The sequence below is a fragment of the Triticum dicoccoides genome, chromosome 5A (assembly GCF_002162155.2).
Source record: "Triticum dicoccoides isolate Atlit2015 ecotype Zavitan chromosome 5A, WEW_v2.0, whole genome shotgun sequence".
NCBI lineage: Eukaryota > Viridiplantae > Streptophyta > Magnoliopsida > Poales > Poaceae > Triticum > Triticum dicoccoides.
Window position 1 is genome coordinate 675,672,859 of NC_041388.1, and position 72,089 is coordinate 675,744,947.

The 72,089-nt window shown below is 47.2% G+C and overlaps 2 protein-coding genes and 1 pseudogene across 2 annotated transcripts; 1 reads left to right on the top strand and 2 right to left on the bottom strand.

Moving 5' to 3' along the window:
• The first annotated feature begins 21,396 nt into the window (after window positions 1-21,396).
• Window positions 21,397-41,301, top strand: LOC119300421 (aspartic proteinase nepenthesin-1-like). The gene is made up of 2 exons (XM_037577387.1): window positions 21,397-21,580; window positions 40,033-41,301. The coding sequence occupies exons 1-2, from the start codon at window positions 21,397-21,399 to the stop codon at window positions 41,130-41,132; spliced, it is 1,284 nt and encodes a 427-aa protein (XP_037433284.1). The 3' UTR covers window positions 41,133-41,301.
• Window positions 41,302-46,064: 4,763 nt separating this feature from the next.
• LOC119304043 (putative aconitate hydratase, cytoplasmic) lies at window positions 46,065-53,233 on the bottom strand. The gene is made up of 20 exons (XM_037581205.1): window positions 52,930-53,233; window positions 52,715-52,822; window positions 52,148-52,308; window positions 51,569-51,661; window positions 50,530-50,715; window positions 50,285-50,446; window positions 49,976-50,120; window positions 49,750-49,892; window positions 49,617-49,673; window positions 49,441-49,520; window positions 49,289-49,364; window positions 48,817-49,002; window positions 48,497-48,564; window positions 48,297-48,415; window positions 48,098-48,219; window positions 47,630-47,728; window positions 47,046-47,525; window positions 46,827-46,925; window positions 46,494-46,736; window positions 46,065-46,402 (listed from the first exon to the last, which is right to left on the bottom strand). Exons 1-20 carry the CDS (start codon window positions 53,216-53,218, stop codon window positions 46,331-46,333), a joined length of 2,988 nt encoding a protein of 995 aa, XP_037437102.1. The 5' UTR covers window positions 53,219-53,233; the 3' UTR covers window positions 46,065-46,330.
• Window positions 53,234-61,675: 8,442 nt separating this feature from the next.
• The window catches only part of LOC119300422, a 95,490-nt pseudogene continuing 85,076 nt past the window's right edge, over window positions 61,676-72,089 (bottom strand).

The window sequence follows — 72,089 nt, forward strand, 5'->3', positions numbered from 1 at the left end:
ACATGATGCCCATGCCACCGGAACGCCGGACTCGTCTCTGGCCATAGGTTCCGAACCATGCGACCCCGCGGACGCCGAACTTGATAGTTTATCGATTTTTGAATTCAGCGTCGCAGACATCTTCCAGCACTCGCCTCTGGGCGATGTGCTAAACTCGTTAAAAAGCATGTCCTCCGCGGAGGACTCTCGGCCGAACTATATCCGGCTCGAACTAGGGGCTGACGATGGAGAATTTCGCTTCCCACCCACCACCCACTTTATAGCCACGAAAGAGGAGTTGACCGACGGACTTGATTACGACTCCGAGGACAGTGACGATGATGCCTGAGAAGAACAGGCCCAGAACCCGCCGTTCACCGGACGCTGGACGGCTACTTCCTCGTATGACGTATACATGGTGGATGCACCAAAGGAAAACTGCGGCGACAACAAGGAAGACCCAGTTGAGGATAAACCTTCCGAAATATAGTCCAAGCACCAGCGTCAGCGGCGCCGCTCTAAGTCACGCCGCAGTAAAGATAGCAACAGCGGCACAGGAGAAGATGACACTCCGGAAGTTGCCGAAGACAACGAAGACCCCGTCGACACAACAAATGAACAAGATAAACGGGAAGATGGGCAGGTTAGCCCTGTTAAACAGGCCACGCACAAAGATTCCGAGGACGATGGTTACCTTCGGCTCTCCGAGGATGAGGTGAGCCTCGGCACCGAAGATTTCATCGTGCCCGAGGAACCTCTTGAGCAGGAGCGCTTTAAGCGCCAGCTAATAGCCACTGCAAGGAGTCTGAAAAAGAAACAGCAGCAGCTTCAAGCTGACCAAGATCTGCTGATAAATGGACTGATGTCCTAGCAGCCGAAGAATACGGCCTCAAGCGCCCAACCAAAAGCTACCCAAAGCGTAAATTGCTCCCTCAGTTCGACGAGGAGGCGCCGGAGTATATACCACCATCATACAATGCGGTTGACCGACCACCGCGTGGCCGGGAGAAAACGGCAACTCATGCCGAACACCAACCCACCCCGCCTCGTCACTCAGGTAAAGATAAATTCGCCCACAACCATACATATGACCTCCGGCAAAACCTGAACAATAAAGCAGGACCTACCAGATCAATCTACGGATCGCGAGGACGCACCTCGACATGTGACAACGGCCACCTATTCGGACGTGACAAACGCAGTCATGCGCAGGCCAAACACCGCAGACGGACTCCATCAGAGCTGCGTCATGATACAGCCCAATACAGAGGCCCCGCACACCCTCATTGTTTCATTGATGAGGTCCTGGATCACAAATTCCCCAAAGGATTCAAGCCCGTGAATGTAGAATCATACGATGGAACCACGAACCCCGCGGTGTGGATCGAGGACTTCATTCTCCACATCCATATGGCCCGCGGAGATGACCTCCACGCCATAAAATACCTCCCTCTAAAACTCAAAGGGCCAGCTCGGCATTGGCTAAACAGTCTGCCTGAAAATTCCATTGGCAGATGGGAGGACTTGGAAGAGGCTTTCCTCGATAACTTCCAAGGTACATATGTTCGACCTCCGGACGTTGATGACTTGAGACATATAGTTCAACATCCCGGAGAGTCCGCCGGGAAATTCTGGACAAGGTTCTTAACTAAAAAGAACCAAATTGTCGACTGTCCAGATGCCGAAGCTCTTGCAGCTTTCAAGCATAGCATCCGCGACGAATGGCTTGCTCGCCACCTCGGCCAAGAAAAGCCAAAATCCATGGCGGCCCTCAGGGCACTAATGACCCGCTTTTGTGTGGGCGAGGACAGTTGGTTGGCTCGTAGTAAAAACAATGCAAGCGACGCCGGCACCCATGAGGTTAAAAATAACAAAGACAAGTCTCGACGCAATAGATACAAGCGCCGAAACGGCGATGACAACACCGAGGATACGGCGGTCAACGCCGGATTCAGTGACTCTAAGTCCGGTCAGTGGAAGAAGCCGTCCCAAAAGAACAATTCGGACCCATCCAGCTTGGACCGCATACTTGATCGTCCAGGCCAGATTCACGGCACCCTCGACAAGCCTCCTAATCATAAAAATAGAGAGTGCTGGGTTTTCAAACAGGCCGGCAAATTAAACACCGAGAACATGGAAAAAGGATCGCAAAGCGAGGCCGACGACGAAGAGCCACGGCAGCCGAACACAGGGGGGCAGAAAAAGTTTCCCCCTCAGGTCAAAACGGTGAACATGATATATGCCACCCACATCCCCAAGAGGGGGTGCAAGCGGGCGCTTAGGGACGTCTACGCGATAGAGCCGGTCGCCCTAAAATTCAATCCATGGTCGTCGTGCCCGATCACTTTCGATCGCCGGGATCACCCGACCAGTATACGTCATGGGGGCTCAGCCGCACTAGTCTTAGACCCAATAATTGATGGGTTTCACCTGACTCGCATCCTTATGGACGGTGGTAGCAGCCTCAATCTGCTCTATCAGGATACAACGCGGAACATGGGCATTAACCCATCAAGGATCAAGCCTACAAGGACTACCTTTAAAGGAGTCATACTAGGTATAGAGGACCGCTTTACGGGCTCAATCACATTAGAGGTTGTCTTCGGATCTCCGGACAACTTCTGAAGCGAGGAGTTAATCTTCGATATCATCCCATTTCGCAGCGGCTATCATGCACTGCTCGGACGAACTGCGTTTGCTCGATTCAACGCAGTGCCACACTATGTTTATCTCAAGCTCAAGATGCCCGGTCCATGCGGCGTCATAACAGTCAATGGCAATACGGAACGCGATCTCCGTACAGAAGAGCACACAGCTGCCCTAGCAACAGAAGTACAAAGAGGCCTTCTCAAGCAGAATCTTCATTCGGTTGCCGAGCCCGCAGACACCCTTAAGAGGGTCTGAACTACTCTGCAGCAGGAGAGCTCGGCTCGTCAGGAGCTCGACTAGCAATCCGGCCTCCGTCTAAGTCCCGATCAAGTGGTGGCATTCATGTCGCGCGTACATAACTACGCACTTAAAATTCCATGGGCATTGACGGAGGCACAGATAGCTTATGATTCATGGCACGGCTCAACCGGCATTGGATACACACATACTTTCACTTTTACTTGTTTTCCTTTCAGGTCTCAATCCCACAGGCCCCATCGGGGGGTCTGGTCATCGGTCCTCTTGTAGGATAAATACACCAAGACAGGGAGAAGCGCAGACATATGGGGAACTTTTTAGGTGATTCCGTTAACGATAACTCTACCTGTTTTGCAGGACCCACATGCAGCTCTCCCCTGGTTTCAGCATGTTAAATAGCATGTTGCTTATTACACTATTTGTATCAATGCGCTTTGACGTACTAATTACATTACAATGAAAACAGTTTGTAGCTGGAGCTGTAGGACCCCAGCTTTTTAGCTTTACGTCTTCTCTGTTTTCTTTCTCTCTTTTCTTTTTCAGATTCCCTATGGATAACCCCATCAGGTAGCACCCGTACACTTTGGTACGTTTGATGTTTGCCAGGGGCTCTATAACACCCCACACTACGACAACAAACGTCCGAAAACTTTCTATAAGTATAGTTCGGCACCCCGAATTTAGCATTATATGCATTGGCTCTGAATCATGTCTTTGGTCAATAGTTGGGTTGCCTGGCTCCTGTGCTTGCTACCCTATGTTCTGCTACATCGGCTAGGGTAGTAAAGGGAGAACTACTGCGATTGTGGCCTAGTCTTAACCGGATGAGCACCTCAGTAGAGAAAGCCGAAAACTGACTGTCATGATGCGGCGAGAGCTAGTCAGCTGTTCGGAGGTCTCAAATCGTTGGAGATTTTTCCGCATTTCGCGAAGGATTGGTACTTCCCGATCAGACACTGACAGCACTCTGGTTCGTATACCAGGGGATGTGCATATGTCTTATTATAAAACTCTTCTGGCTAAGTGAGGGCGTTCAAACCGCATAGTCTGGTTGCCTGGTTCGTTGCGCTAAACAACTCCTTCAAGGACCATATAATAGGATCAAGATTGTTTAGATTCCACCCCGAACACCTCTGTACTACCTACGCGAGGGCAGAAGCCGATGACTGGTTAACCCTCAGATTTCATACAACACGGCCACACAGGAGGACACAATCAAAACATAAATTATATCACAAAGCGGATTTGTTGTCATCATACAAGACAAAACACGAGTGTATTCACTCAAAAATAACGTCATGCCCGCACTACGTGGCTACAATACGAGACCCCTCTAGGACATCCACAAAATAGCGCTCGGGTGTACGGTGCTCCTTGCCCTTCGGCGACCCCTTCATCAGCTCGACGGCGTCCATTTTCGCCCACCACATCTTGCAGCGAGCAAAGGCCATCCGGGCACCTTCAATACAGACCGACCACTTTACGAACTCAGGTTGCGGGCAGACACTAACAGGCCGCTTCACAAGCCCGAAGTAGCTGCTGGGTACCGGCGCGGCAGGCCATAGCTAGACTATCAGGTCCCTCATGGCCAGCTCGGCCGCCTTGTGCAGCTCGACCAACTATTTCAGTTGGTCGCTGAAGGATACCGGATGTTCTGGTCCAAGATATTGAGACCAGAACAGCTTCTCCGTTGAACTCCCTTCCTCGGGTCGATAGAATCCAGCAGCATCGGATACGCTGCGCGGCAAATCTATAAGTGCCCCTGTGGAGAACCAAATTCGGGTAAGTAAAAGGTGCGTTCCCTTCATAGACTTGCTTTGCATAACGAAAGCCTTACCCGCCGCAATCTTCTTAGCCGCCTGGAGTTCCTGAAGGGCTCTCTGGGCTTCGGCTTGAGCCTCTTGTGCGCTCTGGCGAGCCTTCGCAAGTTCGGACGCATGTGTCTTAGAATTACGCTCCAAGGACTCGTACTTCTTAACGGCATCTTGAAGCTCTTGCTGAACCTCGCTGACTCGGGCCTCGTGCTTTTCGCGTGCAGTGCGTTCCTTGGTCGCTTGGTCCTCGGCCTCGGCTAATGCCTTCTTGAGGGCCGCCACCTCGGTCGTGGCCCCTAGTATAGTCCATGACACTTTAGTCAGAACGAAGTATTCATCCTTCCTAACATACACGCACTGGTTACTGCATACCTTGGTTGTCCTCCAGCTGCTTCTTCACAAGGTTGAGCTCTTCCTCGGCACACTCCAGGCTCCGCTTCAGTTCGGAGACCTCCGCAGTATGAGCGGCAGCAGCCAGCAGCGGCGCCTGCTTATTTACATAGACATCATATGTTAGACTCCTGCGAAAATTGTTTTGATCCCCTGTTCGGCTTTTCTTCCTGAACACCGAACAGGGCATCAGGGGCTACTGTCTACGCTGTGACATTCTTTCTACAATTATTATTACCTCAAAGCCTGTTAAAACGCTAGTGCAGGCTTCGGTCAGTCCGCTTTTGGCAGACTGGACCTTTTTTATCACCATACCCATGAGGACACGGTGTTCATCTACAATGGAAGCACCTCGCAGTGCTTCCAGCAAATCATCCGGTGCCTCTGGTTGGACAGAGGTCACCAGTGGAACAGGCACACCCCCTCCTTTCGGGGAAGGCCGTTCGCTAGACTCCGGAGCTGTACAGGTCTCCAGAATGATATTCGGCTGAGGGTCGAATGGAACTCGGCCCCCACCATCAGTCTCCATGGGGGCTTCTTCCCCCATGTGTCCGGCGACCGTGGAGCCACCCTTGGACGCCATCCTGACGATCTCCGGAGCCCCCCCTTTGTCGGGGAAGGCCCTTTGGGACACCACCTCGTCATCATCCTTGGGCAAGGCAGAGTGAACAGGTGGCGGCGACATGCTAGCCATCTCCTTTGAGTCTAGCGAGCCCTCTGTCGAGGATTGCGGAGAACTATCACAGGCCGGACTGCAATAGCATAAATTAAACATATTAATATTGCAAAGGGGAAGGGCCAAACATTTGGACGAGCATAAGGTCTTTGGTACTTACGAAGCTGCCCGAGGCTTAGTCCGGGGCATTCGTTCCGGACTGCTATCGACATCCCATGCAGAGTTATCCATGAGGAAGCCCTTCCCCCTCTTGGGTGCCTTCGCCTCCGAGTTCGTGGAGGCCACCCTTTTCTTCCTTCCCCCCTAAGGGGGGAATTGTCTTCTTCCTCCTCCTTGTCGCCGTATTCAGCGACCGAAGGGTCGGTCTCGTCTCCGGACGACAGTTCCGAAGTATCCTTTCGACGAAGGCCACTCCTGGTCCCCTTGGCTGCCTTTTTGATCTTCTTCTCTGGCACGTCATAAGGCGTCGGGAACAACATCTTCGTCAGGAGTGGGGTCTCTTCATCTTTGGGTAGCGGGGCTGGACAGTTAATCCGCCTCGCTATGTCGTTCCAGGCCTAAGGAAAAAATTGATAGGAGAGCTTAGACCTCTTTCTTACAACATGCTAGTAAAGGTTATGCCTTGAGAGCGTGAAAGAACTTACCGAATTAGCTTGGCGCTTTGAGCTAAGCCCACGATCCTCGGTTGCAGGCGGTGGCATCTCGCCGGCCTTGAAGAGCACTTTTCAGATATCCTCGTGTGTTGTGACGAAGAGCTCTAGCAGCGTCTGGTGCTTGGCCAGATAGAATTCCCATAAATAGCAAGTCCGGCGTTGGCACGGGAGGATCCGACGGATGAGCATAACCTGGATCACATTGACAAGCTTAATCTATTTGGATATCATGTTCTGGACACATGTTTGGAGCCCTATCAGCTCGCCCGGAGAACCCTAGGTTAGGCCCTTCTCTTGCCAGGATGTGAGCTGCATCGGAACTCCGGATCGGAATTTGGGGGCCGTCGTCCAGTTGGTGTCACGCGGCTCGGTGATGTAGAACCACCCTGATTGCCACCCCTTAACCATCTCCACGAAAGAACCTTCGAGCCAGGTGTCGCGTGGCTCGGCGATGCCACCGGAACGCCGGACTCGTCTCCGACCATAGGTTCCGAACCATGCGAGCCCGCGTACGCCGAACTTGATAGTTTATTGATTTTTGAATTTAGCGCCACAGACATCTTCCAGCACTCGCCTCTGGGCGATGTGCTAAACTCGTTAAAAAGCATGTCCTTGGAGGAGGACTCTCAGCCGAACTATATCCGGCTCGAACAAGGGGTTGACAATGGAGAATTTTGCCTCCCACCCACCACCCACTTTATAGCCACGGTCGAGGAGTTGACCGACGGACTTGATTACGACTCTGAGGACAGTGACGACGATGCCAGAGAAGAAGAGGCCCAGAACCCGCCGTTCACCGGACGCTGGACGGCTACTTCCTTGTATGACGTATACATGGTGGATGCACCAAAGGAAAACTGCAGCGACAACAAGGAAGACCCAGCTGAGGATAAACCTTCCGAAATACAGTCCAAGCGACGGCGTCAGCGGCGCCGCTCTAAGTCACACCGCAGTAAAGATAGCAACACCGGCACAGGAGAAGATGACACTCCGGAAGGTGCCGAAGACAACGAAGACCCCGTCGACACAACAAACGAACAAGATAAACGGGAAGATGGGCAGGTTAGCCCTGTTAAACAGGCCACGCACAAAGATCCCAAGGACGATAGTTACCTTCGGCTCTCCGAGGATGAGGTGAGCCTCGGCACCAAAGATTTCATCGTGCCCGAGGAACCTCTTGAGCAGGAGCGCTTTAAGCGCCAGCTAATAGCCACTGCAAGGAGTTTGAAAAAGAAACAGCAGCAGCTTCAAGCTGACCAAGATCTGCTGATAAATGGACTGATGTCCTAGCAGCCGAAGAATACGGCTTCAAGCGCCCAACCAAAAGCTACCCAAAGCATAAATTGCTCCCTCAGTTCGACGAGGAGGCGCCGGAGTATATACCACCATAGTACAATGCGGCTGACCGACCACCGCGTGGCTGGGAGAAAACGGCAACTCATGCCGAACACCAGCCCGCCCCGCCTTGTCACTCAGGCAAAGATAAATTCGCCCACAACCATACATATGACCTCTGGCAAAGCCTGAAAAATAAAGCAGGACCTACCAGATCAATCTACGGATCGCGAGGATGCACCTCGACATGTGACAATGGCCACCTATTCGGACGTGACAAACCCAGTCATGCGCAGGCCAAACACCGCAGATAGACTCCATCAGAGTTGCGTCACGATACGGCCCGATACAGAGGCCCCGCACACCCTCATTGTTTCACTGATGAGGTCCTGGATCACGAATTCACCGAAGGATTCAAGCCCGTGAATGTAGAATCATACGATGGAACCACGAACCCCGCGGTGTGGATCGAGGACTTTATTCTCCACATCCATATGGCCCGCGGAGATGACCTCCACGCCATAAAATACCTCCCTCTAAAACTCAAAGGGCCGGCTCGGCATTGGCTAAACAGTCTGCCTGAAAATTCCATTGGCAGCTGGGAGGACTTGGAAAAGGCTTTCCTCGATAACTTCCAAGGTACATATGTTCGACCTCCGGACGCTGATGACTTGAGCCATATAGTTCAACAGCCCGGAGAGTCCGCCGGGAAATTCTGGACAAGGTTCTTAACTAAAAAGAAACAAATTGTCAACTGTCCGGACGCCGAAGCTCTTGCAGCTTTCAAGCATAGCATCCGCGACGAATGGCTCGCTCGCCACCTCGGCCAAGAAAAGCCAAAATCCATGGCGGCCCTCACGGCACTAATGACCCGCTTTTGTGTGGGCGAGGACAGTTGGTTGGCTCGTAGTAAAAACAATGCAAGCGACGCCGGCACCCATGAGGTTAAAAATAATAAAGACAAGTCTCGACGCAATAGATAGAAGCGCCGAAACGGCGATGACAACACCGAGGATACGGCGGTCAATGCCGGATTCGGTGACTCTAAGTCCGGTCAGTGGAAGAAGCTGTCCCAAAAGAACAATTCGGACCCATCCAGCTTGAACCGCATACTTGATTGTCCATGCCAGATTCACGGCACCCTCGACAAGCCTCCTAATCATAAATATAGAGAGTGCTGGGTTTTCAAACAGGCCGGCAAATTAAACGCCGAGAACAGGGAAAAAGGATCGCAAAGCGAGGACGACGACGAAGAGCCACGGCAGCCGAGCACAGGGGGGCAGAAAAAGTTTCCCCCTCAGGTCAAAATGGTGAACATGATATATGCCACCCACATCCCCAAGAGGGGGCGCAAGCGTGCGCTTAGGGACGTCTACGCGATAGAGCCAGTCGCCCCAAAATTCAATCCATGTCGTCGTGCCCGATCACTTTCGATCGCCGGGATCACCCGACCAGTATACGTCACGGGGGCTCAGCCGCACTGGTCTTAGATCCAATAATTGATGGGTTTCACCTGACTCGCATCCTTATGGGCATAGGTAGCAGCCTCAATCTGCTCTATCACGATACAACGCAGAAAATGGGCATTAACCCATCAAGGATCAAGCCTACAAGGACTACCTTTAAAGGAGTCATACCAGGTATAGAGGACCGGTGTACGGGCTCAATCACATTAGAGGTTGTCTTTGGATCTCCGGACAACTTCCGAAGCGAGGAGTTAATCTTCGATATCTTCCCATTTCGCAGCGGCTATCATGCACTATTCGGACGAACTACGTTTGCTCGATTCAACGCAGTGGCACACTATGTTTATCTCAAGCTCAACATGCCCAGTCCATGCGGCGTCATAACAGTCAATGGCAATACGGAACGCTCTCTCCGTAAAGAAGAGCACACAGCTGCCCTAGCAATAGAAGTACAAAGAGGCCTTCTCAAGCAGAATCTTCATTCGGCCGCCGAGCCCGTGGACACCCTTAAGAGGGTCTGAACTACTCTGCAGCAGGAGAGCTCGGCTCGTCAGGAGCTCGACTAGCAATCCGGCCTCCGTCTAAGTCCCGATCAAGTGGTGGCGTTCGTGTCGCGCGTACAAAACTACGCACTTAAAATTCCATGGGCATTGACGGAGGCACAGATAGCTTGTGATTCATTGCACGGCTCAACCGGCATTGGATACACACATACTTTCACTTTTACTTGTTTTCCTTTCAGGTCTCAATCCCACAGGCCCCATCGGGGGGTCTGGTCATCGGTCCTCTTGTAGGATAAATACACCAAGACGGCGAGAAGCGCGGACATATGGGGAACTTTTTAGGTGATTCTGTTAACGATAACTCTACCTGTTTTTCAGGACCCACATGCAGCTCTACCCTGGTTTCAGCATGTTAAATAGCATGTTGCTTATTACACTATTTGTATCAATGCGCTTTGACGTACTAATTACATTACAATGAAAATAGTTTGTAGCTGGAGCTGTAGGACCCCAGCTTTTTAGCTTTACGTCTTCTCTGTTTTCTTTCTCTCTTTTCTTTTTCAGGTTCCCTGTGGATAACCCCATCAGGTAGCACCCGTACACTTTGGTACGTTTGATGTTTGCCAGGGGCTCTATAACACCCCACACTACAACAACAAATGTCCGAACACTTTCTATAAGTATAGTTCGGCACCCCGAATTTAGCATTATATGCATTGGCTCTGAATCATGTCTTTGGTCAATAGTTGGGTTGCCTGGCTCCTGTGCTTGCTACCCTATGTTCTGCTACATCGGCTAGGGTAGTAAAGGGAGAACTACTGCGATTGTGTCCTAGTCTTAACCGGATGAGCACCTCAGTAGAGAAAGACGAAAACTGACTGTCATGATGCGGCGAGAGCTAGTCAGCTGTTCGGAGGTCTCAAATCGTTGGAGATTTTTCCGCATTTCGCGAAGGATCGGTACTTCCCGATCAGACACTGGCAGCACTCTGGTTCGTATACTAGGGGATGTGCATATGTTTTATTATAAAACTCCTATGGCTAAGTGAGGGCGTTCAAACCGCATAGTCTGGTTGCCTGGTTCGTTGCGCTAAACAACTCCTTCAAGGACCATATAATAGGATCAATATTGTTTAGATTCCATCCCGAACACCTCTGTACTACCTACGCGAGGGCAGAAGCCGACGACTGGTTAACCCTCAGATTTCATACAACACGGCCACACAGGAGGACACAATCAAAACATAAATTATATCACAAAGCGGATTTGTTGTCATCATACAAGATAAAATACGAGTGTATTCACTCAAAAATAACGTCATGCCCGCACTACGTGGCTACAATACGAGACCCCTCTAGGACATCCACAAAATAGGGCTCGGGTGTACGATGCTCCTTGCCCTTCGGCGACCCCTTCATCAGCTCGACGGCGTCCATTTTCGCCCACCACATCTTGCAGCGAGCAAAGGCCATCCGGGCACCTTCAATACAGACCGATCGCTTTATGAACTCAGGTTGCGGACAGACACTAATAGGTCGCTTCACAAGCCCGAAGTAGCTGCTGGGTACCAGCGCGGAAGGCCATAGCCGGACTATCAGGTCCCTCATGGCCAGCTCGGCCACCTTGTGCAGCTCGACCAACTGTCTTAGTTGGTCGCTGAAGGATACCGGATGTTCTGGTCTAAGATATTGAGACCGGAACAGCTTCTCCGTCAAACTCCCTTCCTCGGGTCGATAGAATCCAGCAGCATCGGATACGCTGCGCGGCAAACTATAAGCGCCCTTGTGGAGCACCAAATTCGGGTAAGTAAAAGGCGCGTTCCCTTAATAGACTTGCTTTGCATAACGAAAGCCTTACCCACCGCAATCTTCTTAGCCGCCTGGAGTTCCTGAAGGGCTCTCTGGGCTTCGGCTTGAGCCTCTTGTGCGCTCTGGCGAGCCTTCGCAAGTTCGGACGCCTGTGTCTTAGAATTACGCTCCAAGGACTCGTACTTCTTAACGGCATCCTGAAGCTCTTGCTGAACCTCGCTGACCCGGGCCTCGTGCTTTTCGTGTGCAGCGCGTTCCTTGGACGCTTGGTCCTCGGCCTCGGCTAATGCCTTCTTGAGGGCCGCCACCTCGGTCGTGGCCCCTAGTATAGTCCATGACACTTTAGTCAGCACGAAGTATTCATCCTTCCTAACATACACGCACCGGTTACTGCATACCTTGGTTGTCCTCCAGCTGCTTCTTCACAAGTTTGAGCTCTTCCTCGGCACACTCCAGGCTCCGCTTCAGTTCGGAGACCTCCGCAGTATGAGCGGCAGCAGCCAGCAGCGGCTCCTGCTTATTTACATAGACATCATATGTTAGACTCCTGTGAAAATCGTTTTGATCCCCTGTTCGGCTTTTCTTCCTGAACACCGAACAGGGCATCAGGGGCTACTGTCTACGCTGTGACATTCTTTCTACAATTATTATTACCTCAAAGCCTGTTAAAAGGCTAGTGCAGGCTTCGGTCAGTCCGCTTTTCGCAGACTGAACCTTTTTTATCACCATACCCATGAGGACACGGTGTTCATCTACAATGGAAGCACCTCGCAGTGCTTCCAGCAAATCATCCGGTGCCTCTGGTTAGACAGGGGTCACCAGTGGAACAGGCACACCCCCTCCTTCCGGGGAAGGTCGTTCGCTAGACTCCGGAGCCATACAGATCTCCGGAATGATATTCGGCTGAGGGCCGAATCATCAGTCTTCATGGGGGATTCTTCCCCCATGTGTCCGGCGGCCGTGGAGCCACCTGTCACAGCCCTAGAAATCTTCTTGTAATTAGTTGCATTGCATCCATGCATCAATTTCAATTTCTTTCAATTTTGAAATGGGGGCTGATAAACCCTAGCAGCAAATGAAACTCAACTAGGGTCCAAATAAAAATCATTTCACTGAACCCAAAATGCCCCTCTAAAATGTTCATCATCTTTGGATTGATCTTGAACCTCTGCCAAAAATATTGCACATTTTTCTAGGTCAATTGGGGGTCACTGAATTAAATCATACAGTATTTCCATTTGAGCATTTAAATCCTATAAAATATTTTAAATGCCCAAATAATCACAAACTGAAATGTTTATTGTTGGAAATATTCCAAACAGTGGCCACAGTCAGTTGCATGATTTTTGGAAATGCTCTGGCATTTTAAATAAATCCAAACACAATTACATAAAAATACAAAACAGAAATAAGAAAAGAGAGAGAGAAGGACTAACCTGGCGTTTACCTGAGGCCCACTTACCTGGTGGCCCAGCAGACTCGGCCAGCCCACCAGTGCGCCCGAGGCCTCCACCTCCTCCCTCCCAGCCTGCCTGGCTCCTCCTCGATGCACCGGGCGACACCACGCAGCCCTGGCCCCTCTCACCCTCTCCCGTGCCCCTCCCCTCCTCTGCTCTCTCTCCCTCTCGCGCCTGAGCGCAACCGCCGACGACGCTCGCCATAGTCGTGCCCACCGAGCTCCCCACGCCTCACCGACGTGCCCACGAGCTCCGCCTCGTCCCTCTCTTCCTCCTCACCGAGCCGCCCGATGCCGGAAGCCCCTGGAAGCCGCAAGCCCCGCCGTTGCCCTCGTCGGCCAACGAAGATCGTCGCCGTCGATTTGCTGCCTTCGGTGCCCCCCCGGGCTCGCTGACCCTTCCATTCGACTCACTGTGAGCTCCTCTGCCGCTCCCCTCTCTCCTCGTGCTCTGTTGCACCGTGAACCCGCCGTTTCCACCTGACCCGAGAGCCGGCCGCCGCCGTTCTAGTCGCCGCCGTAACAAGAGCTAGCAAAGCTCGTTCCCGAACACGGCTACGTGCTCAGCAGCTGCGCAGCAAGCGAACGCCGCCACCAGCTCATCTTCTCGTGCACCATAGTGCTGTGCCGCTCGAGCCGAGCTCCGGCAACCGCCGCGGGCTCCACTCCGGCGAGCTCCGGCCTCCCCACGACCCAGCACCTGCACCGTTCGATGCGCGGGAGCAAGAGCTTCCCAACGCACCCAGACACGCTTCGAATGAGGCCCCGTAGCGCTTTTCCGAGCTGCACCGCCGTCTGGGCCCTCGTCGGCGGCTAAACGCCGGCGAGTTGACCGCTTTGACCGGCAGGGTTGACCCCGCTGGCCCGGGTAGACCCCGGGTTGACCTCCCCTGGGTCCTGACATGTGGGCCCAGGCCCTGTTTAATTACTATTAGTTTAATTAGTGTTAAATAACTTAGTTAACCCACTGACTCGCTAACATGTGGGCCCAGCCCTGCTGACATTTTAGTTAGTGTTAGCTTAAGGCTAATTAACTCAGTCAATTCGCTGGGTCACTGACCAGTGGGTCCCACTGATCAGGTTTGACCTGGTGACGTCACCCCGACATCATGCTGACGCAGTAATAGGCTTTTCTGGATTTATTCTTATTCAGGAAATTTCAGAAAATACCCAAAACTTGTAAAATTCATAGAAATTCAACCGCAACTCCAAATGAAATAATTTATATATGAAAAATTATCAGAAAAATTCAAGGAATCTGAATATGGCATTTTCATGCATGTTTGAACAACCTAACCTCACTGTTTAGACCAAAACATGATAATGCACTATTTGAATCCATAGTTTGAATTTGAATTTGAACCTAGTGTTCAAACCAACTCTATTTAACTTGTTGTTAGTTGCATTAGCTCAATCATAACATTTTTGCCATGTCACATTCATGCATCATATTGTTGCATTGCATTAATTGTGTTTCCTCTCTGTTGTCGGTGTTTGTCCCCTCTCAGTAGATGACGTTCTGATAAATTGATCGATGACACCGATGAAGAACTATACTATCTTCAGAAGTGACAGGCAAGCACAACCCCCTTGTTCATTCCGATACAAGCCCACTCTCTCGCTCATGCTTTCTTTTACTGCATTAGGACAACAATGATTCAACTATACATGCTGCGGTAGTTGAACCCCTTCCTTTGCATGACCTGTCATTGTCACAGTAAATAGATGAAACCCACTAGCATGAGTAGGAGTTGTTTGAGCCCTGATGTGCCTACTCATTCATGCTTGTTTGTCTTGCCAGCTACTGCTTAGAGTTGAGTCAGGTCTGGTTCATTGGGGATGAATCGGAGGTGTGTAAACATGTCCTACTGTTGAGAGCTAAGTGTGTGAACATGATTTGGTAAAGGTAGCGGTGAGAGGCCATGTAGGAGTACATGGTGGGTTGTCTCATGGAAGCCATCCGCAGGAACAGAGTTCTGTGTTTGTGATCCATGAAACAGTTACTACCACGCATTGGGCCCGAAACCAATGGACCCTCTCGGCTTCTTGATCACCCTTGTCCTCTGTCCAGGAGTTGCAACTAGTTTCTGGTGTTTATAGGATATGTGTTGGCGGCCGTGCGTAGCGCTGACCCTAGGGGTGGGCTATGTTGCGGTAGATACACCATGGCACGGTGTATCGGGCGCCCATTTGGTGTCTCGGGAACCCTGTTCACATCGTTCGGGCCGTGTGTGGAAACCTCGGCCGGACTCCCTGCGGATGGAACCTGGATAGGCGATAAACCTGGACTAGAGACTTGAGTGTTTAGGTAGGCCGTGGCCGACACCCTCGTTGGGCTTCCGCTTGAAGGTTGCCGAGTACATGTCGTGTAAATGGCGGTAAGTGGTGAGAGCGTGTGTGAAGAAGTACACCCCTGCAGGGTTAACATCATCTATTCGAATAGCCGTGTCCGTGGTAAAGGACTTCTGGGTTGCCTATAACAGTTCATAGACAAGTGAAAGTGGATACTCTAAAACTCACAAGATAAGTGTGAGTGCTATGGATGGCTTTCTCGTAGGGAGACGAGAGCGGATCCATAGTGGTGTATTGAATGGTGAATATGTGGACTCATGTGCGCCACCTCAAAAGAGTTGCTTGAAGTCGTAGTTCAGATTAGCCACTGAGTCAAAGCTGGCTTGCTGCAGTTAAACTCCACCACCCTCCCTTTTGATACCGATGCATATGTAGTTCGGTTCTAATGTAAGTCTTGCTGAGTACTTTTGTACTCACGTTTGCTTAATTTATGTTTTGCAGAGAGATTTCAGTCTCGCTAGTATATCCGCGTGGACTTCGACGTTTAGCTTGTTACCTCAGCTATGATCTTGTGCCCTCAGTAGGATCTGGTAGATAGTCAGGCTTCTTAGCCTTTTTCATTTGTAGATGTCTGTACTCAGACATGTTAAGCTTCCGCATGTGCTTTGCATTGTATGCTATGACTGCTGGGTCATGAGACCCATGTTTGTAATATCTCGCTCCTCGGAGCCTAATGAATAAATACTGAAGTCGTAGAGTTATGTTGTGATGCCATGTTGTATTTACACATATCGAGCATATTGTGTGTATGATTGAAATGCTTGCTATGTGTGGGATCCGACAATCTAGTTGTTTATCCTTGGCAGCCTCTCTTATGGGGAAATGTAGTCTAGTGCCTTCTTGAGCCATAGTAGTCCGCTACAGCCCGGTTCACCGGAGTCCTGCTAGCCCAGCACTACTGCTCAGGACACTTGACTGGACGGCATGTGTTTCACTTCGTTCATGTGTCTGTTCCTTCAGGGAAATGTCACGCGGTGACATCCGGAGTCCTGCCTAGCCTGCTACAGCCCGGGTTCCCGGAGTCCTGTTAGCCCAGTGCTACAGCCCGGATTCACACGCTGCTGACCGACATGCTCGATGTGATTCATGTATGCCTGTCCCCATAGGTTAGTGCCGCTTTGGGTTCACGACTAGCCATGTCGGCATGGGTTCTCTGTCATATGGATGCTAGCAACACCATCATATACGTGAGTCAAAAGGCGCAAACGGTCCCGGGCCATGGTAAGGCGACACCCGTGGGATACCGTGCGTGAGGCCGCAAAGTGATATGAGGTGTTACCGTCTAGATCAATGTGGCATGGAATCGGGGTCCTGACAGTGTTGGTATCAGAGCCTGACTACCTGTAGGATTACCAAGCCAAACCGGTCGAAGTTGTGTCTAGAAATGCTTTAGTTATGTAAGGGAATTGATTGTGGAAGGGAGCGCAAGGCTCTTTTTACTCCTTATACCTCATGGCCTTCTGATCTGAGTCAACCTCTTCTCTTCTACGGGGATTAAGAACTAGGCCTTCTCATCTATCTATCAGGATGACGTGTTACTGAACCGTAGTTGCCTAGGATTGTTGAGTTCAAGCCTCAGTTCAGTTCCTACTACTTCCATATATTCATAACTGGCCTCAGAACCTTGATATTGTGATGTTGAATGGTTATGCCACAATTTTGCAGGATGACTCAAATCATTTTTAGCATTTACAGCCGTTATGCTGTCCGAGTCATCCCAGGTTTCTAAACAATCTGATGCATTTGCAAATCCCTTTCTCCTATGTTTGATGTCTTTTGGGCCAGTCTAACCACACTATCCGGTGCATTGAGGTAATTTTTTGCCTCGACATTTAAGTTGGAGTTATTACTACGACCCTAAGTGTCTTAGAAGATTACCTAGTAATCTAGCCATGATTTGTGTTCCGGTGTGATGATTCTGGACACCATTCTCGAAAGCATCCCGTGATGCCATTTAGTAGTAGGTATTCTACTCATGGGTTCTTGAACCTGAGATTCACCCTACTTACCTCATGTTGATAGTGTTGCTAGATTCTTTAGGATATTAGTAACCTTTGCGGTAGTCCTCGAGGTTCATGGTACATCCTTCTTCCAATTATCATGAACCATTCTTGGCAGGAGTTCTTTTGAACCAAAAGGTCACGACAGAGTGCTCCTGATAAGTTCTCCATTCTATGTTGTGACTCTGCCAACCCTACTTTTCTGCATGGGTTATCCGGAAGAAATATGTTGAACTCGTTCGACATACTAATCTATGCATCCACAACTCAGAAAGTTATATGTACCCTTGAGTTGTCCCCCTTCCGTTATATTCCGATCTTCGTCTATCAATTGATAGTGAGGAGTATGTATGCATTCGTGTTCATCGATGCCTAGTATTCTTGTGGTTCATCAAGCCATTCTATTTCAGAATGACTGGGAGAAATAAACTCCAGTACCTCATCCATATCCAGGATTGGGCCAAAGCAGTTGTATTCCGCAGATCAAAATGCAACCCAGCTTTTGGTTCTGTTCTACCCTGAAGTATTACCCACTTTATGTCAGGACTGTCGTGAGAATTGCACCACCTCTTATGAATTCTTGACATAGTAATACTTCTTGCCATCATTGTTCATTCCTCAGTTCGGTGTTATTATAACCAGAATGCCGACAAGTGAATCGTGATGTGTGAAATCAATACTCCGAGCAACTCATTGCTTGGTAGTAAATGGACAATATTCTCATTCTTAGCGTGTTGGTTATTGAACTACCATTCTAAGATTGATCATGCTACCTAGTCCATATTTCCGGGTGCACTCATCGACCAAGGAGTTAGGACTGTGACAATCCCTCGCTCCTTGATCATATCGTCTTGCCCTGAAAAGCAAGATTGTTCTCGAGCTTAATAACATATCGGTGGTTCGTGATTTTCCGATTATCTTCTCGGAATTGTCACCAGGTTGTCACCTGATCATTATGTTGAGTTCATGATCAAGTTGGTTTTCCGATAAACCACTTTTTCCTCAGGAACCTGTGTTGGATACCCCTGAGCTAGTTGGTTAGGCTTAACAACAACTTGGAGAGTTGGAAGATAAAAGCTTGTCTGACTTAGTTCATGTTAAGGGATATCTTTGTGTTTGTGCGTGTGTTGAAGAAAGATGATATCTTCACCAATTGGTCCTCGTGATCAGTTGTTGGATCTATTGTCTTGTCAAAACTTTGACTTGAGTATGGGCTATCGTCAAGTCAAATCAGAACCAACGATGTTCGTAATGTTGTTTTACTTGTGGTTGATCCCTCGAGCATACACCATTACATCCTTTGGTCTGACCAATGCTACCACTGTGTTCACATGATGGTGGAAGTCCAGTGATATGGAAATTTTGATGAGTTGCTGTTGAGCCCATCAGCAGCATGTTGTCTCCCCCATAATTCATGTTGAACATCTAAGTTAGTGTTGGAAACTTTTGTAAGCATTATCTTCATGTCCCGTTCATGAAATACATGTTTGGTGTAAGAAGTGACTTTCTCCAAGTTCATGTGCATTAGGTGCAAGTTGTCGCCGTGAATCCGAGAAAGATTGTTTTGCTTCCTTTGGAATTGTCCCAAGTCAGTCATGTACGTGCGAAGTACTCTATGGTCTGATAGACTGATCATCTTCATTCCATACGTATCCCTAGCACACCAAGCCACTGATTGATTTGTTCAAGGAGAAGAAGTTCCTTCTTAAGAATCATGACTTATGTTAGGACTTTGTTATCCTCGATAATGGTTCCCCACCTGAACTTGATAGTGTTTTATTATAAGACTACCATGTGGTCATGCTTGTCTGGGACATCGTGTTCACATGTGTTTAGCAGAACCAGCTCCTATTTTGGAGCTTACTACCATAGTCCATTTCCTGAGAATCTCGCAATGTCATCTCGTCGATTTGTGTTGCAAACTTTCATTCCTTTCTAGACCCGATGAGTCTGTAATATCCTCACACCAACCAGATCTGAATCTCAGGCAGATGTGATGGTTGGGACGTTTTCCCAAGAGCTATAATATTGGTCTCTCTGTAACCCGGTAAAGTGGATGTCGTGGCCAACACACCTAGCCGGAAGACCTATTATTGTAGTATCTTGATTGAGTAAGTTGGCCACCTTCCCATGAGGATTTCATAGGATTTACCTCCGTAGTTAATCCTTACGAATTCTTGAGCTTCTGAAGTCCGACCTTGTACTTGATGTTCTAGATATCAAACCATATCTATGAATGGATTATGCTAGCACATCAAGGAGAACATTAGAAGCGGAGTGCTAAATGTCTCTCGGTCGATCATCCAGATTTTGTTTCCTTGGCCTCGCTAAGGTGAAATCTGAGAAAGTGTTATCTTCCCTTGCATCTGCATTATCCATCACCATTCATCATGGTGGTATGTTGTGTTGCCAGGATCCTTGACACGGATATTGGTAAAACCTTGATGAGTATGGAAATGCTCAAGTTCTTGAGAGCACGCTCAGGCACTAGGTTCTGATGTTGTCATTAACTGGAATGTGCCTCCGTTCTCTCAGTTGTTCGATAGCCATCCAATTGGTGGAATCACCTTTGCCGGTGAACCTTCTCCCCAGTTACTAGAATCATTTCCAACATTTGCATTTTGTTCCCAGCTTACACCTCAATAGCTGTGGTTCAGGATCATCTTCAAAAGTGGACTTACCATAGGTCCCATCCATTTCCGATGATAAGCAAAAATCATCCATTGCGTTGTCTTCAACAAGGTAGTCCACATCATCCAATCTGGCATGGGTATGCCATTCGCTCGAACTCGTTTACACGATCATTTGTGATTGCCTTAAGCTGGTATAAAGAATTTCAATGATCTCTGAATCAAAAGTAATTCTTTTTGCCACTTAAGGGAATATTTCTGCGAGTCACCTTCCTTAAGATGTCTCGCTATGGTATCATGGCAACCCAACCCCTCGCTACGTTGACACCGTTCACCACACTCCTATGTGTGGAAATTCCGCTACTTACTCAAACCTTGTCATATGCTCATTTCCATCATTTCTGATGTGTGTATCGTGTCTCATCTCGACGGATGTCGCTATGTCTCGTTCTGTGAGTTGATCGTCGGTTGCTCGATCTTCAAGAAGATCGATTCTTCGAGAGTTTCTTTTCTTCTCGTCATCATGCTGGATGAAGATCCCGAAAGCAAAGACGTCAAGATCAACATGACGCAATGAATCAATATCCTCAAGAAAGACGTCTAGATCGTGGAGATTATGTTGGTCGTGTGTTCCCTATGTCTTCTTACCTCACGACTTGAATCTCGGGACGAGATTCTTGTTTAGTGGGGGTGAGTTGTCACAGCCCTAGAAATCTTCTTGTAATTAGTGGCATTGCATCCATGCATCAATTTCAATTTCTTTTAATTTTGAAATGGGGGCTGATAAACCCTAGCAGCAAATGAAACTCAACTAGGGTCCAAATAAAAATCATTTCACTAAACCCAAAATGCCCCTCTAAAATGTTCATAATCTTTGGATTGGTCTTGAACCTCTACCAAAAATATTGCACATTTTTCTAGGTCAATTGGGGGTCACTGAATTAAATCATACAGTATTTCCATTTGAGCATTTAAATCCTATAAAATATTTTAAATGCCCAAATAATCACAAACTGAAATGTTTACTGTTGGAAATATTCCAAACAGTGGCCACAGTCAGTTGCATGATTTTTGGAAATGCTCTGGCATTTTAAATAAATCCAAACACAATTACATAAAAATACAAAACAGAAATAAGAAAAGAGAGAGAGAAGGACTAACCTGGCGTTTACCTGAGGCCCACTTACCTACTGGCCCAGCAGACTCGGCCAGCCCACCAGGGGCGCCTTGGTCTTCTTCCACCTCTTCCAGTAGGCAGAGGCGTGTCGACGCCAGCGCGCCCGAGGCCTCCACCTCCTCCCTCCCAGCCTGCTTGGCTCCTCCTCGATGCACCGGGCGACGCCACGCAGCCCTGGCCCCTCTCACCCTCTCCCGTGCCCCTCCCCTCCTTTCCTCTCTCTCCCTCTCTCGCCTGAGCGCAACCGCCGATGACGCTCGCCATAGCCGTGTCCACCGAGCTCCCAACGCCTCACCGACGCGCCCACGAGTTCCGCCTCGTCCCTCTCTTCCTCCTCACCGAGCCACCCAACGCCGAAAGCCCCTGGAAGCCGCAAGCCCCGCCGTTCCCCTCGTCGGCCAACGAAGATCGTCGCCGTCGATTTGCTGCCTCCGGTGCCCCCCCGGGCTCGCTGACCCTTCCATTCGACTCACTGTGAGCTCCTCTGCCGCTCCCCTCTCTCCCCGTGCTCTGTTGCGCCGTGAACCCGCCGTTTCCACCTGACCCGAGAGCCGGCCGCCGCCGTTCTAGTCGCCGTCGTAACAAGAGCTAGCAAAGCTTGTTCTCGAACATGGCTACATGCTCAGCAGCTCCGCAGCAAGCGAACACCGCCACCAGCTCATCTTCTCGTGCACCATAGCGCTGTGCCGCTCGAGCCAAGCTCCGGCAACCGCCGCGGGCTCCACTCCGGCGAGCTCCGGCCTCCCCACGACCCAGCACCTGCACCGTTCGACGCGCGGGAGCAAGAGCTTCCCAACGCACCCAGACACGCTTCGAACGAGGCCCCGTAGCGCTTTTCCGAGCCGCACCACCGTCTCGGCCCTCGCTGGCGGCTAAACGCCGGCGGGTTGACCGCTTTGACCGGCAGGGTTGACCCCGGTGGCCCGGGTAGACCCCGGGTTGACCTCCCCTGGGTCCTGACGTGTGGAACCAGGCCCTGTTTAATTACTGTTAGTTTAATTAGTGTTAAATAACTTAGTTAACCCACTGACTCGCTAACATGTGGGCCCAGCCCTGCTGACATTTTAGTTAGTGTTAGCTTAGGGCTAATTAACTCAGTCAATTAGCTGAGTCACTGACCAGTGGGTCCCACTGGTCAGGTTTGACCTGGTGGACTCCTTTGACCTGCTGACATCACCCCGACATTATGCTGACGCAGTAATAGGCTTTTCTGGATTTATTCTTATTCAGGAAATTTCAGAAAATACCCAAAACTTGTAAAATTCATAGAAATTCAACCGTAACTCCAAATGAAATAATTTATATATGAAAAATTATCAGAAAAATTCAACGAATCTGAATATGGCATTTTCATGCATGTTTGGACAACCTAACCTCACTGTTTAGACCAAAACATGATAATGCACTATTTGAATCCATAGTTTGAATTTGAATTTGAACCTAGTGTTCAAACCAAATCTATTTAACTTGTTGTTAGTTGCATTAGCTCAATCATAACATTACTGCCATGTCACATTCATGCATCATATTGTTGCATTGCATTAATTGTGTTTCCTCTCTGTTGCCGGTGTTTGTCCCTTCTCAGTAGATGACGTTCTGATAAATTGATCGATGACACCGATGAAGAACTATACTATCTTCAGAAGTGCCAGGCAAGCACAACCCCCTTGCTTATTCTGATACAAGCCCACTCTCTCGCTCCTGCTTTCTTTTACTGCATTAGGACAACAACGATTCAACTGTACATGCTGCGGTAGTTGAACCCCTTCCTTTGCATGACCTGTCATTGCCACAGTAAATAGATGAAACCCACTAGCATGAGTAGGAGTTGTTTGAGCCCTGATGTGCCTACTCATTCATGCCTGTTTGTCTTGCCTGCTACTGCTTAGAGTTGAGTCAGGTCTGGTTCATCGGGGATGAATCGGAGGTGTGTAAACATGTCCTACTGTTGAGAGCTAAGTGTGTGAACATGATTTGGTAAAGGTAGCGGTGAGAGGCCATGTAGGAGTACATGGTGGGTTGTCTCATTGAAGCCGTCCTCAGGAACTGAGTTCTATGTTTGTGATCCATGAAACAGTTACTACCACGCATTGGGCCCGAAACCAATGGACCCTCTCGGCTTCTTGATCACCCTTGTCCTCTGTCCAGGAGTTGCAACTAGTTTCTGGTGTTTATAGGATATGTGTTGGCGGCCGTGCATAGCGCTGATCCTAGGGGTGGGCTATGTTGCGGTAGATACACTATGGCACGGTGTACCAGGCGCCCGTTTGGTGTCTCGGGAACCCTGTTCACATCGTTCGGGGCCGTATGTGGAAACCTCGGCCGGACTCCCTGCGGATGGAACCTGGATAGGCGATAAACCTGGACTAGAGACTTGAGTGTTTAGGTAGGCCGTGGCCGACACCCTCGTTGGGCTTCCGCTTGAAGGTTGCCGAGTACATGTCGTGTAAATGGCAGTAAGTGGTGAGAGCGTGTGTGAAGAAGTACACCCCTGCAGGGTTAACATCATCTATTCGAATAGCCGTGTCCGCGGTAAAGGACTTCTGGGTTGCCTATAACAGTTCATAGACAAGTGAAAGTGGATACTCTAAAACTTGCAAGATAAGTGTGAGTGATATGGATGGCCTTCTCGTAGGGAGACGAGAGCGGATCCATAGTGGTGTATTGAATGGTAAATATGTGGACTCGTGTGCGCCACCTCAAAAGAGTTCCTTGCATTCGTAGTTCAGATTAGCCACTGAGTCAAAGCTGGCTTGCTGCAGTTAAACTCCACCACCTCCCTTGTTGATATCGATGCATATGTAGTTTGGTTCTGATGTAAGTCTTGCTGAGTACTTTTGTACTCACGTTTGCTTAATTTATGTTTTGCAGAGAGATTTCAGTCTCGCTAGTGTATCCGCGTGGACTTCGATGTTTAGCTTGTTACCTCAGCTACGATCTTGTGCCCTCGGCAGGATCTGGTAGATAGTCAGGCTTCTTAGCCTTTTTCATTTATAGATGTCTGTATCAGACATGTTAAGCTTCCGCATGTGCTTTGCATTGTATGCTATGACTGCTGGGTCATGAGACCCATGTTTGTAATATCTCGCTCCTCGGAGCCTAATGAATAAATACTGAAGTCGTAGAGTTATGTTGTGATGCCATGTTGTATTTACACATATCGAGCATATTGTGTGTATGATTGAAATGCTTGCTATGTGTGGGATCCGACAATCTAGTTGTTTATCCTTGGCAGCCTCTCTTATGGGGAAATGAAGTCTAGTGCCTTCTTGAGCCATAGTAGTCCGCTACAGCCCGGTTCACCGAAGTCCTGCTAGCCCAGCACTACTGCTCAGGACACTTGACTGGCCGGCATGTGTTTCACTTTGTTCATGTGTCTGTTCCTTTAGGGAAATGTCACGCGGTGACATCCGGAGTCCTGCCTAGCCTGCTACAGCCCGGGTTCCCGGAGTCCTGTTAGCCCAGTGCTACAGCCCGGATTCACACGCTGCTGACCGACATGCTCGATGTGATTCATGTATGCCTGTCCCCATAGGTTAGTGCCGCTTTGGGTTCACGACTAGCCATGTCGGCATGGGTTCTCTGTCATATGGATGCTAGCAACACCATCATATACGTGAGTCAAAAGGCGCAAACGGTCCCGGGCCATGGTAAGGCGACACCCGTGGGATACCGTGCGTGAGGCTGCAAAGTGATATGAGGTGTTACCGTGTAGATCAATGTGGCATGGAATCGGGGTCCTGACAGCGTTGGTATCAGAGCCTGACTACCTGTAGGATTACCAAGCCAAACCGGTCGAAGTTGTGTCTAGAAATGCTTTAGTTATGTAAGGGAATTGATTGTGGAAGGGAGCGCAAGGCTCTTTTTACTCCTTATACCTCATGGCCTTCTGATCTGAGTCAACCTCTTCTCTTCTACGGGGATTAAGAACTAGGCCTTCTCATCTATCTATCAGGATGACGTGTTACTGAACCGTAGTTGCCTAGGATTGTTGAGTTCAAGCCTCAGTTCAGTTCCTACTACTTCCATATATTCATAACTGGCCTCAGAACCTTGATATTGTGATGTTGAATGGTTATGCCACCATTTTGCAGGATGACTCAAATCATTTTTAGCATTTACAGCCGTTATGCTGTCCGAGCCATCCCAGGTTTCTAAACAATCTGATGCATTTGCAAATCCCTTTCTCCTATGTTTGATGTCTTTTGGGCCAGTCTAACCACACTATCCGGTGCATTGAGGTAATTTTTTGCCTCGACATTTAAGTTGGAGTTATTACTACGACCCTAAGTGTCTTAGAAGATTACCTAGTAATCTAGCCATGATTTGTGTTCCGGTGTGATGATTCTGGCCACCATTCTCGAAAGCATCCCGTGATGCCATTTAGTAGTAGGTATTCTACTCATGGGTTCTTGAACCCGAGATTCACCCTACTTACCTCATGTTGATAGTGTTGCTAGATCCTTTAGGATATTAGTAACCTTTGCGATAGTCCTCGAGGTTCGTGGTACATCCTTCTTCCAATTATCATGAACCATTCTTGGCAGGAGTTCTTTTGAACCAAAAGGTCACGACAGAGTGCTCCTGATAAGTTCTCCATTCTATGTTGTGACTCTGCCAACCCTACCTTTCTGCATGGGTTATCCGGAAGAAATATGTTGAACTCGTTCGACATACTAATCTATGCATCCACAACTCAGAAAGTTATATGTACCCTTGAGTTGTCCCCCTTCCGTTATATTCTGATCTTCGTCTATCAATTGATAGTGAGGAGTATGTATGCATTCGTGTTCATCGATGCCTAGTATTCTTGTGGTTCATCAAGCCATTCTATTTCAGAATGACTGGGAGAAATAAACTCCAGTACCTCATCCATATCCAGGATTGGGCCAAAGCAGTTGTATTCCGCAGATCAAAATGCAACCCAGCTTTTGGTTCTGTTCTACCCTGAAGTATTACCCACTTTATGTCAGGACTGTCGTGAGAATTGCACCACCTCTTATGAATTCTTGACGCAGTAATACTTCTTGCCATCATTGTTCATTCCTCAGTTCCGTGTTATTATAACCGGAATGCCGACAAGTGAATCGTGATGTGTGAAATCAATACTCCGAGCAACTCATTGCTTGGTAGTAAATGGACAATATTCTCATTCTTAGCGTGTTGGTTATTGAACTACCATTCTAAGATTGATCATGCTACCTAGTCCATATTTCCGGGTGCACTCATCGACCAAGGAGTTAGGACTGTGACAATCCCTCGCTCCTTGATCATATCGTCTTGCCCTGAAAAGCAAGATTGTTCTCGAGCTTAATAACATATCGGTGGTTCGTGATTTTCCGATTATCTTCTCGGAATTGTCACCAGGTTGTCACCTGATCATTATGTTGAGTTCATGATCAAGTTGGTTTTCTGATAAACCACTTTTTCCTCAGGAACCTGTGTTGGATACCCTTGAGCTAGTTGGTTAGGCTTAACAACAACTTGGAGAGTTGGAAGATAAAAGCTTGTCTGACTTAGTTCATGTTAAGGGATATCTTTGTGTTTGTGCGTGTGTTGAAGAAAGATGATATCTTCACCAATTGGTCCTCGTGATCAGTTGTTGGACCTATTGTCTTGTCAAAACTTTGACTTGAGTATGGGCTATCGTCAAGTCAAATCAGAACCAACGATGTTCGTAATGTTGTTTTACTTGTGGTTGATCCCTCGAGCATACACCATTACATCCTTTGGTCTGGCCAATGCTACCACTGTGTTCACATGATGGTGGAAGTCCAGTGATATGGAAATTTTGATGAGTTGCTGTTGAGCCCATCAGCAGCATGTTGTCTCCCCCATAATTCATGTTGAACATCTAAGTTAGTGTTGGAAACTTTTGTAAGCATTATCTTCATGTCCCATTCATGAAATACATGTTTGGTGTAAGAAGTGACTTTCTCCAAGTTCATGTGCAAGTTGTCGCCGTGAATCCGAGAAAGATTGTTTTGCTTCCTTTGGAATCGTCCCAAGTCAGTCATGTACGTGCGAAGTACTCTATGGTCTCATAGACTGATCATCTTCATTCCATACGTATCCCTAGCACACCAAGCCACTGATTGATTTGTTCAAGGAGAAGAAGTTCCTTCTTAAGAATCATGACTTATGTTAGGACTTTGTTATCCTCGATAATGGTTCCCCACCTGAACTCGGTAGTGTTTTATTATAAGACTACCATGTGGTCATGCTTGTCTGGGACATCGTGTTCACATGTGTTTAGCAGAACCAGCTCCTGTTTTGGAGCTTACTACCATAGTCCATTTCCTGAGAATCTCGCAATGTCATCTCGTCGATTTGTGTTGCAAACTTTCATTCCTTTCTAGACCCGATGAGTCTGTAATATCCTCACACCAACCAGATCTGAATCTCAGGCAGATGTGATGGTTGGGACGTTTTCCCAAGAGCTATAATATTGGTCTCTCTGTAACCCGGTAAAGTGGATGTCGTGGCCAACACACCTAGCCGGAAGACCTATTATTGTAGTATCTTGATTGAGTAAGTTGGCCACCTTCCCATGAGGATTTCGTAGGATTTACCTCCGTAGTTAATCCTTACGGATTCTTGAGCTTCCGAAGTCCGACCTTGTACTTGATGTTCTAGATATCAAACCATATCTATGAATGGATTATGCTAGCACATCAAGGAGAACATTAGAAGCGGGGTGCTAAATGTCTCTCGGTCGATCATCCAGATTTTGTTTCCTTGGCCTCGCTAAGGTGAAATCTGAGAAAGTGTTATCTTCCCTTGCATTTGCATTATCCATCACCATTCATCATGGTGGTATGTTCTGTTGCCAGGATCCTTGACATGGATATTGGTAAAACCTTGATGAGTATGGAAATGCTCAAGTTCTTGAGAGCACGCTCAGGCACTAGCTTCTGATGTTGTCGTTAACTGGAATGTGCCTCCGTTCTCTCAGTTGTTCGATAGACACCCAATTGGTGGAATCACCTTTCCCGGTGAACCTTCTCCCCAGTTACTAGAATCATTCCCAACATTTGCATTTTGTTCCCAGCTTACACCTCAGTAGCTGTGGTTCAGGATCATCTTCAAAAGTGGACTTACCATAGGTCCCATCCATTTCCGATGATAAGCAAAAATCATCCATTGTGTTGTCTTCAACAAGGTAGTCCACATCATCCATTCTGGCATGGGTATGCCATTCGTTCGAACTCGTTTACACGATCATTTGTGATTGCCTTAAGCTGGTATAAAGAATTTCAATGATCTCCGAATCAAAAGTAATTCTTTTTGCCACTTAAGGGAATATTTCTGCGAGTCACCTTCCTTAAGATGTCTCGTTATGGTATCATGGCAACCCAACCCCTCGCGACATTGACACCGTTCACCACACTCCTAGGTGTGGGAATTCCGCTACTTACTCAAACCTTGTCATATGCTCATTTCCATCATTTCTGATGTGTGTATCGTGTCTCATCTCGACAGATGTCGCTATGTCTCGTTCTGTGAGTTGATCGTCGGTTGCTCGATCTTCAAGAAGATCGATTCTTTGAGAGTTTCTTTTCTTCTCGTCATCATGCTGGATGAAGATCCCGAAAGCAAAGACGTCAAGATCAAGATGACGCAATGAATCAATATCCTCAAGAAAGACGTCTAGATCGTGGAGATTATGTTGGTCGTGTGTTCCCTATGTCTTCTTACCTCACGACTTGAATCTCGGGACGAGATTCTTGTTTAGTGGGGGTGAGTTGTCACAGGAATTGCATCCATGCATCAATTTCAATTTCTTTTAATTTTGAAATGGGGCTGATAAACCCTAGCAGCAAATGAAACTCAACTAGGGTCCAAATAAAAATCATTTCACTGAACCCAAAATGCCCCTCTAAAATGTTCATCATCTTTGGATTGGTCTTGAACCTCTGCCAAAAATATTGCACATTTTTCTAGGTCAATTGGGGGTCACTGAATTAAATCATACAGTATTTCCATTTGAGCATTTAAATCCTATAAAATATTTTAAATGCCCAAATAATCACAAACTGAAATGTTTACTGTTGGAAATATTCCAAACAGTGGCCACAGTCAGTTGCATGATTTTTGGAAATGCTCTGGCATTTTAAATAAATCCAAACACAATTACATAAAAATACAAAACAGAAATAAGAAAAGAGAGAGAGAAGGACTAACCTGGCGTTTACCTGAGGCCCACTTACCTGGTGGCCCAGCAGACTCGGCCAGCCCACCAGGGGCGCCTTGGTCTTCTTCCACCTCTGCCAGTAGGCAGAGGCGTGTCGACGCCAGCGCGCCCGAGGCCTCCACCTCCTCCCTCCCAGCCTGCCTGGCTCCTCCTCAATGCACCAGGCGACGCCACGCAGCCCTGGCCCCTCTCACCCTCTCCCGTGCCCCTCCCCTCCTCTGCTCTCTCTCCCTCTCGCGCCTGAACGCAACCGCCGACGACGCTCGCCATAGCCGTGCCCACCGAGCTCCCCACGCCTCACCGACGCGCCCACGAGCTCCGCCTCATCCCTCTCTTCCTCCTCACCGAGCTGCCCGACGCTGGAAGCCCCTGGAAGCCGCAAGCCCCGCCGTTCCCCTCGTCGGCCAACGAAGATCGTCGCCGTCGATTTGCTGCCTCCGGTGCCCCTCCGCGCTCGCTGACCCTTCCATTCGACTCACTGTGAGCTCCTCTGCCGCTCCCCTCTCTCCCCGTGCTCTGTTGCGCCGTGAACCCGCCGTTTCCACCTGACCCGAGAGCCGGCCGCCGCCGTTCTAGTCGCCGCCGTAACAAGAGCTAGCAAAGCTCGTTCCCGAACACGGCTACATGCTCAGCAGCTCCGCGGCAAGCGAACGCCGCCACCAGCTCATCTTCTCGTGCACCATAGCGCTGTGCCGCTCGAGCCGAGCTCCGGCAACCGCTGTGGGCTCCACTCCGGCGAGCTCCGGCCTCCCCACGACCCAGCACCTGCATCGTTCGACGCGCGGGAGCAAGAGCTTCCCAATGCACCCAGACACGCTTCGAACGAGGCCCCGTAGTGCTTTTCCGAGCCGCACCGCCGTCTCGGCCCTCGCCGGCGGCTAAACGCCGGCGGGTTGACCGCTTTGACCGGCAGGGTTGACCCCGCTGGCCCGGGTAGACCCCGGGTTGACCTCCCCTGGGTCCTGACGTGTGGAACCAGGCCCTGTTTAATTACTGTTAGTTTAATTAGTGTTAAATAACTTAGTTAACCCACTGACTCGCTAACATGTGGGCCCAGCCCTACTGACATTTTAGTTAGTGTTAGCTTAGGGCTAATTAACTCAGTCAATTAGCTGAGTCACTGACCAGTGGGTCCCACTGGTCAGGTTTGACCTGGTGGACTCCTTTGACCTGCTGACGTCACCCCGACATCATGCTGACGCAGTAATAGGCTTTTCTGGATTTATTCTTATTCAGGAAATTTTAAAAAATACCCAAAACTTGTAAAATTCATAGAAATTCAACCGTAACTCCAAATGAAATAATTTATATATGAAAAATTATCAAAAAAATTCAAGGAATCTGAATATGGCATTTTCATGCATGTTTGAACAACCTAACCTCACTGTTTAGACCAAAACATGATAATGCACTATTTGAATCCATAGTTTGAATTTGAATTTGAACCTAGTGTTCAAGCCAACTCTATTTAACTTGTTGTTAGTTGCATTAGCTCAATCATAAAATTATTGCCATGTCACATTCATGCATCATATTGTTGCATTGCATTAGTTGTGTTTCCTCTCTGTTGCCGGTGTTTGTCCCCTCTCAGTAGATGACGTTCTGATAAATTGATCGATGACACCGATGAAGAACTATACTATCTTCAGAAGTGCCAGGCAAGCACAACCCCCTTGTTCATTCCGATACAAGCCCACTCTCTCGCTCCTGCTTTCTTTTACTGCATTAGGACAACAACGATTCAACTGTACATGCTGCGGTAGTTGAACCCCTTCCTTTGCATGACCTGTCATTGCCACAGTAAATAGATGAAACCCACTAGCATGAGTAGGAGTTGTTTGAGCCCTGATGTGCCTACTCATTCATGCTTGTTTGTCTTGCCTGCTACTGCTTAGAGTTGAGTCAGGTCTGGTTCATCGGGGATGAATCGGAGGTGTGTAAACATGTCCTACTGTTGAGAGCTAAGTGTGTGAACATGATTTGGTAAAGGTAGCGGTGAGAGGCCATGTAGGAGTACATGGTGGGTTGTCTCATTGAAGCCGTCCTCAGGAACTGAGTTCTGTGTTTGTGATCCATGAAACAGTTACTACCACGCATTGGGCCCGAAACCAATGGACCCTCTCGGCTTCTTGATCACCCTTGTCCTCTGTCCAGGAGTTGCAACTAGTTTCTGGTGTTTATAGGATATGTGTTGGCGGCCGTGCGTAGCGCTGACCCTAGGGGTGGGCTATGTTGCGGTAGATACACCGTGGCACGGTGTACCGGGCGCCCGTTTGGTGTCTCGGGAACCCTGTTCACATTGTTCGGGGCCGTATGTGGAAACCTCGGCCGGACTCCCTGCGGATGGAACCTGGATAGGCGATAAACCTGGACTAGAGACTTGAGTGTTTAGGTAGGCCGTGGCCGACACCCTCGTTGGGCTTTCGCTTCAAGGTTGCCGAGTACATGTCGTGTAAATGGCGGTAAGTGGTGAGAGCGTGTGTGAAGAAGTACACCCCTGCAGGGTTAACATCATCTATTCGAATAGCCGTGTCCGCGATAAAGGACTTCTGGGTTGCCTATAACAGTTCATAGACAAGTGAAAGTGGATACTCTAAAACTCGCAAGATAAGTGTGAGTGCTATGGATGGCCTTCTCGTAGGGAGACGAGAGTGGATCCATAGTGGTGTATTGAATGGTGAATATGTGGACTCGTGTGCGCCACCTCAAAAGAGTTGCTTGCAGTCGTAGTTCAGATTAGCCACTGAGTCAAAGCTGGCTTGCTGCAGTTAAACTCCACCACCTCCCTTGTTGATACCGATGCATATGTAGTTCGGTTCTGATGTAAGTCTTGCTGAGTACTTTTGTACTCACGTTTGCTTAATTTATGTTTTGCAGAGAGATTTCAGTCTCGCTAGTATATCCGCGTGGACTTCGACATTTAGCTTGTTACCTCAGCTACGATCTTGTGCCCTCGGCAGGATCTGGTAGGTAGTCAGGCTTCTTAGCATTTTTCATTTGTAGATGTCTGTACTCAGACATGTTAAGCTTCCGCATGTGCTTTGCATTGTATGCTATGACTGCTGGGTCATGAGACCCATGTTTGTAATATCTCGCTCCTCGGAGCCTAATGAATAAATACTGAAGTCGTAGAGTTATGTTGTGATGCCATGTTGTATTTACACATATCGAGCATATTGTGTGTATGATTGAAATGCTTGCTATGTGTGGGATCCGACAATCTAGTTGTTTATCCTTGGCAGCCTCTCTTATGGGGAAATGTAGTCTAGTGCCTTCTTGAGCCATAGTAGTCCGCTACAGCCCGGTTCACCGGAGTCCTGCTAGCCCAGCACTACTGCTCAGGACACTTGACTGGCCGGCATGTGTTTCACTTCGTTCCTGTGTCTGTTCCTTCGGGGAAATGTCACGCCGTGACATCCGGAGTCCTGCCTAGCCTGCTACAGCCCGGGTTCCCGGAGTCCTGTTAGCCCAGTGCTACAGCCCGGATTCACACGCTGCTGACCGACATGCTCGATGTGATTCATGTATGCCTGTCCCCATAGGTTAGTGCCGCTTTGGGTTCACGACTAGCCATGTCGGCACGGGTTCTCTGTCATATGGATGCTAGCAACACCATCATAGTCAAAAGGCGCAAACGGTCCCGGGCCATGGTAAGGCGACACCCATGGGATACCGTGCGTGAGGCCGCAAAGTGATATGAGGTGTTACCGTCTAGATCAATGTGGCATGGAATCGGGGTCCTGACACCACCCTTGGACGCCATCCTGACGATCTCCGGAGCCCCCCCTTTGTCGGGGAAGGCCCTTTGGGACACCACCTCATCATCATCCTTGGGCAAGGCAGAGTGAACAGGTGGCGGCGACATGCTAGCCATCTCCTTTGAGTCTAGCGAGCCCTCTGTCGAGGATTGCGGAGAACTATCGCAGGCCAGACTGCAATAGCATAAATTAAACATATTAATATTGCAAAGGGGAAGGGCCAAACGTTTGGACGGGCATAAGGTCTTTGGTACTTACGAAGCTGCCCGAGGCTTAGTCCGGGGCATTCGTTTCGGACTGCTATCGACATCCCACGTGGAGTTATCCATGACGGAGCCCTTCCCCCTCTTGGGTGCCTTCGCCTCCGGGTTCGTGGAGGCCACCCTTTTCTTCCTTCCCCCTCAGGGGGGAATTGTCTTCTTCCTCCTCCTCGTCGCTGTATTCGGCGACCGAAGGGTCGGTCTCGTCTCCGGATGACAGTTCCGAAGTATCCTTTCGACGAAGGCCACTCCTGGTCCCCTTGGCTGCCTTTTTGATCTTCTTCTCTGGCACGTCATAAGGCGTCTGGAACAACATCTTCGTCAGGAGTGGGGTCTCTTCGTCTTCGGGTAGCGGGGCTGGACAGTTAATCCGCCTCGCTATCTCAATCCAGGCCTAAGGAAAAAATTGATAGGAGAGCTTAGACCTCTTTCTCACAACATGCTAGTAAAGGTTATGCCTTGAGAGCGTGAAAGAACTTACCGAATTAGCTTGGCGCTTTGAGCTAAGCCCACAATCCTCGGTTGTAGGCGGTGGCATCTCGCCGGCCTTGAAGAGCACTTTCCAGATATCCTCGTGCATTGTGCTGAAGAGCTCTAGCAGCGTCTGGTGCTTGGCCGGATAGAATTCCCATAAATAGCAAGTCCGGCGTTGGCACGGGAGGATCCGACGGATGAGCATAACCTGGATCACATTGACAAGCTTAATCTATTTGGATATCATGTTCTGGACACACGTCTGGAGCCCTGTCAGCTCGCCCGGAGAACCCTAGGTTAGGCCCTTCTCTTGCCAGGAGGTGAGCCGCATCGGAACTCCGGATCGGAATTTGGGGGCTGCCGTCCAGTTGGTGTCACGCGGATCGGTGATGTAGAACCACCCTGATTGCCACCCCTTCACCGTCTCCACGAAAGAACCTTCGAGCCAGGTGACATTGGGCATCTTACCCAACATAGCTCCTCCGCACTCTGCTTGTTGGCCTCTCACCACCTTTGGCTTCACATTAAAGGTCTTCAGCCATAGGCTGAAGTGAGGTGGGATGTGGAGAAAGTCCTCACACACGACTATAAATGTCGAGATATTGAGGATAAAGTTGGGGGCTAGATCATGGAAGTCTAGCCCATAATAAAACATCAATCCGTGGACAAATGGGTGGAGAGGGAATCCCAGCCCGCGGACAAAATGCGTGAGGAACACCACTCTCTCTTGAGGCTCGGGGGTGGGGACGATCTGTCCCTCGGCCGAAAGTCGGTGAACGATCTCCTTGGCCAGGTATCCGGCCTCTCGGAGCTCCTCCATATCTTTCCTCTTAATGGAGGAGGTCATCCACTTGCCGCCGGCTCCGGATCCGGACATGGCTGGGTGCTTGTTTGAATGGGGCAAATGAGAACTTGGGCGTTGCTCAAGAACGGAGAGCCGGAGGAAAGCGTGGGAGAAGAAAGGGGAATCTTATCTCCTTATAAGGGCGGTGAATATCGAACGCCCCCCCCCATTCGCCTGCTCCCAAGGGCTGTGTAAACAACACGCTTGGGTTACCCGCACACGTATTGATGAGAATCCCGTGATAAGGGGACACGATCTCTGCTTTGACAAGACATGCTAATGACAACCGTGTCTCGAAACGTGGGGCGAAAAATGGTTCGAAATTATGACCGGACAGGCGTGACGTCACATTACTAAAGTTGTCAGCAGATTGGACTTGTGTGTTATTATATTCTCTCTACGGTTGTGTGCGGTGTGTGTTACAGGTCCGAACACGATCAATTCGTCTGAAGACTATTCGGGAGTTCGGAAGGAGGAACCCGCCTTACAATGCCGAAGATAGCACTATGCGTCGGATACCTTGTCATTGAAGCCAGGTTCAAGGGCTACTGAGGGAATCCTGGACTAAGGGGTACTCGGGCGTCCGGCCTGTTATCTATGGACCGGACTGATGGGCTGTGAAGATATGAAGACCGAAGACGGTGCCCGTGTCCGGATGGGACTCTCCTTGGCGTGGAAGGCAAGCTTGGCGAACAACTATGAAGATTCCATCTTATGTAACCGACTCTATGTAACCCTAGATCCCCCCAATGTCTATATAAACCGGAGGGTGTAGTCCGGAAAAGATATACTCAATACCGTAGTCATACAGGCTAGACTTCTAGGGTTTAGCCATTACGATCTCGTGGTAGATCAACTCTTGTAATACTCATATTCATCAAGATCAATCAAGCAGGAAGTAGGGTATTACCTCCATAGAGAGGGCCCGAACCTGGGTAAACATCATGTCCCCTGTCTCCTGTTACCATCAACCTCAGACGCACGGTTCGGGGCCCCCTACCGGAGATCCGCCGGTTTTGACACCGATAGCTGCCTCATCATCCCACCCTCCCCTCGACCTTCCCCCACCGTCGTGCTGGCCGACGCCCTGACCATCCCTCTAAGTCCCACACCACCGATGAACAACTCTGATGATCCCCTGCAACCCCAGCCCTATGATAGATAATGGGGTTGTGGCTCCCCCTAATAAGGTAAATAATGAGGCTATGGCTTCCCTCTAAGACAGATAGTGATGTTGCTTCTTCGACGAGGTACCCCCGAAAAGAAGGAAATAAGAAGAAAAGGTGACTAACACAACAGAAAAATTCATGTACCTGAGAAATAGCAAAATTGGACAAGCTTTCATGTTCGATCATACCTGGTGCTAAACCGCCGCCCTTGCTGAAACATAAACTCTCCGCCTGTGTGCGAAGATATGGAATATGTTGCCAAAGAACAAGAAATGTGGAATAGATAAATGCACATCTTCTATGTCCCACTGATTTCCATCTCGATTATACTATAAACAAGTGAGTTGAGGAAGAAACATTAGATCTCAGCCACATATCTATCATTCATCAGTGGACCAGGTTGTTCGAATGTTGTGTCACACTAAATTCACATATATATTAATAAGTTTTAATCATCTTCACAACACTTTAGTTAGGAATCATTACACCTTAATTACAGTTCATTAGGAAACAAATCGTCACACCATATATCACGCATTATCTCCAGAACACCTTAATTAGGCATCATTGCACCTTAATTACACCTTCATTAGGCAATAAATTGTCACACCATATATCACGTAATAATTGAAAAAAACACATTAGCCAAAATCACGCACCGCACACTCCCACCATCATGCCCCTCCTCCAAAAATGCCTTTGCTCACGTGAAAAGAACAACGCACTGGACGCACGTCTGCGTCCATCGCTCCCATCCAACTCGAGCAACACCTGCCGGTGGCGCTCCTGTTTGCTCCGCCTGTGCAGATCCACTTGCTTCATCGGCGCCGGGTCGCCGAACGAGAACATCCCTACAACACCCACTATCATATGTGCTCAACACCAACGAATCCTCTGTCGGTCCCAATGTGATTTACAGCCAGTGCTATCATTTTCTATGGATGATCCCTCGCATAAACAGTCGCTATCTCCTTCTTCAGGGAACGACAATACAACTTATCCGGTATTTGAGATGATAAGCACGCTGCTATTTCATCAATTTTCTGGAACATGCTAATTAGATACATAATGTTTTATCTATTGTGAACGTCAGAATTATCTCAGTATTTTTTTAGAACGTAGACACTAGAACGTCCGGCTTTAAATTAATAAAGCCACTAGGCAGCATCCACAGATAGTTTAAACATACAGACCATACGGCGGGCCACATATCCCCGAATAGTCTAGGCTAAATAAAATCAGTTTCTAGCCACCATAGGAGGAGCTTAACATGCCCAAAAGACCAGCTAAACATCAAACAAGCTCGGCGCAAAAGTCTCAAACTGGCACATCTGTCTGTCGTGCCTTCACCATAGTCATCTTTATCTGCTCCATGATCCCGTCCATACGGTCCGCGCCACGTGTCTTCCCAATGGTGCGCAAATCTGTAGGAAAATGTGGCATTTGAAGATAATATCATTTGGGTGAGTAGGGAACTTTTGTTCAATCGTAAATTTGTTCCAAACCGACCAAAGAGACCAAAGCAGCGCCCCTACGCATCGCCATACAATCCTAGCATTATCTCAGTATTTTGATTCCCTATTTTAGCTTTCCGTATGTAACCATAGTTTTCTTACAAAGCGGGGCGGAGGCTAAGGGTGGTATGCTCATCTAACTGGCCAGAAAAAGGCACAATACCTTGGAAAACAATGAAAAACCTGCCAAGTTAAGAAGGATGTGGCCACGTCATTTGTACCTTAATCCGAGGCTGTTGAGCGTGTGCCCTTTAAAGATGTCACAAATACATTGGCGAAAGGACAATCTTTACCAATGGAGCAGTCCTTTTTTCAATCTTCGAGCCGACTTTCGAAGGTAGAAGTCATGATTTAGACTTTGTAATACTCTTTCCGTTTTTATTTACTCCGCACATTAGCTTTGTCCTAAGTTAAACTTTATAAAGTTTGATCAAGTTTATCAAAAACCATCTAAACTTTCATAATAAAAATATATATGGTATGAAAATATATTGGATGGCGATTCCAGTGGTATCGATTTGGTATTGTGGATGTTAATAAATTTTTGTATAAACTTGGTCAAAATTTAAAAAGTTTGACTCGAGACAAAGATAATATGCAAAGTAAATAAAAATGAAGAGAGTATTTAGTAGTACATCACTTATTTATTTTTGCTGACAGTTTGCCTATTAACTAGGATGAACATGTTTCTTCTTCGTAAGGAATACATGCATGCTAATTATTCCCTCTGTTCTAAATATAAGTCTTTTTAGAGATTTCACTATGAACTACTCCCTCCGTTCCTAAATATTTGTCTTTCTAAACATTTCAAATGACTACTACATACGGATGTATGTAGACATATTTTAGAGTGTAGATTCACTCATTTTGCTCCGTATGTAGTCACTTGTTGAAATGTCTAGAAAGACAAATATTTAGGAACGGAGGGAGTACATACGGAACAAAATAGATGAATCTATGCTCTAAAATATGTCTATATGCATCCGCGTGGAGTTTGTAGTGAAATCTAAAAAATACTTATATTTACGAACGGAGGGAGTAGTTTTGTTAAACCGAGCAGCATGTCGCGCGATTAATACCTGAGATTCGGAGGTGGTGCGCATAAGAAGGCACTTAGAAAACCAGAAGACAAACACATAGGACGGTGGCAGCAGCGTCGGTGCTCACAAGAAGATGTACCATATACCTCGCAAAAGAAAAGATGTCCCATATGAAGCGGGGGGGGTGGGAACAATCATGTAGTTCATCACCACCAGGTAGTGCCGCCTCTTTTCTGCTGAAAAGACCGCAAACGTACGATGAAATCGACATAGAGACACACCAACAAAGTAGCACCACAGCAGACAGCGGCATCATCGTGAAATGGACGAGCACCGGCGTGCTCACCGCTCCTCACGCAGATAGGGATTCTCTAATAGTGTCATGCTCGACGGGCTTAAAGCCTAGACGCATGCATGTAGGCACCAAGTTCTGTGCCCTGCCGTGCCATCTTCATCATCTTCAGTAGGTAGGAAACGCTGGCGCACAAGCTAATGACGGAAACAAATAGCAGGCGTCGTGTTAAAAGAAAAAACCTAAAATTTAAAAAGTGCATACGCACTTCTTGATTGAATTGAGCGGCCGCGTCTCGCATGCATGTGGTTGTTAATTTTTTGTCTTCTAGTGCATGTGGTTGTTAGTATTAAATGTGTTCACACTAATTACTCCATTCCGAACAAAACATATCCACGCATATTCATTTCAGAGTTTTAAATTTTAAAAAGTCATATCTTTCAAACCGTGCGTCGGGATTTGATTTTTCACTGCTGGAACTCTTGCGACGAGATCTTTAAAACTAGATCCCGCATGAGTATGTTTCGACGAATTTTTTTTGATGCCAACTTTGGTGCTATATAGTGCAACTTTAATACTGTATTGTGCAACTTTAGTACTACATCGTGCAACTTTTTGCAAAACCAATTTTTGGATCTGCATAATTCAACTTCCTATGAGATTGCATTCTAGCAACCATGACAACTTTGATGTTTAGTTGACAAGACTATTGGCACACACATATGCTCAGTTGGCGCGATAATGTAGTCTAGTTCACACATTGATATTTAGTTGACACGACTATTTACACACACATATGCTTAGTTGGCGCGGCAATATAGTTTAGTTGCACACATATTGATGTTTAATTGGCAGGACTATTGACACACATATATGCTCAGTTGGCACGGCAATGTAGTCTAGTTGCACAGACATTGATGTTTAGTTGGCATGACTATTTGGCACACATATATACTCAGTTGGCGCGGTAATGTAGTCTAGTTCCACACACATTAATGTTTAGTTGGGAGTGCTATTTTGGCACACACATATGCTCAGTTGGCGCGACAATGTAGTTTAGTTGCGCATACATTGATGTTTAGTTGGCAGGAAGACTAGTTCGCCGAAACATGTCCATGTGGGATCTACTTTTGAAGAGCACGTCGCGAGGGTTTCAACAGTGAAAACGGAACTGAATTTCGACGCGCGGTTTAGAGGATGTCTTTTATAATTTTGAAAAACAAAAATTGATGCAGAAGGATGAACATGAGGAGAATTAATGCAGTGGCATGCAGGCATCCATCACGTGAGAAGAGACCACACAAAATAATTAATTAACAGTGTCATTTTTAACATTTTTAGATTACACTAATTTTAACTCCGAGTACCTCATCCACTTTGGCATCGACACGCCGCGCCCGCAGCATGTGGCGCTGACGCTCGACACCGGCAGCGACCTCATCTGGACGCAGTGCTTCTGCCAGGTCTGCTTCCCACAGCCGTTCCCGGAGCTGGATACCTCCGCCTCCGGCACAGCCCGCGGCGTCTCCTGCTTTGACCCCCTCTGCGTGCAGGGGGGCTTCTCGCTCTCCGGGTGCGCCGTCGGCGACAACTCCTGCGTCTACACCGACTCGTACGGCGACAACTCGATCACGACGGGGAGGATGTACCAAGACACCTTCACCTTCCAGCAGGCGGCCAACGGCAAGGTCGCGGTCGTGCCCAACCTCCGGTTTGGTTGCGGCATGTTCAACACCGGGACCTTTGGATCAAACGAGTCCGGCATCGCCGGCTTCGGCCGGGGGGTGTTGTCTCTGCCGTCACAACTCAAGGTCGGCAGGTTCTCCCACTGCTTCACCACCATCGTGGAGTCCAGGCCCAGCCCCGTGTTCCTGGGCACGCCGGACAACCTCGAAGCGCAGGCCACGGGACCTATCCAATCCACCCAGCTGGTGCGGAACCCCAAATCCAATCACTACTACCTTTCGCTCAAAGGCATCACCGTCGGCAAGACGCGGCTGCCCTTTGACGCGTCGGCGTTCGCGCTCAAGGGCGACGGCTCCGGCGGGACGATCATCGACTCCGGCTCGGCCCTGACGAGCTTCCCGGAGGCCGTGTACCGGAGCCTCGTGGAGGCGTTCGAGTCGCAGGTGCCGCTGCCAGTCAACAAAAACAACACCGCCGAGCACGTTGGCTTGTTGTGCTTCACCGTCTCGCCGAAGAAGAAGGAGACCGCGATGCCGAAGCTGATCCTCCACCTGGAGGGCGCGGACTGGGACCTCCCACGGGAGAACTACGTGATGTACACCGAGGAGGACGGGCTGTGCGTGGTGGTAAATTCGGCGGGCGAGGACAGCAGGTCGCTCATAGGCAACTTCCAGCAGCAGAACACGCACGTCGTCTACGACCTGGAGCACAATATGCTGCTCTTCGTGCCCGCGCGCTGCGACAAGCTCCTGTGATACGGATACGTCAACGTACGTGTGTATTGTGTATCGTTCTACGTATGTATGTACGTATGTACTGGTCACATACGTTTACCGGCACTAAGAACGCGTGAAAAGGAACAACCGTTCTCTACGTACCAGTGCTAAATAAACAAGGTAAGAAACTAAGCTAGTGTTTGTTTATACCTGGTCTGATATGACATAGTTGTAGACATATCCACATGCGATAGATTTCTGGTACATGTTTCTACTTGTACTGAATGTCGAGTGCGCCAACACGATTTTCTCTTGATAATGCGAGAGAATGTCTACAGCAGAAGATATAGACAACCTAATCATTAGTGGTTCAAAACATAAAGAAGCACACAATAATAAGCTTACAAACACACTGAAAACTCGGTACCATGCAAGCGGCAATGCTACACCTACGTAAACATCAAACATAAATTAATGTAATAGTTTAGATGGCCTTTTTCTATTGGAGGAAATCAGGGGAGGAGAACCCACCCAGTTGAAATCGGGGGTGGAGAGATTAGTTAGAGCATCTCCAAGAGTGGCCGCATAAACCGCGTGCGCGGTAAAATGCGACTTTAGCGCGCGCGAGACGGTTTCGCGTGCTCCAGCTGAGGCAGAAAACTCAAGCGCGCGCGTGAAAGAAAGCGGAAGGTCGCGCGCTAGATTTGGCGCGCCTATAAATTGCTGCGCCCGTCACACGGCCTCCCATCGCTATCCACATCGCCACGCGCTCTCTCTCGCTTCCCTGCCCCGCCGCCGGGGATCTTCGGGCTACCGCGGCGTCCGCGAGCGCCCCTCCGCGCCTTCTACGCTAAGATTCGGTCCGGCGACGTCCGCCTCGGCCTCCGCACGTTCGAGATTGCGCACGAGGCCGCCCGCGCGTACGACGCGGGCGGCGTGGCGCCTCGGGAGGCCTCGCCCACAGATGAACTTTCAGGACGTCTGGACGTGCGAGCAGGCGCGGGCCATCGCCCCTCCGCCGCGGCTAATAACTGACACCGACCGCCAGGAACACTGTCGGCGGCAGCGCCGCCTACTCATCGCCAAGGCGGACGAGCGAGCCATGGCAGAGTGGCGCCAGCGCCACCCGGAGGACGGCGCCAACGAGAATGTCTTCTGGGCAGAGAGGAGGACAAGGCAACGTGCGGAATGGGCGGACAGGCGTCGTCGGAAGGCACTCGCGATATCACAGTGCGATCTGGGAGCGGCATCATTCTTCTCTAGCGACGATGAGTGGTGGCAAGACGCGTGGCTTGATACGTCGGACGACACAAGCGAGGAGGGGGACAACGACTCGGAGTAGTTTCTAGTTGCACCGTAGTTTTTACCTCGGATTAGTGTCTTTTTTTACCTATCTATGCTAGATGAACTATCTATGTATCGCTTTTTTTTATCTATGTATCGCTTTTTTTATCTATGTCTACAGTTTTTTATTTGTTTTGAGTGCATAGCGCAGTTTTATTTTTTGCAGCGCCTGCCGAAGCAAATGCTTTTTTATTGCGCGGCTATTGAAGATGCTCTTAGGCAAGTTACGTAGGAGTATGTAGATTTTCTGCCACTCATGCCAGAAGATAAAACCTCCATGCCGTTATATGGAACAAGGAGATGTGAAAGGAGCATGAAATGCGGAATAAAAAAAGCCAGACGTCCATGTCGCACTCCCAGCCCCACTGAATTTGAGACACTCCTATGTGGCGAGCAAAAGGTGATTAGGACCGTGGCAGCATCAAGTTCACAAGGATATGTACCAGCTGGCCATGTGGAGAACAATCATCTCGTTTCCCACCGGATAGTGCCTCTTTTCCATTGAAAAGACTGCAAACATATCACAAAATCGACACGAGACACACCGACAAAGTAGCACGGCAACAGCAACAGCGTCGCGAAATGGACGAGCACCGGCGTACTCATTGCTCATCGAGCAAACATGAAAACCACATTATCTTATAGCATCATTGTCCGCGGATAGGGATAGGCCGGCTAGGCTTAAAGCCTAGGTGCAGGCACTAAGTTCTGTGCCCAATGTGCCATTGACGGTGCCTTTGCCATCTTCAGAGGTTGTTGATGCAGCACAAGCAGGAGAGTGCGAAAAGAAGATGAGCAGCGGTCTACTAAGCATCTGCCCTTCTTGTATCCGAATGTGAGGTCGAATCTGATCCTAAATTTAGCACATTTAGCACACAAGTAGTACATTCCCTTATGGTACACTACAAATCCTTTGGGGTTATTTTACACATACTACCCTGATTTTTCTTGTCCTTCTGGATGAGAAGTATTACTAGTTTCAGATTCACTCTATCGGTATTCGGTGATCAGTAGGCAATGGTCAATTGTGCGACGGACTAAATGGCTACCAGCAGTGGCAGAGCTTCATGGGGGCCAAAGGGGGCCATTGTCCCCCCTACTCTAGAAAAAATCTTGAGTGTATCCCTAAAAATTTCTAAGAAATCATGCGTTCGCCCCCTCAACAATCTTTATCAAACTCCGCCACTGGTTACCAGGGCATGTAGGTTGAAGAGCCAACAGACTACCCGAGAACACACAAAGAGGTAAGAATCATCAACTCAACAAGCCCTTTTTCTTTTGATAAAAGAATGGCTCTCCCCTTCTGATTTTTATTAAGAAAACCCAACCAGACCGAGTGATGTTACAGAGTTCAAAACGCACACCAACGCAGCAGACCTATCTACTAGGACCTGAAACACCCCTCCATCCTTCACATCAGAGGGTAGAGCAGCCCAGAATAAGGCAGAAATCCCCACTAGAGCAAGTTTTTTATCTTCTTTTCGAAATGTTTTTATCCAGGGCCCTAGGAACTCCTCAATAGATACAGGAGTTTTCCTCAGCCCAAATGCACATTGCAACAAGCTCCAGAATCAACTCAACGAGCCTGAACCAACGGAGCTCTTTTGCTTCCATTAACTAAGCCCGCATGGCAGCGCAGCCGCAGGACGAGACACTGCAGCCACCGCTGGTGGGCTGTTGGGCTCTCACACGACCATGCATTTGGTTAGATAGACTGTGGGACAAGAGAAAATGGAGATTATAATCCAAAAGACAGTGTGACTTTAACTTTCCCCGGCTCGCGACTGCATTCCACACAGTTACCAGCAGTTAAACCTATAGTCTGAAGCAGCGCTAGGAAACGATGACACGCAAGCTAATACAAATAACATCATCGAGATGGAAGGGAAAAACATAACAAACTCAACTATCGTTATTGTACATGCTACTGTAGTAGCTAACAATCAAAAAAAAATCAATGAAAGTAAGACCCTTGCAACAACTCTATTAGATGTGTCATATGTGGCAGATCGCCATAATAACAGCTAGTATAAAAATCAACACGCAAAAATGCACTCTAGCAGAGTCCGACATATGCGCTGTGATCGGCATAATTTATGAAGCTCGCTCCAAAAACGAGACCTCAGTGCCTCAAAATATGGAGGCTGTGGAGGCCAACCACCCTCGTAGTCCTAGACCTTTTGTATTAATACATTAACTGAAAGGTATTTATGCATCCAACATTCGTCAAATCCGGGAAGGAGGTTCATCTATCAAACTCCACCTGCTCAAATCTGCATTCTTGCTTTTAAGAGCCTGGCATGTGCAGGCCAACTTTCTAATAATCGTTCTTACTACCAGCACCGGGATTTGCTGAATCTAGTCGGAAATACGAAGGAGAACCTGCTCACGCCACCCTCCTAAATCTCACCATTCAAGGTTCATCCAAAGCCGTCAGTAATTAGTATCTCTTTGATTTTCTTCTGTGTATAATTACGACAGTCAACCCGTATATAATTAGTATTTCGCATTCAAGTGGGTTCTGCTCATGTCAGCATTAAATGATGAATCCTGCGCTTATCTGAAATCTCCTGCCAACTCACCACGCATATATAATGCCTCAATCAACCTGTCTTGATTAATAGCCAGATTAATAACACAGATCATATGCAAATGCTAATTTGTCGCCTCGTTTTTCTCTAATTAAGGATCGGACGACTAATTAATCCAAAAATACTTTCACTTTGGTTTCTAAACCGATTTTTTAAGCCAAAACTATTTAGTCGCTTCAATTTTCTTAAATTAAGGACCATACGACTAATTACATCTGAAATACATGCACTAATTAATAACCTCCTTTTTGCTCTAATTAAGGATCAGACGACTAATATATCCAAAGTACTTTCGCTTTTCTTTTTGAGTCGGAACATTTTGAGCCGAAATACTTGCACTGGTTAATAGCCTCATCTTTATCTAATTAAGAATTAGGTGACTAATACATTCGAAATGCTTTTACTTTGCTTTTTGAACCAAAATGTTTTTAGCCCAAACACCTGCACTAATTAATCGTCTCATTTTCGCTATAATTAAGGATCAGGACTAACACATTCGAATCTTTCACTTTGCTTTTGAACTGAAATGTTTTTAGGCCGAAATACTTACACTAATTAATCACCTCGTTTGTTATAGTCGTGTGTTGTGTTTTCTTTCTTTAATTGATCGGCATGCAATGGATTGGTCATTAGTCGAGGATTAACCCCATAAAACAGGATATTTATTCATCTCACACACACAGTTCACATACAAAAAAGCACGTCAGCGCATTTACAGAAACATTGAAGAACCTGGCCAACTTTCATTACTATGCATGACCGAACTCCTCTTCTAATCTGCACCAGAATGTCACCTCCGCAGAGAGCAAGGCCGTATACAGGGCGTATTAGCCATCAAAGTTTCTTTACTGATTTCATAAATGAAACTCCACTACCTTAACCACACATCTTAAAGACATCCTGCACCGTCAAGATACAACGGGCGCGCGCCGCCCGGAGCCAAAAGTGCGCTTCCGAATCTAGTCATCAATCCCAGAATGATACGTCTACTGTTCATGGAATTAAAACAATAGACGTATCAAAAAACAACCAGAAGTAAGAAAACAATGTGGACATTCCTTCGGCTGATTCCACTTCAGTGTTCATAGACCGTTACAATATGCAAAAGCATCTCATCAGTTGTGAGGCATATTATTAACATAGTAGTGCCTTCAAACAAAAACCTAGCGTGTTACGCGCTCAAAATTTCCGAGTTCTCTGCAGACATCTCAGATGTTATTTGAGGGGGTACTCCTCAAACAGGACTTGCTAAACAAACTGTTTACAACAATTACAATTTGCCTCGTCGTCGCAATCATCTCTCTATTGCTCGGCTGCGATCTTTCTGATGACATATGGTAGAATACCACCATGGGTGTAGTAAGCAAGCTCCACCTGAATGGAAATCGACAATTTGAACATCAGAAATCACCATTGATAGTCAACACTCGCCTAGACAAAATGCTCAGGAAAGAATTGTCTGTACCTCGGTGTCAAAGCGGAGTGTGCACGTGAACGACTTGCCGTTGTCGGTTGTGACCGTAACATCTTGGCCAGGCTTGATTTCATTCACATCAGTCGGAAGCTGGATGGTGTAGCGCTCATGGCCTGTTAAGCCAAGAGTGTCGGCATCCTCCCCAGCCTTGAAGCATAGAGGGACGATGCCCATTCCAGCGAGATTGCTACGGTGAATCCTCTCAAAACTCTTGGCTATCACAGCCTTCACTCCCTGCAGTCACAAAGTCAAAGCACCACACCCATTAGTGACAGCTAGTGTCATGGTGTAAGCAAAGAAACAACAGGTGGGAAGCATAGTTACCTGAAGCATTGGACCCTTCGCAGCCCAATCCCTTGAGCTTCCACTGCCATACTCAGCACCAGCCAGGATGATAGTGTCATGCCCTTCGTTCTTGTATTTCTGTCAAAAACAAACACAAAAAATGAAAATCGTTCAATGAGATTTGAATGCTTTCTAAGTAGGAGTATGTTGCATCACTGAAAACCAAAATTTGGATTCTATGAAGTTCTAGTGCATTACCATAGCAGCATCAAAAACAGCAAGCTTCTCCCCTGATGGTACATGGATGGTTTGGGGGCCAACCTCTCCCTTCAAGAACTTGTTCACAATACGAATGTTGGCAAAAGTTCCCCTAGCCATGATCTCATCGTTCCCTCGTCGGCTGCCATATGAGTTGAAGTCCTTCCTTTCAACATTGCGCTCCTTTAGATATTTGGCAGCTGGGCTGTCTGGGTGGATGCTTCCAGCTGGGGATATGTGATCAGTTGTGATACTGTCACCGAAGTTGAGAAGACAGTACGCATCCTTCACAGGCCGTGCGCCAGGAGGGGTCATTGTCATATCCTTGAAATAAGGAGGCTCATGGATGTATGTTGATTTTGGATCCCATGGGTAGAGAGTGCTTGCTGATACTGGCAGCTCATTCCACATAGGATTTCCTTTGGTGATTGCCTCATATGTGCCCTTGAACATGTCTGGGAGCACACTCGCCTTAACAACCTAGAAGAATTAACAGCACAAATATGAGGAATATCTCAAATCTAATATGGTCTCAAAGAGTACAGGGAGATAAATATAACAAAAGTAAAAGTTGCAGTACCAACCTCAGCAATCTCATCAGTGGTAGGCCAAATATCCCTGAAGTAAACCTCCTTCCCATCCTTTGAGATGCCTACTGGTTCTTTCTCAAAATCAATATTAACCTGCAGCACATGGTCCACAGTTCAGAAAGGAAAATCACAAGAATAAGGAGGGCGAAGTTTTAACTTGTTAGCTTAGTAGAACTGCACCTTGCTTCCGCTAGTGAATTGTTAGAAAATAATAAGAATATTTAGGCAGAAGGTTTAACTAGTTAGCTTAGATCAGGGCTTAATCAATTCTACTGGTTAATCCAAGTAGTAGCAGTTAGCTTAGTAGGTAAGAGCCCTCCTCTCACCCAGAAATTGTATTGGTGAGTCCAAGTAGTAGCATTACATAAATGACAGCAATCTTTCTTTGTTGCGGTACTTCCACAGTTTAGTTTGAAATAATATGCAGAGGTTTCAACATTGGAAAACTGCATGTTCTCTTACCGTGCCAGTGAGGGCATAGGCCACAACCAATGGAGGAGATGCGAGATAATTTGCTCGGGTCAATGCGTGTACACGGCCTTCAAAATTCCTGTTCCCAGACAACACAGCAGCAGCGACAACATCTGAAAGATAAAAAAGTGAGTAAAATGCACTTTTTCACAACTTTCAATCCTTTCTCAACCAGCAATGTCAATCTCACCATTGTCAGTAATTGCAGCAGCTACGGATTCATCAAGATCTCCAGAGTTTCCTATGCAGGTTGTACACCCATAGCCAACAATATTGAAGCCAAGCTGGTTAAGATACTTCTGCAGACCGCTGCAAAGGAAAATGAAGAAAAAAAATTAACCAAGGATCCCCAAAAAAAGGGAACTTTTAGTCTGGAGAAGCAAGAGGCACCTCTTGTCCAAGTACTTCTTCACAACACCAGAACCTGGTGCAAGACTTGTCTTAATCCATGGTTTCACCTAATTAATACAAACGGTGTTAAACTAGAGCAAAAGTTGGCAACCTTAAATTAACAGAACATAGGCAGAGAAAGGAGCACTAAATCATACACTTAACTTGTAATAAGAGAAAAAGGCTGCAACAATTTCAAACATTTTAACAGCAGCATTTGCACACGAGGGTACAAATTACCAACATGATGGAGTTCCTCAATTGAAATTTAACTATAAGCAGAAATCAGAATACATAAAGTTGAGGACAGTGAGACAAACCTCCAGGCCTAGGTCACAAGCCTTTTTGGCAACCAAAGCAGCTCCCAGCATTACATTAGGATTTGATGTGTTGGTGCAACTGGTGATAGCCGCAATTACAACATCACCATGCTTTATCTTTGCTGGCGTCCCACGGAACGAAAACTCAGCAACTTTAGCCTGCGATTCCTTGGGGACAGCAAAACCCTGCACAGAAACAGTGTAGTGAGCATAAGAGAAGGGAAGGGGGAAATTAAAAAGGTACAGGAAATATGGACTATTTGCACATGTATTTTCGGAAATATTATAGAAGTATGGAATCCAAATCATCTAATCAACATTGTTTTTCCGACAATCATCTAATCAACATTGTATTTTCATAGGATGTCAAAGAATGATAACCATCCATCTAATCAATAAATAAACAAGATTATGGCAAATAACACAGGAATACCAGTAGAGTATTGCCGTAATATACAGAGCAAATTCTTACCTTGAACCCTACTTTGTTGTCCAGGCAAGAAAGCCAATCTGACTGCATGTTCTTCAATGTCACTCTATCATGAGGCCTGTTGAGTATATCTTTCATTAGTCATGAATGAGGCTACGCATATGCCAAGGATAGGAATTCTCCAGGCACATTACCGTTTTGGTCCGGACAGACATGGTTCCACCTCATCCAAGTCAAGTTCCAGATAAGATGAATACACTCTTTCAGCTTGAACCTACATCAAGGGAGAAGCATCATCAGTATTATAAATAACTAAAATATATATTAACACACACCAAACAACTTATAATAAGATTAAGTATGAATTCACCTGCTTGTAGTCGACGAACATATTATTGGCGCGCAGGTAAGTCTCTATCATGGCCACCTAAAGAATGTGACTGTCAAAACTAGATGCGTGTGCAGTTAAGATGCAAATCAAAATGCAACAGCCTATAACATACAGTTTCATCACTTCTGCCAGTTAGCTTCAGGTAGTCCAATGTCTTGGCATCAACTGGGAAGAAACCCATAGTTGCACCATATTCTGGTGCCATGTTTGCAATAGTAGCCCTATCAGCAAGTGATAGTTCACCCATACCTCCCCCTGAAATTGTGTAGTGTGTAACATTAGAGAAGCTCGTAAAAGAAAGCGGTGTGAATTACAAAGCAATGGCATATGAGGGGTACCATAAAATTCAACAAACTTCCCAACAACACCATGTTTCCTAAGCATTTGAGTTACTGTTAGAACCAAGTCTGTGGCCGTAACTCCATTCCTCAGCTTCCCTGATAACTTGAAACCAACAACTGCTGGCAAGACCATGCTCATTGGCTGCAGAACAGACCACAATCAATTCAGAAAATTGGCATAAACGGATGATCCCAGCACACCACCCCCTCTTTTTCATGCCAGACAGGCCACAAACATAAATCATAAATCATTGCAGGCATAGCATCAGAGATAAGAAACTTGTTATCAGCAGATATTAACTTCACCTGCCCAAGCATTGTAGCTTCTGCCTCTATACCACCAACTCCCCATCCAGCAACACCAAGACCATCTATCATAGTTGTGTGTGAATCTGTGCCGACAACACTATCAGGGTAAAGTATCCCACCATTGTTGAAGACAACCCTGGCCAGATATTCAAGATTCACCTAGAAACGGAATTGTTAGTGTTTACTAACGGAAGTAACTTAAATGATTATTTGAGAACAAAATAGTTGTTCTACTGAAATACCTGGTGAACAATTCCAGATCCAGGTGGAACAACAAGCATGTTATTGAATGCAGTGGAACCCCATTTCAAAAATCCAAACCGCTCCTTGTTACGGCTGAACTCAAGCTCCATATTTGCCTGAACAGCATTCTCCGATCTTGCCACATCAACTTGTACTGAATGATCCACAACAAGGTCTACAGGTACCTGAAAAAATATACATGCAGCAATATAAGCAAAAGCACAAAGACACGAGCATAAAACTGGCATGCTAAAGCTACCCTTGGGGGTCAGTTGACAAAGAGAGCAGTTGTAGGCTGCACTAGCACCCACTTTTGAGGGGAAAAGGCTACATGGATTATCTTTTGAAACCCTTTAATCAACTATAGTTCATAGGATTAAGAAGTTGCAAGCATATCATTCAAACCCTAACTGTAATAAATGTCATAATTTGACTAACTGGAATTAGATGATATGCTAAGGTGCTAACCTCAATATTTAAGACTAAATGGTCATACATTCACACTTAAAACATCAATAATTAATGATATAATCTGTGTTCAATAAAGCATATAAGTTCGGAATAGAAACACAATCATGCATTCTACCTTAGTTAAGATAATAATCTGTGTTCAATAAAGCATATACGTTCGGAATAGAAACACTCAAACACAATCATGCATTCTACCTTAGTGTTTATTAAACAAGATAAGATGAAAGGCTGTTAGTTAAGATAATAAGGATGAAGGCCCAAAGAGATGCTATGAGAAATCAAGAACAGTGTAAATGGCAAAACATCATAGGCGTGTTAGAAAACAGAATTTCTCAATCAATGCAGCAGTTCTTACAACATATATATGATCAGTTAAGTAACTTGGTTATCAATTGTAGCACAACATAAGCATGTTCACTTGATGATTCTTTTGTCACATCACATATCAAAATGTGGCATACTGAAGGATAAGTCACACAGTACACCAAACAAGAATGTCGAATATATTTCCAAGAAGTTATTAAGAAAGGAGATAGTAAATGTAGCCACACTGGTCAATAAACTCACCAGAGGATTAATTTTGTTGGGGTCACTGCCAAGTTTGCTCATAGCATCCCTCATGCAAGCAAGATCAACAACTGCTGGGACACCAGTGAAATCCTATAAAGAGACAAATGATGAAGTGAATAAACTGAAGATTTCAGAAAGAAGAGCAAGGATCCACATCATCAAACATCTCAGCAGAAACGTATCAGAAAAAAATAAGCAATGTATCCAGCTTACAGTACCACTTGCCAGATTAAAATAGAAGTGTTGACTTTTATAATTGTCACTCGAAGAAGAATATGTGATGACGGTGCAGCTAATCTTATACAGAAACCTATCACCTACTGGTGCATGATTTCTATCTTTAAAAATCCAGGTGACAGCAGCAATCATACATCACATACATAATGGGAAATAAGACATGGTGATTGGGGAACTACACTTTCGTGAAAGGATAGGAAAGGGGACCTCCATTTCCAATATTCCTACCATCAAAAGCTATTGACTCGAATCTTTCCAACTCACATTTATTCTTTCCACGGCAACTGGACAACTTGGAACAAAAAAAGTGGAGACGATGGCAGGAATCAGGATCAATACCTGGAGGAGGACTCGGGCTGGCTTGAACGGGATTTCGACTTGCTTGGTGGCACTGTTCTCCCAGTCTAGGATCTTCTCAACGTCCTTCCCCGTGACCTGGAACTCGTCGCAGTTTCTGATTGCCGACTCGAGCAGAATCCTTATCGAGTAGGGTAGCCGATCTGATAAATAAAAAAGTGATGGGTCAAATCATCGGTAATTCACATAATTCGGCGATATAAAAAAACTGACTAGAAAACAACGCATCCAGAGGCCAATTCCACCGTCAGAATTGACAATTCGCTCCATGGGAACACGTGGAGCAGCCAAAATTCACCAACATTATAGACTATCCAACAAGTTGCAGATCAGAGACTACTACGCATCGCTGGAGAACCAAACAATCCACCCACTCCGACTCGCAACAAGCGGCAACAGAGAGACCGAAAGGGACCAAATCGTCGCCCAGGCCCCGATCAGATTCTCAATTCACCCAACACACGGCGCGGGCTAGGAATCAGACCGCATAGGACGCATACCACGCCACAATAGCAGACGAAAATGGCGGGGAACTGGGAAACAACTCACCAATCCGCGGATCGGCGAGCGCAGGCAGGCTGTAGTACTTGCCGAAGTCGGCTCCCCCTCCCGGCTTGGCGAGGCTCGTGAGGATTTCATCGTACGAGTTCTTCGTCGCTGCGAAACAAACGAATAAACAGAAGGATACCCCGTTAGCGAGAGGAGAGGGCGAGACGCCGAGACGCGACGCGACGATCCGTTTCGAGGTGGCGGGGGGTCCTTACCGGCGGAGGCGAATCGGCGCTCGAAGACGGCGGCGGCGGAGGACGAGGAGCGGGCGGCGGCGCGGCGGCCACCGAAGAGGCGGCCCGCTAGGCCCGACGCGAAGGCCCCGCGCGGGCCCTGTCCGCCGCGGGCCGCGTGGAGCGGGGACGGGGCGGGCGCGGAGGGGCAGGGGGCGGGCTCCGCGGCGGCGGGCCTGGAGATCGCGGCCGCGGCGGCGGCGGTGGCGCGCGCGGAGCCGGGCCCCGCGGCGGAGCGGGAGAGGAGGAGGGAGCTGGCGAGGGGAGGCATGGCGGATCGGAAGGGGGGGAGGGGGAAAGAGGATGGTCAGAGGGGGGCGGATGGGCGTGGGTTATATAGGCCGCCGTGAATTTTGGGGACGGGGACGCGTGGTTGGCAGGCGCGGGCGCGGTAGGGTTGGGTCGGGTCGCTGCCGAGGCGAGACGATTTGGATCGACGAGGGAGGGGCGCCGCCGCGGTGGGGGCAGCGGATGTCTTTTCTTTTCTTTCTTTCTTTCTTTCTTGGAGCCGGGGCAAACCACCGATAACAAATGGGCCGGGAGTATCGGGACCGGCGGGGAGGGCCCGCGTGGCAGCGGCGGGTTCAGCTTTTTTTGGAAAGGAAATGAATGGGGAATCATGCACCTGTCTCGGGTTTGATTGAGCTGGTGGTTATCGCTAAGGCCACCCGCGCTGCTGCTTACCGGTTCACAACAGTTTTCTTTTTCAGATCCTCAAAAAAAAAAACAGTTTTCTTTTTCTTTTGAGAACCGCCCTTAAGACTTTTTATCAAGCTTCATAGGTGTTTGTGTATGTGTTTTTTGAGAGGGGGGGGGGTGTATAATCTTTGATGTGTTTGATTGGCGTCTTTTTTGTTTTCACCATGGGAATGCTAAATTTGTTGTGGAAATCGTATATTCATGTCCACGGCCCACCTATCGGGCAAGGTTGTTATTCTTCTGTCTCGGTTGATTTAATCTTAAAACCTACAATTCCTGATTTTATCATACACGTTGATTTGTTGAGCGCATTTAAGACTCGCTTGCGTCCTTCATTAATTATGGTTATAAGTGCTGCTCCATCCGTGAGCAGCAATACAAGTTATTCAAAAAATACAAATACAAATCAAGTTCCATACAAAAAGGTTCTTGTTCTCGGCTTACTGATACGTCTGTGGTTTATTGGTTTATATGCTTAGAATGTATCATTCTCAATTTCTCATACATGTTGATTTGTCGAGTGCGCTTATATATGCCTAGCTTGTGTCGTTCATATTCAAGGGTTACAACCATGAATGAACAATTACAAGCACAAAATCAAAGTTGCTGGTTGCATGGTTGTAGTGGAGTTGATTGCACGAAGCTATGATCGTTTCGAAGGCATCAGTGTTGGACGGTTATTACACTCTTGCTTGTAACGCGGGGTTGATTTGAAAATGCATCCTGCGGTGCTCGAGAGCTGGAATTCAACCATATGTACAAACGTAAAAACGGAGTTCTTTGAGCAATAAATATATGGAGAGTGGCGTTTTGGCACACGGGGCGCGCGCTCCTAGTTTTTAAAATGTGTTTTAAACGTATTTTGAAATGTCAAAAAATTCTAAACAAAAATTTGGTGCGTACATCTCGATATTGTACATGCTCATGAAGTCGTTTCGTAAAAAACCGACAAGGTATGTTTCGAGTGTGAAAAAGACAAAATCTAGTGTTAAAAAATGCTTTTCATAAGACATCCTTTTGTCTTTTCTACATAAGCCACAAAAAATACCGGTTTTTCTCGGAAACTTGACATGCACACATGTAATGTCGATATGCATGCACCAAATCTTTGTTTGCAATTTTTTCGGTGACAAGAGCGCGCGCTCCCATGTGCCAAAGCGAATTTCTGAAATAGATGTTCTTATTTACCCTAAGTAATAACAAGAAGCACAGCCCTGCAAAAAAACAAGAAGCACAGAATATGTAAATGGAAGACAAAGGGGAAACATTAATTTATTAGAGAAAAAGATCCCATGTGTTTGATCTATCTTGGTGCAATAGAAAGGCGTGTGCAGGCAAATAATTGCTTTGTCGTCCCACGTAGCAAGCTTCGTGGCACCTTCTATCTTCCCTCTTTCTACTGTCTTGATTGCAATATTCAATCATTCGCTTGAACTTTGTGGGACGTTAAATTATTGCTCCATGCTTCTTTTTTGACCAGTAGGAACACTGCCATGAAAAAATGTACGGGTTCACCCGCAAAAATAAAAAATTGTATGGGTTAATCATACTCTTTTAACCCTAATGTTAGCACGTGTATGTCACCGGCACCTGTTCATCTGTTGCGCGAAGTGACATCGAGCAAAACGGAGAACAATAGCAAATGGGCGTTGAAACTTGGAGTGATGCAGGAGAAAATATGTGACCATGAGAACATGCACAGTGCGACTTGGATGGTTCATTGCTTTATTTATTACTCTCTTCGTTCCTAAATAATTGTCTTTCTAGAGATTTCAACAAGTGACTACATACGGAGTAAAATGAGTGAATCTACACTTTAAAACATGTTTACATGCATCGGTTTGTTGTAGTCCATTTGAGATGGCTAGAAAAACAATTATTTGGGAATGGAGGGAGTATTATAATTTCTTCTATGCATTATTTGTCCTTGGAGGCAAATGAGAAGTGGCTTTTGGACTCGGATTGCAAAATAACAAAACGGGGAGAGGGCAAAGCTCGGTTGGCTTCCCCCTCCCTCACACGTCCCAATTGTATCGTCAGGTTGTCTCTGCCCTTTCATTCCCTTGATGGATTGATGGGCTAGTTTAGCGGTCAAGGTCAACCACCATACGTCGCAATCTCCAGACCAGGTCCAATGAAACATGCGCACTCTACAAATTTGCGTGCAAAGCACAAACTAGCTATAGAGTCTTCTACGACATCGCCGTCCTGAAAGAAAAAAATGAATCATCTGCCACTCCATTAACTGTCACTATATCAAAAATACAAACAATAAGTATATAGCGCGCGTCAGCATAATCATTCAAACACCGCCTCACGCCCCATCGCCAAAATGGCGCTTCCCGCATATTGTGTAGTGAGAGGGACTATTTTTTTTCTCGTCGTCGCCTTCCTTGTCGTCATATTGACGCTCTTTTTTTCCTCGCCATTGTCGCCCTCTCAATTCTTCCTTAGCTCTAGTGCAGCTATCTATGTTCCTCTATCAAAAATCGAGTGACCGTCCCTGCAAAAAGAATGAAATCGAGTGACGGAGGAAAGATCGGCTAGGACCGATGAATGTGTACCGAGCAAGATAGGGTTATCACTCAGGAGGTGTTTGGTTCATATGATGATAAGGCAAACGGTAATGAAATCAAAATAGCACGCTGGTAATGAAAATGGAATGTGAAAAACTCAACTTTGTTTGTTTTGCCATTGTAACGGTATGCAATATTGGGTTCACACCTTGAGGAAGATTTTATCTAAACAATGGCCATGCGTCACCAGAAACACTGTTCGAATCCAAATCCAAAAGGATGTGCAGCCGCTGGTGCTCTTACGCTACAGTCGATTGCGACTCGCTGCTCTGTGCAACGTACTGCCACCCCACAGCCGTCACGTCGTCCTTCGAGACCGCCTCCACAGACGGCTCGTCGGCTAGGTTGAGCGACACCACCAGTTAGAGCCGCCTGGTCACGTCGGCCGCTCTCGGCTCTCGCATCCCACGCGAATCCCCGCACCTTCGCCTCCCGCCACCCGGCCTGTGCCAGAGATTAGATTGATGAGACAAGAAAGAACGGCATGGATGGCCCTGGTATCGTTAATTGTTTCCGGTGGGGTTTGAGCGGTATCAGCCGTGAGTAGTGATGTAATTGGATTACATGGGAAGGGATTACAACCCATGTGAACCAAACACGAATAACGCTTCCAAGTTACGGTGTAATCTGGTTAGGGGCAAAAATTGACGAACAGAACACCTCCTTGGTGTGAGGCCAACCGCGAAGCGGGAGAGAATAAAATGAGGTAGTGGGGTTGTGCTTCATGGACGGTCAAGCCGAGTGGGAGCACTCTCCCCGTAAGGTGCATATGGAAGAGTGGTTTTGTTGCCATGCAATGTTTGTTAGCTAGAGATTCATGCCATGATTTTTAGTTTTGTCCAATGTATCATGTTTAAGAGTATAACAAAAAGGTTTCATTGTGTTTTATTTGTATTACAGAGTGTATCAGAATGTTTCTGTATGCATATGCAAAAGAAGAGTGTATCATTGGGTTTTATCCAGTTTCATCGGGTCTCTTCTTGTTTCAGGGTGCATCTAATGTCTCAATGTATATTAATAAGGCACGTGTGCGTGAATCTCCAACACGCTTAATGGTTGATTCCATCATGCATGATAGAAAAGCATTTTCCGTGCAGATGGGATAATATTAATTTCTCGAGATTATATGTCATTTAACTTGCATGTTGTATTATATTATAGACTAGGACGTGCAATTGTTGATTTTTTTTAGCCGGCGTGCAATTGTTGATTTTTTTTACACAAAATCAGTTTGGTTTCATGCCTGGGAGGTCGACCATGGAAGCCATTTTCTTGGTACGACAACTTATGGAGAGATATAGGGAGCATAAGAAGGACTTGCATATGGTGTTCATTGACTTGGAGAAGGCCTATGATAAGATACCGCGGAATGTCATGTGGTGGGCCTTGGAGAAACACAAAGTCCCAGCAAAGTACATTACCCTCATCAAGGACATGTACAATAATGTTGTGACAAGTGTTCGAACAAGTGATGTCGACACCGATGACTTCCCGATTAAGATAGGACTGCATCAGGGGTCAGCTTTGAGCCCTTATCTTTTTGCATTGGTGATGGATGAGGTCACAAGGGGTATACAAGGAGATATCCCATGGTGTATGCTCTTTGCGGATGATGTGGTGCTAGTTGACGATAGTCGGACAGGGGTAAATAGGAAGTTAGAGTTATGGAGACAAACCTTGGAATCGAAAGGGTTTAGGCTTAGTAGAACTAAAACCGAGTACATGATGTGCGGTTTCAGTACTACTAGCTGTGAGGAGGAGGAGGTTAGCCTTGATGGCCAGGTGGTACCTCGGAAGGACACCTTTCGGTATTTGGGGTCAATGTTGCAGGAGGGTGGGGGTATTGTTGAAGATGTGAACCATCGAATCAAAGCCGGATGGATGAAGTGGCGCCAAGCTTCTGGCATTCTCTGTGACAAGAGAGTGCCACAAAAGCTAAAAGGCAAGTTCTACAGGACGGCGGTTCGACCCGCAATGTTGTATGGCGCGGAGTGTTGGCCGACTAAAAGACGACATGTTCAACAGTTAGGTGTGGCGGAGATGCGTATGTTGAGATGGATGTGTGGCCACACGAGGAAGGATCGAGTCCGGAATGATGATATACGAGATAGAGTTGGGGTAGCACCAATTGAGGAGAAGCTTGTCCAACATCGTTTGAGATGGTTTGGGCATATTCAGCGCAGGCCTCCAGAAGCTCCGGTGCATAGCGGACGGCTAAAGCGTGCGGAGAATGTCAAGAGAGGGCGGGATCGACCGATTTTGACATGGGAGGAGTCCGTTAAGAGAGACCTGAAGGATTGGAGTATCGACAAAGAGCTAGCTATGGACAGGGGTGCGTGGAAGCTTGCTATCCATGTGCCAGAGCCATGAGTTGGTTGCGAGATCTTATGGGTTTCACCTCTAGCCTACCCCAACTTGCTTGGGACTAAAGGCTTTGTTGTTGTTGTTTTTTGTTTTGTGCAATTGTTGATTTTTTTAGCCGGCGTGCAATTGTTGATAACCAAAAGTATCATGTGCCTGGATCTTTCCATACTGTGATGGGCTTTCCATAGCTGGACCTTTCCAATACGGTTGAAAACTCTCGAAGCACTAGCCAGATTAGTTCAGAAGTGTAAAGGCCTCTTTTCAGGATGTTCACAAAAGGAGTATTATAGCTCGTATCACGCATCTTCATGCAATGCCAACTAAGCACATTAACAACGTATCATAGTTACAATTGAGAAAAAAGAAGACATAAGAATCATATCATAATAAATGTTGTGCTATTATGTGTCATACAAGGCTGGTTGTAATGGGAGTATTATTATAAGCGGTATCATATATGCCAACTGGACTTTTTGGATAATGTGACACACAATTAAATGAGGAAAGAGATGATGTAGTATCATATTATGATACCGTATCATATTAAATGATGTACTAGTTTGTGTCATGCATGTCAATTAACAATGCAACCTAAGATACTAACTTATGATACTATGCATTACGGAAGTAGTATTATAGACTAGTATCATATGCATGATACTAGTACTATATGATACTCCCCATTACAACCAGCCTAAAATACAAACTTATAATCATACTCCCTCCGTCCGGTGAAGAGTGTACATTTGGCTTTGAAATTTGTACACAAAAGAGTGTACTTCTATCTTTTCAATGCACTTTAAAGTAGGAAAAAGTGTTTCTCTTTCATCACACGGTAATCAAGACCAATAACATTGTACGCATGGTCTCCTTAATTTCTACATGCACTTAGCTCATTGGGGGTTGGGTCAGGGAGAGAGATGGTGGCTTGCACATTTTTCAATGCATTTTTTACTTCACTTCATAATTTGTCTTGAAAATTTTATATGTACACTTTTCACCGGACGAAGTGAGTGGTAATTATGGGAGTGGTATCATAACTAGTATCATATGTATGATACTATCGTATGATATTCCCCACTATGAGCAACCTCATTTGATATGTCCAATAGCCAGTCAATCGTCTGAATCCCCCACCCCTCCCCTAATAGGCCGGCCATCGCACTCCACATTAAGATTTTGATTTTTTTGTTCGTTGTAATTGCTTTTAAAATAGATTCTATAATTAGTTGTAAATAAATGTAATATCATATATTCCAGAAAAATCAATTATTTAAAGAGTGCTCATGCTTTTTTATAAATATTTGTGTAATTTTAAAAATATATACCATTATTTTAATAAAGTATTCATGTAATTGTTAAAAGGCATTCATGTATTTTGAAAAATATGTTAATATGGTTTTAAATTATTATTTGGACATATAAGAAAAATGTGCATGTATTTGTCAAAGAAAATGTTTATATTCCATTTGAAGAAGAAATAAAAGGAGAAAAGGAAATGGAAAAACAAAAGGAAAGAAAGGGAGAAAATAAACATTAAGAAAGGAAAAAATAAAATAGGAAAAATAAAAATAAAATGAATAATAAAAAAGGAAAAGCTAAAAAAGGAAAAAAGAAAGGAAAGAAATAAAAACAATAAAAATAGTAATAAAGTATAAAAGGTGAAAAACACACACAGAAAAAGTACATAATAACCCGCCATGTAAACAACTCTCAGCATAACCACCTCGAACTATGCACATGGGCATCAGCTGAATGGCGCAACTACTATTGCGTGTTGGGTGGGAATTCGATTCCACGTGGGGGGCAATGGATACCTAGCAAACGAGCACAATCCCTTCACCGACACTATTATTGGGGCTAGCCCTATGCGGGGTTTTCTTCGGTTCGCTTGGATTTTCATCAGATATTCACCATGTTATCTTTAATACATTCTTGTTTGGTTTAGTGGAGCCATTTTTTTTTTCAATCACCATGCCATACATAATTAAGTAGAATCACCGACTGAAATTGAGAGAATCGCTGCAAACCTTGTGGCAATTGGGTCTCCCTGATCTTGATGATTCCTGTGCGTCGTGGATTATGTGTATTACTTGGCCAGATTCCCAATACACATTATTTAACTAACTCATGTCTGAAATTTATAAACTAAAAATGAATTTCTCCTCACCCTCAAGCTGAAGCCTTGAGATATGGGTTTGTGAGGGACGTGTTTTTTCATCTAAAGCAACTATTTTTTTATGAAGCTAAGGTCACTTACCGTAACGAGGTTATATAGAATAGAAATATATAAAAAATATTGAACACCGACATTGCCATTTGATTTTTCCCCTTTTGTTAGATAAACTAGTGTTGTCCTCATGTTAAAAAATATTTATTTCATTATTTAATCTAGGCAAAAATAAGCCAATGTTGTCCTCATGTTAGTAAATAAGTACCCCATTATATAGTCTTGAATAGATCTTCCAGATTGCACGAATCCAAGGAAGTGTTATATGCACCTTTCAGAGGGAGGGATGATTTCATGTCATGAATGATCACCCTTTTATTTTATCACTTCTAGAATTGTTAGTGCGGTGCCTTCGTTGTTGTTGTTTTTTTCACCGGAAAGTTTTCTTTGTTCTTCGCAGGTGCTGGATCATGAAGATTGCAATATCCCCAAAACTTTAGGATTAATCTGCTTATATTTCTGAACTCAAAAAAATTTATGTTTCATTTTTTCCATGCTTCTTCACAAGTTCCAAAAGGAGATAACATGTTATGTATACCACTTAATCCATCCTGTTGTTTCTTCTTCGTTCTTTGGAAAAAAAGAAGTGTCACCAGGAATGTCTGCCTTTTAACATCTGCAGTAACACCTGGATGGCCGGTGGTGGGTGCGGCGAGGTGTTCGTGTGGGCTCTTCGATTGTTTCACTCTCTTCTTCTCCTTTCTTCCTTGGGACAGCGGTAGCCGTGGCTCCGCTCGTGGTTAGCAACAACGGCAGCAGCGCCGCTGCCGGACACCACCGTGATAACCAACGCTGCTCCGCGCACAACCCGGGCTCCCCTCCCGCTGGATGGACTTACCCTAGGTATGTAGTAATACTCTCACATTTGTTTTTCATTTGAACTAGTCAGCCTTTGCAAACCGCCCAGACCAGCCTTGTTTGCTTCTTGCTGCTGAATAGTTCTTGTCTCTGAAGTCTGAACTGAACAGAATTGGTAGCAGATCGAGATTTATTGTCATGCCTGATGTGCTGACATCCCAACATTTATGTATGCGTACAAGTTCACAGGATAATTAGGCGAGTGCTAGGAATTACGTTTTCAGTGCTCGTTTCCCTGGGGAATCCTAATTCGTGCAAGTTGACTAACCCTATTAGAATGTGCAGTTGTGTTGCCATGTATGTAACCCATTGTTCCTCTAATCCTCTTGCCACAGTCAGCATGATCGATGATGCTTCGATATATACCCAGGGCCGTCTCCAGAAATTTGGGGGCCCGGGACGAGAATAAAAGTAGGGCCCTGAATTTTTATAAATCATATACCTAAAGAACTAATGTAAGTAAAGCATACTCTCATTTAATTATGTAACTTCAAATATGTGTTATTTGATACAATATTTAGAAAATATACCAAATGCTAATTGTAAAATAGTAAAGATGGTACTGAAGCAATAGACTGACCTAATTTGTACTAAAAGAAGTATAATCTTCGATCATATCTTCATAATTAATCTTCTCCTTTTTGCGATCAGATTCTTTGAGGACATTTATCAAAAGTATCCTTTTTGGATCGAGCATCTGCTTATAGTTTTGTTTTCTTCCTATGCTTTTCAGCACCAGAATCATTCTATGCATGATTCTTTCTGTTTTATAAAACAGACAAAAATAATATGAATCATTTTGAATTCTGTGTAATATTTCACCTTGCATAAAACATACTTCACCTTGATGTAACATTGTGAAAAATTGTTTAACAAAAACGAGTCTACACTAGCAAAATAAAATAGGGCTTCTTCTAAAAGGATTTACAACGGCAGGCGCCGTAGCGGCTGTAATACCTAATACGGCGCCGTGGAGCGTAGCCGGCCGGCGGCCGCGTACGCACGTATCCAGTGGCGGAGCCAGAACTTTTGTGGAGCCTGGGCAAGTTTAGCCAAAGTGTATAGTCTAAAAATAAAAAATGGGTATTCAGATACACAACATATAATATAGCACCAAGCTTCTGAACCAGAAATCCGCATTTATAATAAATTGAAAACATAAAAATAATAATCACACAAAATTTAATTTTAAAGTGAACTTATATATATATCAATATCCATTTCATACACCTAATTAAGTTCAGACTTAATACCAAAAGATATATAACCAGTCTTGAATTGAGGCAAACTTGCCATGTTGCAAACAAAATGAAAGCTATCCATACCAGATGTCATTGTGTAATTTCTTCCAACAGGGTCAAAAGCATCTCTCACATGTTCATTGTTGCCAAATGAAAGACATATAAGTAGACTGCCTAATGAAAAACGAAGGAAGCCGAAGCCGAAGCCGAATGAGAGGAAGGAGAATAGACTGCCTGGGCGGCTGGGCGCCTGGCGTGATGCCGTCCGCTCGCCGCCGGCCCTGCGTCTAGCCGTGCAGGGTTAGGTCTGTGACCCAGCCCGTGCGCGGCTGCGCTAGCCGCCCTTGAGAAACGGATAGACAAGTAGTCAGGGAGTTCGAGCGATCGATGCACCTCGTGAAACAGAAGTTGTTTCGGCCAGAGAAGCTGGGCTGCAGACTGGTCTTGGGCCGTGAACTGCATGAACCTGTGAAAAACGAAGGCCCAAAATTTCTTTTGCCCGGGTAAAACAAGTTGCCGTACGTGATTAGCCCTTTATTAATTCGCTCGATCGCTGCTGTCGAGCACCAGCGAGCCCGGGCAAGTGCCCAGGGTCGCCGGGCGGTGCCTCCGCCACTGAAGTATCCTACTCCTGCCGCCCTCGCCTGGCCGCTGCTGTCGCCCAGCCGCCCCTTGTACTGCTAGAGACCTCTCCTCGATCTAGGGATCGCTAAACCGGGGATAAAACTGGAACATGTGCGTGCGATGCGATCGGGAGTTACGGCAAACCAACAGGCAGGCTGCGAGGCTGCGTGCGTGCATGTATTTGGTTGCTAGAATGGGCTGCCTGGGTGTTGGTTTACTGGGCCCTTTTCTCATATATACGCCCTGTGCGGTCGGCCAATTTGGCCTCCCTTGTCAACGGGCCTGTATATACCTTGCGCAGAGCTTTGTATTTGATTTGAAGATTTGGTTCAGCATGGTCCTCATGACGTGTAGATAGCCATGGTAATCTTGTTGCATCGCTTTCGTCTTGTTTATCTCTCTAAATATTTGGAATAGGAATTGCAAGTTTCTAGTACCTGGGAATACACATGACCTGATCAATTGCCTGTCCACAGGATCCTCTTGTGATTGTGAGCCTCGAACATTACAAGTTTCCGACCACCCGTTGAGGTGTCCACTGAAGATGACTAGTGGCACCTACGCAATCGAAAATTAGTGCAGAACGAAAATCACAGCAATGACGGGATAAGGTAATTTGTAAGTCCTCATTTTTCAACCATTTCATTGCAAATCAGATCCAATATGATACATGGAAATTCAAAACGGAGCTCAGGCACATATGCTCCCGCTTGAAGAATAAAATTGTAAAGAAACAGTGCAAGACCTGAATTGACTATTTCCCTCAAATGTGTAGTATTGGTTCACTATGGTGATATGATCTTCATGGCTTCTATGCCATTCAGTGTTTTTCAGATGTGACAAAGGGCTTAGGGGATACCTGCAGATTCTGCAAACTCCCAAGTAACATGCTTACCACCTTTGTCATTGATGGTTCCACTGAATATTCTGCAGTATTTCTGGTTAGTTGTGTAAAAAACTTCAAATCCTTCTCATTTTTTTAGCATGGCAGAATAAGCACTTCTTCGTGTACAAGAAGGACCACAATGATGTGGGCAACTTCATGTCAAGTGGTGGTATGGATGGACTTCAGTCTTTTTGTAATAATCAGGTAAATCACACACCCCCCTCTCTGTTATTACTATCTTAGTTATTCATTTGGTTTTGATGTCTCAGTTGCTTGAGCTGGCCAACTTCAATGTGCTTTTGAGCCAGTTAGCCAACAGTATAGACACATTCCGCCAAAATATGCAATTTATTATCTCTGTATCCAGGTGGATTTAGGCAGAATCTTGAATAAGGCCCATACTTCTACTCCAGGACATGCACGAGACAAGAAGTTTCAGAACATTCATCTACCTTTTCTTTTAGATTAGAACATTCACATGCGGTTCTTGTATGTGGAATATTCTTGTCAACGAAATACATTGACGGAATCAGATGAGGAGATCTGGTTAGTCACATAAATGGTAAACTTCTCTGTTTTCTTCTTAATGAAAAGGCAGCGGTTCTGCTGTTTGCTCGGAAAAAGAAAACATAAATGGTAATCTGAAATGGTTGACAAACTCAGAAACTAAAGATGGTTTTCCTAGAAGGCCGGAACTCCTGTTTTGGTTGAAATACAAGGGAAGGGGGGGAAGGCCTAATCATTTGACATTTGTACAAATCGCTTCCATTCTACTTCCAGCTGAGACTTCTGAGGGCCATTTTCAGGTTTTTCACGAGCTCAACTGCGGACAAAACCCCCTCTTCGATCTGGAGAAAAGTGAACATGTCAATCTTCTGATGATATATTCATTAGAATTATACTAACAAATCACAGTTTATTCTCTCACAAGTTGTTACCACACTTGCACAATGTATATATGACCAGGGCAGAGGGGCCTTGCCTTTGCCGTGATGGTGATGTTGAGGCAGGAGTCCGTAAACGGTATGACGTTGGTGTTTATGATAGACAGGCCCTGGTTTTCGAGCTCGGACAGGATCATCACCAGCACCCCTCTCCTCTTCTTGCAGCAGATATTCAGGAGTGCCGTGTTCCCTCGGATGCTGGCCTCAATGTCCGGGCTCGAGTACCCTGACCCGGAGCGGCTCCCGCTGGGGCCTGCTGCATCGTTGTTGGGAGCGGATATGCAGCATTTGCTATCGAACACCATGGACTCTGATGACCTCCGTGAGCCTTGCTCCAGGGCCTTCACCTTCTCCTCCAGGTTCTTCACGTAGTCGATGGTACTCCCCAGCAGAGAGAGCTTGTCAGTCTGAATAATATGGCAATGTCCAACTATTTAAGCTGCAGCCTGCAGGCACCTGGTGATCACGTAAATGCAGCCAAGTTGTCTTGTGACGCACCTTCTTGAGGCCGGGGACGATGGTGGCCAGCGACACGAACTGCTGCTGCAGCTTCTCCCGCCGCTTGCGCTCGGCGATGACGTGCTCTTGCGGTGCCCTGCCCCGCCTCTCAGGCGCCTGCAGCTGCTGCATCGTCCCTTGGACTCTGTCTCGCTGCCAGCCGGAAAAGTTCAGGGTGCTAGCCTGGCCAGCTCCGAAGGAGAGGAAGTTGGATGATGGCGGCGGAGACGGTTGCCCCAGCTCGTTCTTCACCATTGCCGATCCGAATGGCAAGTTCGGCAGTGACGATGAGCCTGCAAAGCTCGGGAAATTGGAGCTACAAGATGGATTGAATGCCGGGGTTGCCATCGGTGGCGTGTAGCACTGCTCTTCATGGCCAGGTAGCGGTGGCTCTGCGAACTGCTGCTCCCTACTGGGTACAGGTACTGGACCCCCTTCTTGCTGGTACATGTAAGCTAGTTCCTCCTGTTCCTGGCATGGGCCATTGCAATAAGATGTCACAAGTTTATCCATAGCTACATTTAACTCGCAGCATCTTATCCACAAAAAGAAAAATTAACTTGTCGCATCTGAACTTGTAGATGTTACAAGTGATTACGATTTACGACCAAATTAATGTGCTTACCGTTTGCGTAAGCCATTGGTTTGGTTGCTCCATCATATCACTGCGTACACAGGAAAAGCTTGATGATTAAAGCCCTGTTCGGAGTCTCTCCACTCCGCCGCTCCACTCCGGGAGCAGGGTGGAGCTGTAGTTAAACAGCACGGAGCTGCAGTCCCTCCACTTCGCAGCTCCTCGTATTTTTAGGAGTGGTGGGTTGCCGAACACTGCCTAAGACACATACATGCACAGAGGAACACCAATCTAGACAAGTAGAATTTCTGGTGAACACATACCTGAAACCTCTGTCCTTTGCGTTTCTTGTGTTCTCTTCTTTCTTGACTTCCTTTCTGTCCATCTTACAGAGGCATGCACTTGTAAGTTGTAACGCAAACAGTATGTACTGGCAGGTTTGGTTTCTCAGTCCGGACACACCGTGCGAGTTTCAGATTGTGTTTCTCAACGCCTTTTCTCTCTGGTGCTTGGCCTGAGTGCCTGACATCGCAGCCCCGATCTCTGAAGATCTCCTGCATGCTATCTTTTAATACACCCGAGAGATCCGTGATCTGAATCTGGTTTACAAAGAAACTCTGCCGCGCACCTCCTCAACTCAACCTGTCTGAAGGTTCAGTAGGTTTGATGAAAGTGACACTTGGATATATAGAAAGCTAGTGTGCACGCATGCATGGTTGCCGGACGAGGTCTCGCAAGTGTGACGGTTGCGAGTTGTTGGAGTGTCGAATGCAACACTTTGTGAAGGATGAGTACACTCTAGTGTACATTTTCCGGATAAGTTTGGTGTTGGAGAGTAAGTACAGTAGTTACGAACTCCACTAGTGTGCATATACCAATACCATACTATCATTTTGTCGATTGTTTAGGAGACCCATGCGATTATGGCGCTGCATTCTTTATGCTGAGCCTGCAAGCTTTAGGTTAATTACACAAGCAAATCCCAGGAAAGCGGCTTCAAATCAAAGTGCAAATACAAGACAACTGGCTGGAAAGTACTACAAGAAGGGGACAAATGGCTTATACATTTGTTTTGCTTCAATCACATGAACGAGGTTAGGGCTTTAAGCTACTAGATTAGATACTCATCATGTTGTCGCATTGTTCTAGGTGCATGTGCAACTTGGAATATTTGGTGGCACCTTTCGGCAGCCACGAGCAACTTTGCTGCATATAGGATTGGTATGCAAAATTTTGCCTAGATTTAGTTGCTTCTTGCCGTTATAAATTTACTGTTAGTTAGTTATTAGGCCATGTCGTTTTGAGAGAAATACTCAACAATACTCCCTAAATTTTTTGAGAGAGACACTACATTTATGGGCTAATTAACATGACCAACTTGATCAACAATACTCCCTAAAAAACAATACAACCTAAAACTCTGCACTACATCATTTTTCATGATCTTTTTAGCATGTCTAGTGCACCACCGGGGATTCCCACTTTCCCAGCATCCACAAATTACTCCACTGGACATCTCGGATTAGTTACCCACACTACAACCACATGCAAATGCTATGATCAAGTACATTTTCAGCTTAATTAGACGAAATTAGTAAACTATGAGGAGTTTGCATGCATCAACTTGTGCTACTAACTAAACACCTACATCTAGCAGAACCATCTTGTGGGCACGTTGCATCCGGATCGCATCTGAATATTTTGTTTGCAAAATGTACAGCTAATCCAAAAGGCACCAATGGAAGTAAACAATTTTTAAAGTTGTCACTTGTCAGGGTATCATAAGTTAGTCTTGGAAAGGATACTGTTATCATGGATGTATAAAAGTAAGACCTGTGAGTTTACAATTAGTTTTACTAGCAGGAGATACTCACTGGCGACATCAAGAGATTTGTGTCTGGAACTAGTTTCCAAAGAAAACTCTGCTGGGTAACTCGACAAGAGCTGTCTGAAGATTGAGTAGGTTCGATGACAGTGGCACTTGGATAGAGAGTGTGCATTGCATGCATGGTTGCCTGACCAAGTCTGTTTCGCTGAGAAGCACTTACGACGGCTGCAGGTTGCAACCAAGTTGAGCAGACTGCGAGACTTTGTGAAGGGTGATCCAGAAATTTTGAATGACGACTGAACATAATGTGCTATTTTCTCAACCAGTGGCATATCTCAAGTAATGATCTTTTGAGATAACAATTCCCAGCGTTAGGTGCTGGGTTTGTAGGGGGAGGACCTGGAGGGGAGGGAGATGAAAGGAGACGTCCTGGGCGGCGACGCAAGGCCGCCAGACGCGCTACCGCCGGGCGCGCAGCCGACCGGCGCACTTCGGCCGCCAGTCGCGCGGCAGACTCCATCACCTCCGCCGGTGATCTCAGAGGATATCACCGGGGATGACGAGATCCGGGTCATGGCGGATCAGTGGGTGGTTTGTTTCTCCGATCCGATCCGCGGATGGATCGAGGGACGGCTACAGCATTCTCCGTCATTGCGCTGGACGTCACTTCGTGATATGGATAACGACATCCTTGCCGGCGACTACTTGGCGGCGGACGTTCAGATCGAGGTAGGGATGCGTTTTATTTTAGATGACTTCGATGTCCATGTGTTGTCATGTTTGCAGGAGGTTCACAGAGAGGAGATCGAAGTGATCGATTTGACGACGACGCATGAGGCGATGCGGGAGGTGCCCGCGGCCATTGCAGTGAGCCGGCCTTCTTCGTCTATGAGGCATGTCGGGGGGCGGTTTTGGGTTCTTGCGGACTCGGAAGATGAGGAGGACGACGACGGTGATCCTGATGGCAGATCGCCGGGGAAATACTCACTGACGCCGTCCGACGTGGTCGTGGAGGCCTTCAGCCCTGGTCACTCGCAGGATGAGGTGGCCGCGCTGGCGCCGGGCGATGCTCCGGGGCGGATCGGGCTGTGTTCTGAGGAAAGAGTGGAGGTTGTTCGCCGGACCATCCACCGGAGGACGGCGGCGACGGCGATCCGGCCTTGGAAAGGGCCTATACCTAAGGTATGCATCAAACCCATCACCTTGTCAGATTTTTTCCCGCAAGACGCTTGGACTCGGGTTGTTCGTAAGAAGAAGAAGAAGAGAGGGAGACCGGAGCCAGTACCGCCGGTGCCGGAGATCAGGGCGGCGGCTGAGATCCGAGCGGCTAGGGCGGCTCGTTTAAATTTTCTCTTGGGCCGCGAAGGGGCTGTCGAATCCGGCCTTGGAAAGGGCCTATACCTAAGGTATGCATCAAACCCATCACCTTGTCAGATTTTTTCCCGCAAGACGCTTGGACTCGGGTTGTTCGTAAGAAGAAGAAGAAGAGAGGGAGACCGGAGCCAGTACCGCCGGTGCCGGAGATCAGGGCGGTGGCTGAGATCCGAGCGGCTAGGGCGGCTCGTTTAAATTTTCTCTTGGGCCGCGAAGGGGCTGTCGAGGAGTGGGTCGGCTACAAGCCTGTGCATGGGTATGAGGCCCAGCATGGGGGTGTTGACGAAGGGCTTGTGGACAGGCGCCGACTGGGTATGTGGCCCAGGAGAGCCTGGATGCGCCTCCCCTGCTTATCGAGCCATGCATGCTAGAAGATCGTCGTGTTCGATCTATCCTTCCGCCGCCTAGGGTTGACAAGCGCTCCGTTCTGTCGGGCTTTCCTCGTTGTGGTCCTGGCCGCGCAACCCGTATCCCTCCCCTCGCCATGGCTGGGCGGGGGAGTGCCCCTTCTGCTGATCCAAAGAACCTTGGGGTGGCCGGAGCGACGCCGGCTGGACGAGGCGGTGGTGCGCTAGGGCAGAGGCCGATCCTGTCGGCAGGGCGCGGCCCGCCACCTGGAGCCCGACCAGCGGCTGCTGCAGGGAGTGGCATCCCACCCTCCCCAAAACCAGCGCTCGCGACCGGACCTCCTACGGCTGCGGGTCATGGCACGGCTGGAGTTCGGCCGCCGCCGTCGGCTTCGACGGGACCTATGGCGGTGGGTCGCGGCACTGCTCCGCTGAGGCCACCGACAACTGCGACAGTGGGGCGTGGAGCCGCTCCGCCGAGGCCGCCGGTGCATGTGTCCAATGGTCCTCGGCTGGCTCTCCAAGCCAATTCCCCGCGGCCGGTCGTCCCGGCTACTTCTGCCGGCACGCATCATCGTCCTGCGCCGCCACCTCACTATGTTGAGAGGCCGACGCAGAAGTGCTTGGGCCCAGCGCAGACGAGATAGAACGTGGTGGCTGGAGAAGCTTATGATCCGCCCCGAGGACAGTGGGGGATGACGGCCATGATGCGTATGGGGATGGTCAACACCGTGGATCGTCATCGACGGGAGGCGGTCGTGCGTATGCTTGGCAGAGCGATGGTTCTGCTGAGAGGCCGTTTCTAGGCCCTCCGGGCGGTTTTGTTGAGGGAGCTTCTGGACCGGACTACCGGCAGAGAGGGGGTTACCGTGGTCACCGTGGTGGTCGTGGCGGGGGTCGTGGTCGTCATCGCAGATAGCCTCCGCCACCGGCCATTGTGGATCATCAGGAGGCTGAGGTGGCGGCCGATCCCGTTCAGACGAATGCACTGCCTAGCCAGGCGATGGAGGTAGTGACGAATTTGGCTAACGCGGAAATTCCTGGGAATGGGGTTACAACTGACGCAGGCGACCGGGCAGAGTCTAAGAGGGCGTCCAAGTGGGCGCGTAAGAAGGAGAAGATGCTATGCTATAGATGTGGTGACAAGGGTCACTTCATTGCTGAGTGTGTGGCGGAGTTGTGCGACACGTGTGGTAAACCAGCACACGCCATGGGGGATTGCCCGCTTCTGCGTGATCAGGCTCCGGCTCTCACGATGTATGGAGTATATTGTGCTGAGCTTATGTTTTTTGAGTCCCCGGCGGCGAGAGAGATTCCGGTAGAGTCACAGAGCTTGACTACTGGAATTGTGAAAGCTACCCAGGGAGTGGGGTCTGAGGCTCAGATTGTGCAGAGACTCCAGGAACTGGCCCCAGGTGATTTTTAGTGGGAGCTTGTCCAGGTTGAGGACAATGTGTTTAGGGTTGACTTCCCAACGGTGGACGACTTGCAGAGGTTGCTGAGTTTTGGGTTGTGCAAGGTTCCTGGCACGAAATGCATCCTAGAGTTCCACGAGTGGAAGAAAGTGGAGCCCAAGGGAAAGCCTCTCACTCAGGTGTGGCTGCGGTTTTCCGGGGCCCCCTCCGAGTCTTTGACATATGCTCGAGTTGTGGCTAGTCTGGGGATTATGGTTGGCAAAACTGAGAAAGTGGATATGACATTCACACATGCCCATGGGGTGGCCCGACTATTAGTGAGTGTTCTGGACATCGAGTTCGTCCCGGATGTGGTCAACTGGACTTATAGGGGAGAGGTGTTCCCGCTTGAGATTGAGTTTGAGGATACAGAGTTGTTTGCTGTCACAATTAATGGGACAGATGTGGATATGCACGAGGGTGATGGCGATGCGGGTGCTAGTGGGGACCCGACTGATGAGGTTGGGCGAGAGAGGACTACTGGATCTAGTCCTGCTCTGCCCGGGGATGGACCCGGGGCTCAGCCAGCCCCAGCTCCGTCGGCGCTGATGAGCACGTTGAGGTTTGGATCTTTTGAGCCAGCATCTGCCCCTCCCAGACTTTGGAGCGACCGGGTGGATTCTGATGATGGTTTTGAGTGCATGC

Bases quoted from the DNA above. Each gene is read 5' to 3' on its own strand.
- LOC119300421 (XM_037577387.1), top strand. From the start codon at position 21,397: ATGACGCTCGCCATAGCCGTGTCCACCGAGCTCCCAACGCCTCACCGA. The intron at 21,581-40,032 runs GTGCCCCCCCGG...TAACATTTTTAG, and splicing joins CCGTCGATTTGCTGCCTCCG to ATTACACTAATTTTAACTCC.
- LOC119304043 (XM_037581205.1), bottom strand. From the start codon at position 53,218: ATGCCTCCCCTCGCCAGCTCCCTCCTCCTCTCCCGCTCCGCCGCGGGG. The intron at 49,365-49,440 runs GTAATGTGCCTG...TATACTCAACAG, and splicing joins TGTCTGTCCGGACCAAAACG to GCCTCATGATAGAGTGACAT. The intron at 46,737-46,826 runs GTAACTATGCTT...TTGTGACTGCAG, and splicing joins CGAAGGGTCCAATGCTTCAG to GGAGTGAAGGCTGTGATAGC.